Source organism: Macrobrachium rosenbergii, chromosome 12, assembly GCF_040412425.1.
Source record: "Macrobrachium rosenbergii isolate ZJJX-2024 chromosome 12, ASM4041242v1, whole genome shotgun sequence".
NCBI classification, from domain to species: domain Eukaryota; kingdom Metazoa; phylum Arthropoda; class Malacostraca; order Decapoda; family Palaemonidae; genus Macrobrachium; species Macrobrachium rosenbergii.
This window is the reverse complement of record NC_089752.1, coordinates 99,152,239-99,224,327: the sequence shown is the minus strand read 5'-3', so window position 1 is coordinate 99,224,327 and position 72,089 is coordinate 99,152,239. Positions and strand designations below refer to the sequence as shown.

Below are 72,089 nucleotides of genomic sequence, written 5' to 3'. Positions count from 1 at the left end.
CAGTTGAAACTGCTGTATTGTCCTCTAGTAGCTTCACTGACCATTATACTATAAAAGCATAGAACTGAATTGCTTTTCATCAAGAACGTCCAGTCATCTGGCCAGGTAAAGGCAATTCTTCCAGGCTAAACTAGGCAGTTAAACTGCATATTTTCTGACACCTTTCAGCAGCAGTTCCAATTTTACACAAATATTTTCTATTTGGTGCATTAGGCAGCAATACGAAAATGTACTACACACATGTATGCTGCCTTGAAAATGTTACTTTGTAAAAGTGGTCATATGTTCTGTACAATTCTTTTTATCCAACAAATTTTTCCCAAGAAATTTCAGTTATGCACCTTACCTCATACTTGGACCTCTCAGCAAGACCAGTAACACTAACAAATGCCTACTCCTAATTGTAAATGTTTAAATTTATAAATTTTTCAGAAATGGTCATTGTTAACACAACCTATGTTCTATGGGAGAGCTCCAGAGTTTGAACCAATTAGCTGTCATTTAAAAATTCCACTAGATGTCAAGCACTATCTGTGAACACCCCTGGATTATACTGTACACTCTAACCTTTGACAAGAAGCCTGTTTTCTACCCTGGCCAGAAAAAGTAAATTGTCCCATGGAGAGAAAAAAAAAAAAAAATAAATAAAACTTAAACAGAACCTAATGAATTTAGTAAGAATTAAAAGCAAAAGGCAGAAATTTTTCTAGCTGGAGTTTATGGAATACTAATGCAATCACTTGCCATGCACTGAAACCATCAATGGTACCAGCCACCACCTTGAGGTACACCCCTAGAAATATGAACAGCTGTCATTAAGATTACAGTAAATACAATTATAATTAGGCAGGTATAGCGTATAGGAACCCAGTAGAACTGACCTGACAAGAGCTGAACTACAGGCTCCAACTATTCAAATAAAAGTAAAATTCAATAGTAACAATTCATATACTTCCAAAGCATGCAAAAGTGACAAGTCCAAAGGCACCTGACCATGCTTAAACATGACCCTTAACAAGAATATATGGTAACTGGAAAATGAATGTTTTAAAAACTAATGAATGGACATGTATTTTCTTGCCTGGTCTTTCTTGATTAAGGTATTCAGGAATTAAGACCAAGTGCTGGATCCTATCAAGGAATTTATTGGTCTTCAAGAACATGAAAACCATTGTAGCAAAATATTGGAAAAAGGCAAGCAATGAAAATAGACCATTCTCTTGGCAGGGTCAGTCAAGCAATGTAATGACCAATTTTTCCATTTGTTACAAGCATAGCCTATATAGTATAAAATACGAAGTATTTCCAATTTAAGACAAACCGAACTGAACTATGCTATTTTCATATGTTGCACCACACACACACACACACAAATAAAATAAGATTCTTGGCCCAAGGTTTTACTCAAGTATCACAGCAAATTTAGTATTCAAAGCCTGGGCAACTGTTCTCACTAGGTGCCACAGGCTGCAACAATTGAAGCTGTACCAAGACTGAGCTTGAAATAATTACATTAATACACAGTACAGTAAATATACAGCATTCAATTTGGAATTTGATTATACACCTGCCTTTTCCCTGTTCCAATTAAACCTCTAGGAGAACCAAGTGAACTAAGCTATCAATATGCTTTAGATCAATGTGTACATCCATACATGCTGAACTACCCAAGCTATGTATTTTCAATTTAGTAACTGCTGCTGCTGCCAGCAGCAAGACATTCATCACTTTCATACCAATGTCTGATTCATGGAAAGTCCAGTCATGCTATTATAGTGTTTGGAAGACAGATAGCATTTGAATTTATACTTATAAGTATTTTACCATAACTGCACTCTTACAAACTATACACTTCAGTAATGCATTGTAATCTTGACTAAAAATATCAATTTGTAAGCCTAAGTCATAACTATTAAATACGTACTAGTATTGTATTTAATCTAACCCACCTGGGGATGTATACACTTCACAATTCATAAACATTTACTATCAAAAGATTATGACGGCCTAATTTCACATCAGCAAACTTCTACAAGAAATAAAACTACGTTATTACCTTTCATTGGGGAGTAACCCAAATTTTATAAAAATTTCCAAAATTGGTGTAAATGGGTGCCATGGACCTGCTGCTCCTACTTTTTTTTTATGCAATTGGAAGTCAAGTGACTGCATATAGCAAGGCCATTTTTTTTTTTGGGGGGGTTAAACTGTCACATGGGGAGTGGGGGCTCCTGGGCCACTGCAAAACACACCACCACAGATTAAGGGCAATTAGGTAGGACGTGTGTTGGAAATTTGACAATTTTATGCTGGCTGAGATAAAACCATAGGCAATGCAACCACTACAAACATATGGCTTAAAAAAATCCAATGGAGAAAAAAGAAAAAAAAATTACTGAACAGCACAGAAAAGTATGGAAAATGAACAGCAAGCCCTTCAATGGGAAGTGATACCAAGTCACAAAACTGCAAGACACTACAGTTACTGAAGAGCAACTCGCAGGTTATCAAGCCATAGAACTGCGGGACACTAAGATTTGAACAGGAACTTTATATTCCTTTTTACAACCACAAAGTTAACACGCAACTTTGATAAATAACCAACCTCAGCATTTTTACCTCATGCAAGCTCGTGGGCCCTTGGAGCATAACATTCCCTATACAACTGTAAAATCTCAAACTACAGCAAAAGAATCTTGGACACTGCCAACCTATTATCCCCAACTATCCCCGCCCCTTGCATGTTTAGTTTAAGGTTTCAGTTTTCACTCATCACTCCTCCAATCTATTACATGTGCAACTTAAATCCTTGCCTAAATACACCACATCCTTACCAACCTAAGCCTAGGGAACTTGTTATACCAAACCAAGTAATGTCTTGGAGCCGAGAAAATTTCAATGGAATCTACCCAAGCGGTAGAGCCTTAAGCCGTCATTCCGCCAACTACCTGCTGAGAAAATTTAAACGGAATCTACCCAACCAGTCAAGCCCTGAAGCCGAGAAAAATGTTCAACACTAATGATATTAAATGAGTAAATAGCCTACATTTTGTTTGGGTATTATTTTATAAGTTGCCAATACATATGAAACTGTACCCTACATTTTTGAAAAGAGCTCCTCATTCTCATTATTTTGAACCCAATAAACACTATGCGCAAATGATAAAATTTTTTTTTTTTATCAAATTATGACTTATAAGGCAAGACAACACTACCTCCCCAACCCCTCCATAGGTAATACGGGAAAATTGTAACCAGTAAACACCGCTGTGTTATGTTAGGTTGGTATTTTTAGGTTCTTTTAGTGCCCTTTCATTTCCCAGCCATTTTAACAATTAAAACCCAAAACAGTTTTTCATGTAAAACTGGCTGCCTGGGTTCTTACAGGCAACTTATAAAATTATTTTACCTTTGTTTGCACCACAAATGCAGGTGACAACCTGAAATCACTGCTAATAACTCATGAACAGGCTGGCCCTTAAAATCTGGATCTCAACATGGTACTTGAATGTCAGAGGTTAATAGAAGAAAACCTGTGCTAAACTTCGTAGAAAATATTTTGCCACACCATGCTATTAGTGATGGCCGAGGTCTGTCTACACAGTTCACAAAGAAACAAGGCAACTAATTGCTATGGTACGTAAGTTATTCTCTAACAGGTTTGTTAAAAATTTGTGAATATTAGCCTAATCTGTCCCAATAAAAGAATTTAGGCTAGGATAGCCTAATTTAAGCCCAAAAAAAGCAACTGCCTAACCCTGAAATGGACCCAATGTCTTTTCCCAAGCTTTGGGGTCTTAAAGCCACCGTGTGGAATTAGGGTCACAGCCCCATCACTGGGCCCCAAAGCACTGGGTCCCTACACTTTCGAAATTACTTGAAATAAAAGGGGGTAAAATTACGTAGCTACCTTGGTTGCTGATGGATGGTGAAAACATCTGCTCAATACACTCCACACTAAGCCTATACTGAGGAATGGTTGTCGTAACGTCAAATCTAAACTCTTTTTTAAAATTGCGCGCATTCTATCGTACAGTAGTTGGCCTAACAGCAGATATATGCCTAAAACGACCCTTACCGTGGGGAAACTTAATTTTACAGCCTTTCCGGTGCAATCTTTCCCAAACTAAATCCTACAAGCAAAACCTAAAATTAATACTTAACACCGTCATTCACCTTCATTTTGTAACGTAACCAACGTCAGCCTTATTAAACATTCTTGTAGGCCTCCATTGAAGGTTCGCTCGTATAACCTACTATCCGGCAGGGTAGTTTCACCTACGCTGAGAACACGGGAGGCTATGTCACTGGCGTGGAGAAATCCCCCATAAACAGGCAAAGGAAGCAAGAATGATTTTACCTGGACGCTTTGACACCAACCAAAGTCTAGCGCTGCCAATCACTCACTGGCTGGGAGCTTCTTGCTTGCCTCCGGTTGATGAAGGCTACCCCATCTTTTTCATCATTAGAACAAAAATAACTTGACCGGGCACATAAAACCTCTTTAAAAACGTGGTAAAACTGCTATAAAAACAGATCTTGAATGTACCTAGCCAGATTTCTACATTAACAGATTTTTCTAGCGCAGTGGAAGAGCAACAAATATGGGTCGCTACATGAAATGGCGGGAGCGGACGACCAATGGCGGCCGGAGAGTACGTGCTCACATGGTTTCTTTTAATACGGCGCCACGCCCACCAAAATCACCATGACGTGATAAAAGAACAGTATACTTCTTATAAATGCCGAAATTATGCTCGCGATGTTCTATCACCTACTAAAACGAAAGTGACTAACGTCTACTCAAACACCGGCATTCTCGCAAAACCGGCTGACGACCTAGACACTTCTTATCGAGGCCACACCTACCTGTTAAAAAGGACGAAATTCTGCGTGTATCTGAAAGATAGCGATCTAAATACATGTCCTGAGAATCCACTACATAAAAAGGAACAAGAAACTATCTTACCTGTTTTATAAAATAGGAGCTATTTACACAAATATAAAGTATATAATATCCCAGGGTAGTTCGACCCACTCACTACCAAACCCTCTTGAAGACTGGAATCCCTGCGCTCGACGGGGTCTTCATTGGTGGCCCCACGGACTCCTCCCTTCAAGCGAGCATCTATTTTATATCGGAATTTCATTAAAAATCATAATCCAGTCTAAAGTTAGGATATTTTAATTTATTTTTACTTATATTTTCATAATATAATTTTATGTACATTTCTGAAATATACTTTTAAGTTTTAAGAGATTCGTACTGAAAGGTATGCATCTTCGAGAAAATTCGTATCCCATCCCAAAAATATTAACTACATTCGTTTTACAGACATTTGCTTTTTATATGTATAATAATGCAACAAAAATCAACGCAGAGATAACTACAACTTATTAAAGGAATTTCTTAAATGGATTTGCGCATGATCAGTGAGACTGCGGGAAATTCAAACGTACGTGCAACAAGAAATCAATTCACAATAGCACCAGTACCCAAATTTTTTAGTGCTCAAGATTGTACTGTATGTTGTTTCTAATCAATAGAGAAATTTATCTTTCGTGGCCCCGGAAAATACTCAAATATTCAATCAGAAATGCATTTCACTACGTCAAAACTACGATAATCTATCGTTATCGTCTCATATGAAGAGAAAACACGTAGCCTAACGTACGCAAACATCAAAGTGAGAATACTAAAGTCATTTAAATAAATGAAGGTGTGGGTTAATACAATAAAATTTTAATCACCATTTGTTTTTCCTCATTACGAGAGTCTAGCTTTGCATGCTTTGAGTTCTTCTTAAGATAGGTTTACACCAGTATCACTTTCGTTACTGTCCTTCGTGAATTTGAAGTTAACTAAGCGCTGTTTCAGACCTTATACACTGTACCATTCACTTATATCTTGAACAAAATCTTGCGCCTCTGGGATATGAAGGCCCATCTTTTTCAGTATCTCTTCTTCTTCATCTGTCAGCACGTTTCAGGGATTCTTCCAGGTTTTACAGTCTTTTCACCATCCTATCATTATCTGTTCTTTCCACAGGACAAAACCACCTCAAAACACTTGGATTCATTGTCTCACCTATATTGTCTTTCTATCGTTTCTACATGACTCGTAGTTTCTCATCTTTAGATTATTATTATGCCAAATATGCAACGCAAATAGTTCATCGCAACAAAGTCAATTTTTTTTATTCACAACCAACAGCCACACATCACTTTCATAAAGGAGAAATGGCTCAGTAGTCCTTTCATACATTTTAACCTTGGCATCCTAGACAGCCTAATTTCTTAATATTATGCCACCACCTTGCTACCTTCTTTGTTCCACCTCATTCAGCTCTCCTCTGTTATGTTTACTCCAAGATAACAATACAAATAAAACACTGCCATTCTTCCACAATCTGTTTTAACACTCATTGCTCAGTCTTCAAGATTTTCATCATAACTTTATTCTTGCTCACATCTACTTTCAACTTCTTTCTCTGGTGAACACTTTCAGATTTTTCCATAAGTCTCTGCAGTTTCTCTTCATTATCAGGAATCCGCAACCATCAGCTATTCCACACCCATTACCAATGCATTTCACCATATAACTTAATACCTACTCTTACTCTCCTTTTTCTAACTACTTACATCCCTCCTTCCATAAAATTTTTAAACAGCCGTAGACAACACACTTTTGTCCCAGCCCCGTTTTCACACCAGACCATTCACTATCATGTTTACTTACCATAACACAAACTTTACTTCCATCATGAAGCCTTTTGATTACTTTTTTGTGGTCCATATATGCCACACAGGGCCTTTCCCCTTGCCTTCAAATTTTCCACATAATTTACCATAAAAAAACAGATCCTCACACCCTCTTCCTTGTCTTTTTTCCCCCTCAATCCTTCTGTCAGCTGTTTTCGTTTCAGTTAAACTCCTACCACAAGCAAGGTGACCACCAAAGAATATAACAGTGACTGCTGCAACCATGACAGATGTCTGCTCCACTAGATTTTATGTTGCTGACGGTGCCTATGGCTGGGGATTAATGGTGAACATGGACGTCTTCAAGTCCATACTCCCACACTGAAAGAAATTGCAGCCACCCACCAGACATCAAGCTGCACCTAGGGGTGGCCAAGACCAGCATCACACATACTCTGACTTCTCACCCTTTGTCTAATAAAAAAAAAAACATGGGACTTCATAAGTGCAGGCATCCAGATGCCCATACTCGCCATTGACTTCCTCAGAAACTACAGGCTGCTGGTGGATGTCACCCATCACTGTCTCAGAGACCTGGCCTCCTGCCAAATAGCCTCACTCGCCCTAGGCCCCAAGAATTTACCCATTTCTCCAGCATACCCATGGATCTACACACCCTTCTGTAAGAGTTTCCTGGTTTTTTTTTTTTTTTTTTTTAGCCTGAACTCAGACAAACCCACAGGATCCCTGCCAAACGCTCTACTGCCTCCCCAAGAGAAATTGCTCGCTGTGAAGAAGGCCTTCAAGGAAAGGGAATAGATGGATTTTTGCCTAAACGCTTCCAGACCTTGGGCCTCCCTGCTCTACATGGGGAAGAAAACAGATGGCTCTTTGGGCCCCAGTGAAGAAAACAGATGGCTCAATCTCCAGACAGAGACCAACAACTACCCACTTTCAAACATGGCAGACATCAATTCCACCCTCTATGTGGTGAGAACCTCTTCAAGTTCAACGTGATGAAGGTCCCTATCCACCACAAAGACACTGAAAAATTATTGGAAATCATTCCCCCCAAATACATGCATACAAAAGCACCGGGAAAAATTATGTTCCGAGTCATATGAGCACCTGAAAATTCGCCTTCCTACAGAACAATGCCCATCAACTGCTCCGTAACATTCCCACACAGAAACCCCTACTTCAAATAGAAAGAAACTATCCAAAAATTTTCTAGACGGGCTTTAGGACTAGGTCTCAATCAGCAGACCAAAGTCGGCCCACCTGGAAGTCACTGACACACCTCCCCTCAACCTCTCTAAGTCCGGGGGACAAATACACCCCAACCCCCTATACTTACTCAACCTGTAGCAGTGCCTGTCTCATGTTAGTGCCAGCCAAGTGCCTTATAGCAAAAGAATCGTAGAATCTCAAAACTTTCACGTGATATCAAATGTGTAGGTTTACCACAAAGAGGAGAAAATGAAAAAGTAAGTAAAGAGCTCTTTCGTGCAATTTTTAAACATTTTCAAGGTACACTGAATGAAATGAGATAATTTTTGTACATAAAACTTTACATAAGAAAAAGAAAACCATTTAAATATAAAGAAAATATTTAGAACAAAGAATAGGAAATAGTCTTACAAATCCATTCATACCACAAACACGCTAAATTACAAACAATTTCAATCATAATTCGATTAAATTAGCTGTTAAAAATCATATAATCATCTTGGTTCCCATGACATTTTTTAATTCGTAAATCCCATTTGATATCCAATTCACTATACCTCGGGAATATCTTGCATCCAAGGGGAATTATCATTAATAAGTGATTCGTCACCAGTGGGATTCAGACCTCCGTCTGGTTTAGAAATAGCGGTGTACTACAGTGGCCTTTGAGCTATCAACACACTATTATGAACTTTTGTCACATACTCTGTGACATTTTTATATTCACAAATATTATGCCACAAATTTCATTTAACCTCCTATTCGCTATTTCTCTGAATAACTTACCCCACGGGGAATTATCAGTGACAAGTGCTCCAACACCAATGGAAAACGACAAAAAAATAGTGATTCTATATCTATCTATCTACCTATCTATCTATCTATCTATCTATGTATATGCCTTTTTTTGTACAAATGTTTATTTTTATTGCAATTTAGTACCCTATCAGCATTTCGTAAAATAATTGCCTAATACGGATGTGGAACAGTTACATTATTTGAAATGCCTGCAAATACATGTTATTCCTGTTCTGAAACAAAGTTTTTGGGGCCCAGTACTAGTACCATATCAGCACTCCGAACAGTGTCAGCCCTATAAAAGCATGGATGTTAAATATTTGAATTGTAACAAACAACTATTTGATCTATTATTATGAGATAATGCACTTTCTTGCAACTTCACACTGCATCAGCATCTGAAAAGCTTCAGCCTATAAGGAATGTGGAACAGCTGCATATCTAATTGTAAAAACAACTGTTTTTATTTGTAAAATTCTGTGTGAAGTATAAGCACCTTGTTTGTTCTTTTCTTTGCCTCTTTTCAGGGTCTCGGTCGGCTGTTTACCTAACTGCATCAAATAAATTAGTCAGGTTTATAACCAGTTGAGAAATTACCACTAGAGAAATTAAGGTCCCTTCTAAGGCTGACGTGCAGAGTGTGTTATTGGGTCACTCTTTGATCACGGACTTTGTCTATGCCTACACCAACTCAGAATAATGTGGCACATTCATTATATATCTTCTACTGTTGACACGTACTTGACAACACTGAAGATCCTACACAGTACACTTCTTACTTTTCTTGATCTGTCCTTTCTTGTTGTGTAAAAGAAACTCACTAGTCTGGTAGGCAACTCTTCTAGAAGAAGGCCGCTCTGTAAATAAACCACTGTTCTTCAGCCCTTGCCTTTGTACTGGAGTCTTCCATTGTCTTGGACTGGAGGTCCCTTGCTTGGGTGTGCAGGCCAGTCTTAGTAGAATGGCCCAGGATACCTGGTGGTTTAACAAGAGGATGCCTTACCTATATCATTTTCTTCTTCTTTATCTCTCCCAGTGAAGCCATTTTCAAAACTAACACTACTGTCCTTCCTTTAGTTTCTGGCAAATCTGGATATGTATTTGCCATTGCTAGGTGTGCTAGTTTGCAAATATTCTTTTATGCTTGTTTTACATATAGTTGCTTTTTCACGGCAATATTGGACTTAATCCTGGTCCACGGAATCAATCACAGAAATGTTGTATTTTATATAGCAATGTCCGAGGATTTAACAAGAATAAAAAGGACTTGGATGTTGCTGCTGTTAATTTTGATATCCTCTTTTGTGCTGAAACTCTTGTGCTTGATTGACGACATATTTCAGAAGTGTTGATTACAGGGTATAAGAAACCCATTTTACTCGAGAGTAATGCCATTCCAGGGGCACATGGAATGACTATATATTAGAGAGGGTTTTTCTGTATCTCCTAGGCCTCTTTGTGAGTGTGGATATATAAAACACAAGTGGTTAAAGTCTGCGAAGGCTAACAAATCTTTGTTTTTGCAATCTATTGGAACCCAGATTTTGATGACTGTGTCTGCTTGTTTTTTGAAATGGTAGTAGTTCAGGAAGCTGACTCTAGGGCTTGTTTAATTTTCGTTGGGAGATCACAATGCTTATCCCGCTAAATGGCTGAGTTCAATTATTGCCACAGATAATCGTGGTTTGCTTCTTTATTTCAAAAAGTGTGTAGGGCAGGTTGATGAAAAAGCAAAAGTTACTTGGTAGATTATCAGGAGGCACATTCTTCTTTTCTCCTTTACCTAATCTTTTCCTTCAAGGCTTTTATAATTTTTAAATCCATCCTGATTGCCCTCTCCCAGTAGTTGTGGCAAACCTGGGAGGTTTCTTATTTGCCTTACAAGGTTTGCCGCTCCACCTTGCCAGAAGCAACTTGTCAACCAGTTGCCTCTGGCACTTTTTTTTTCAGTGACATATGGTCAGATTTATTTCTACTTTCAATGAAGTTTTTGTAAATAGTGTAAATACTGCTGTTGCTAATTTTATTATTATTGTTTGTTGTTCTGTTGATTTTTACTATGTTGCTGTTGTTATAAGATTATTTATTAGTTTTGCTACTGGTTTTATGCTGTTAATCTAATTCTTTCGGAAGACATTGAGCTGAACCCTGGGCCTGCTACTCATTACTGTAAAAAAAAGTGCAGAGTGCTTCACTCAAATATTCGAGGCTTAAGGTCAAATTTTCTTGATCTCCAGAAACTGAAACTACGATTTAATTTTTTATCTGGGACACTTGCAAGTAGTAACAAGTCAAAGGTTAAGTTTTTAATCCCGGGGTTTGATAGCCCTCGTCTTATTTATCGTCGTAACATCCCACATGTGCAAGGTACGGCTGTATACACTAAGTCCAGATGATCTATTTATCGTCAGAAAAACTTGGAGTGTAATTGCATAAGTCCTTTAAGATTTTCAGTAAATTCTATAATGTTCACGTATTTGCTGTTTACCATGATCCAAATATGGACGATTCTATATATGGCTGTCTCTTGGAGAGGATTGGTATGGCTCAGTCACAGGATTCAAAGGCTTCAGTCGCTATTTGTGGAAACTGCAATGCAAAGCTCAACGAGTGGCTTAATTCAAATTCCACAGATCAACATGGCTGGTCTGTTCTTGAGTTCTGTGTATCCTCTGATTTTGTCCAGCTAATTGAGGAACCCAGGCATATTTCAGGTAATAGATTAGACCTCATATTCAAAGATGTTCCAGATATCGCCAAGTCCAAGATCTACAAGTACTGTCTGTATATGGGCACTTCTGACCATTGCGCCATTCAGATGGACATACCCGTCAATCAGTATATGGCTAACGCCACCACTGGAAAAATGGTCTGGCTGAAATCTAGAGTCAATTGGGATTGCTTTATTGAAGCCTGTCAGGCACGTAATAAATATTTCAAATGTTATATTAGATCCATATTCCAAGAAGTTAAATGAAATGCTGATGGCTATTTTAGTAAAGTATGTCCCTAGAAATGTCAGATTCAGGACAAATGATCAGCCATGGTTTGATGATGCATGTAGTCGAGCTTACCATGACAAACAGACCAAATTCAACACATGGAGATGAAATTATTCCTATAAAAATTACACCATTTTTGTTGAGTCTCGCAGTGTTGCGAATAGAATTTACTATACAGCTGAGAGAAATTACAATAATACCTTAAAGAGAAAACTTGAAGGAATTACTCAACTTCATTTCTGGTGGACCAGATTGGCATCATCTACCTTTGGGTTCTGCTGTCTTCTATTTCATCACTACTAACGGATGATGGCAGATTGGTTAATGACCCTAAGGAAAAGGCTGAACTGTTTTTTGAAGCTAAGGAATCAGCTGAGGATGTCCCCGCCCTGATACTTGTCACCCTGAACCCCTTCATACAAAATTTGCATTTCGCTCCAAGAAGGTTAAGAAAATTCTGGATAATCTTGATAGCTGGGGTGGAAAAGATCCTGATGGTTTTTTCCCCTTTGTTTTTAAAAAGGTTTCTAGTGTGTTTCTCACAAGACAGTAGATTTTATAGATTTTTAGGTCGACGTAGTATCTTTACAGATGAGCGCAAGCTTATTAATACAGTGCCTGTTTCAAAGTGTGGCATATCAGCAGAATGCAGTGACAACCGGCCAATTTCTGTTCTCTCTATGCTCTCCAAAGATGCAGAAAAACTTATTTTTAAGCCACTATATAAGTATGTGGAATCTCAAGGACTGTTTGCTGATAGTCAATATGCATATAAGCAGTTGCATGTCTGCGATTCTCTTTAAGATTTGACATGCCATTTACAAGAGAATCTTGATAAGGGCTTTGAGTGCAGAGTAATTCAAATAGATTTTAATGCTGCTTTCGATTTAGTAAATCACAAGGCACTTATTTATAAACTTCAGAATATTGGAGTGGGTGGATATGTTTTAGTTTTACTTCAAGATATCCTTACAGGTAGGTAGCAGCGAGTTGCTGTTGGTGGGATCTTTAGTGAACTAAGATGTATCCATAACCAGTGTTCATGGTCCACTCTTATTTTTGGTGTATACAAGTTATATGGTTGTTGGCCTTGAAAACAAGATTGTTCAGTATACCAATGATGCAACACATGTGGGTGTAATAAAGTCTCCACTTATGAAAACTGAAGCAGTCCTTAGCCTCAGTCTTAACATGGAGAGGATTAGTGAATGGTGAAGTCGGTGAGGTGTGAGGCTGAACTCCAGTAAAACGAAAACACTATTTATTAGCAGATCTCTCGTACAGATTTTCCAACCTATTCTCTCCTTCAGGTGAATGAGACTCTGTTGAATGAGACTCTGTTGAATGAGTCTGAAGCTTCAGTTATTCTTGGTGTAACTTTTGATTCACATCTTACTTTTGAGAAACGCCTAATGAAAGTTTCAGCAAATTCCTCACGAAAGTTAGGTATTGTTTGTAAGGCCTCGTATATTTATAACAGTGATAAAATCAGAGCAACCTGAGTTAGGTCATTTGCCCTTCCTTTACTAGAATACTGTTTTCCGGTGTGGATGTCTGCTTCTGCCAGAGATTTACTTTTTAGATAGAGTGGTTCGTGGTGGTAAGTTTCTGTTTCCTAATATTAGCAGTTATGACTTGGACCATCGGCGGATGGTCTCTTGTTGGTCAATTTTTCCTAAGTTGTGTTTTAACAGAGATCTTTCACATTCACAATTGATCCCTTAACCTCTTTTCCTGCCGAGAGCAACCAGATTCACTTGCATAGCAGCACCAATATGTAGTAAATATACCTTCCTGTCGAACTCCTCAGCTCCAGAGGTCCTTTATTCCTCGCACCGTTGGACCATGGAACAGTCTTCCTGAGGATGTTGTGCAACTGGAACTTCAAAAGTTCAAGCAAAGAAGCAATGCATTATTACCCTAATACAATTCTCTTTGTATTTCAGTATTTTACAGCTTACTAACATTTTTGTCTATTTATTTATTAATTTGTTAATTTCCTTTTCTTTTGGTATTTCTTATTACCTTCTGTTGCTTCTTTTTAATGAACACCATATTCTTTGGAAGCTCGAATTTCAAGTCAATGGCCCCTGTGGGCTTGTTCCTTATAAATAAATAGGGTTCATCTACTGGATGATAATAATAATAATAATAATAATAATAATAATAATAATAATAATAATAATAATAATAATAATTACATGATAAGGTCGTCAACTGGCCACCCAAAATGGTCATGCGGAGGATTTACCATTTAGGCTATATTTCATCTGCTAGTACTAACGTTATTCTACATGGAAGAGAAATTGGTGCTCTTAGTGAGTTTGTGCCCACAGCTCTACCTCAGTTAGAGTCGGGCCAGTGGCAAATGAAGGGCAACGTGAAGCGAGAAGGAGAAGAGTGGAAAGTGTTCAGAATTTTTTTTTTTTTACTAAAACTAAGGAGAGGGAACTTGTGCCAGCAGCTGCCTGATTTGCAGTCTGAATATCCACTGTGCGGTATCCTGTTGGTCAAAGGGGGAATTGTATCACTGTTTCATGCTTGTACACAGTACATTCAGGAAAAAACAAAACGGAATACTTTTCTTTAATACGATTGGTATTGAAAATCGACGTATTTTACATTAATAACGAGAGTATTTCCTTATGTGTCTACCACTGCCCGAACCTAGTCAGCAACCTTGTAGTGCGAAATAGCATGGCCCGCTGTAGAGAGATGTGGGAGCTGGCCAACGTAGTATTCAAATTTAAGTGTACTGAAGGGACATTCAAGCCCTCAGCAATTGCTACATAGGCCACAACACTACCACTCTACGTAAGCAATTGCAAGCCCACCGCAACCAAGGGGCAAAATTTCAACACTGTATAGACCACCACAACTGTAAACCGACACTGGAAGAATTTACTTAGAAGCAGTGATCATGCATAGAGAAGTCCGGTTCCACAGATTGTAACTAGCAGAAGCTGTGAGTATAAGTCAACAACGGCCTGCATTAAATATACAAAGGAACACGGACTTCATCCTCCCTTCTTCTAGGGAACCAAAGGACATCCGTGAGAACTTGAAGGGAGGCACGAACGACGGAACAACCCTGAACACGACGACTGACAGCAAAGCACATCATGACTATCGGACAGAGACGGGAATCACGCGCTTGCCCACGTCCTTTGCTGCGAGCCGCAGCATAGGGCGCGTCCAGCAGAGCACAAGGAATGCCCTTGCTGCCGCACAGGTCACCAGCGAGACGATGAGGCCCGCCGACCAATAGAAATTCAGCACCCTAATGACGTCGTGTTTAAGATTTTCGAAGTAGCTGCAAAGTCCGCTTGTAGTGATAAAAACCTTGTATGTTAATTTGTAATTTAGTCTTGAAGACGTCGCCGATGAGCGAGGAAACGGCCCATCAAACTGAATAAGTAAATGGAAAGAAAGTGAATAATTTTTCCTTATTCCTGAGAAGCTTGCCTGAAAAGAAGTATAGACTGATTCAGTCTTGATAAAAAGATATTATCTACGAACAATGCCATTAACTTCAATAGGAATACACAAACACACACACACACATATATATATATATATATATATATATATATATATATATATATATATATATATATATATATATATATATATATATATATATATATATATATATATATATATATATATATATATATATATATATATATATATATATATATATATATGGGGGTGCTGAATTCCTATTGGTCAGTGGGTCTCTTTATTTCGCTGGTGGTCTGTGAGGCAGCAAGGGCATTCCTTGTGCTTCGTCGGACGTGCCCTACGCTGCGGCTTGCAGCAAAGGGCGTGGACAAGGTCGTGATTCCCGTCTCTGGCCGATATTCGTTGTCGGCAGTCGTGTTCAAGGGTGTTCCGTCGCTTGTGCATGTATACCTGTGGATTCTCGTGGATGTCCTGTGCTTTTCTTGAAGAAGGAAGGATGAAGTCCGTGTTCCTTTGTATGTTTAATGCTGGTCGTTGTTGATATATATATATATATATATATATATATATATATATATATATATATATATATATATATATATATATATATATATATATATATATATATATATATATATCTTAGTAGGTTTGTCTCTCAAATGTTTTGCCTGTGATTAAGTCATTGTAAGAGGTCGGACAACAGATGACCAGAAATATGAGAGTAATAGTTTAGACAGGTATGATTACGGCCAGAATAAAACTTTGATGACTGAGAGAAATAGAATAGCGTACAACTACAGTAAATTATACCCGTGATATTGCAAGATGCAGATTGAACAAACGGAACTATGAAATATTTCCAAGATGTCTGAAATAATGTCAAAACTAAAGTAAAAACTGATCCCCAATAACAGGTTTCAAGAAGGAAAAATCATTAATGGAAGTTTATTTAGCCTCCCAGGTTCTCTAAACCTAAAGTGAAGATCAGTGTCGGTAAGAACAGAGAAGATGGTGCAGATCAATAGTTTATCATGCAATGTGAAGGTGTATAACGCAGAAGGCGATAGATTAAGAATGAACAGCTGTTCTATGTAATGAGAATTTGATTCTTTATCCAGGTTCCATCATTTCTGACGCCACATTACGAAAGTATTGGCGACTCCTCGGCGGGTGGTTCCTAATAATTGTTCCTGCGATGAATGACAAACTTTCCCCTTGGACACTGGGCTCTCTGGAAACAGTGACCAGACAGGTGTTAGAATAGTAAGTTTACTCTTGGCTTGCTTCCTTTTCCATTCGCTTATCTAATATGCAGGTACTTGTTCTTACATTTCCTCTTTCAAACACTGATTAGTCTTAACCTTCCTCAGTCTTCTCCCCAAAGCCGAGCATGAAGTGATGCTCCTCTGATCATGTTTAATTTGCACTACCTCTGCGCATGCTTTCATTTCAAATGGCTTTCTTTCTGCCTGCAGCTAAGCCTTGGAATACTCTTGCTGCTTCTCTTTTTTCTCACTTGTATACATCCTATCACCCTCTGTGGCTAAGTCCCACCTTATTATCGGGCCCCTCCCACACTCCACATATTTGCTTCTTTATAGTATTATACTAACTTTGAAGCATTCATTTTCAGTTTATCTGCTTCATGTGGAAAGACTAATGTTGATATTATACAATCTGTGCCTTAATTTAAAGATCGATCACAAAATGTTGTTGCATAACCGTAGGAATTTTGTAATCTTTAGACGTAATATTTTTTACCAGTCATCTTGATAGTTAAGTTGTTACAGTTTGCAGTTTTTTTTAGTCCCACTCCACCGGAGGCGCTCTGTGAGAGCCGTAGTTTCATTTGTTACATATATAATAATAAAGAGACAATCTGAGATTAATGCGGTGCACTTCATCACAACATTCAGAGAATAAGAGTCTTTACTTTATTTTTGAAAGACAGGATATTTTCAGGTCTTCCAAGTGGGAGCTTATTGCACAGTCTTGGAACTGCAAATTTAAAGGCTCTGAAATCGACATTCGAAGTTCATCTTAACTTGAAACACTGTAGGTAGACTTAAGTCGAATCCACCCGTTGCGTTGGCTGCATCATGCGCAGCAGGGCTTTCCAATATCTAGAGCACTCAAACTTGATATCATGATGAATCATTAAGCATATTTTAATCATTATTTTATCTTTGATAGGGAGTCAATGCAACTCAAATAACTGAGGGGTAACCCTGTCCTGCGGTGCAACATCCTAATCTTGCCGTTCTGTTTAATAAATTTTGCCGCTTAATGAATTGTTTCTTAGGTAGATTCTGCCAAACAGTTACAACAGTCTACTCTATTTATGACACACCACCAAGATATTTCTTAACAAAGGCAATAAATTAAGATGCTGGCCAGAAACCTTTATAGCGTTATTGATTTAAGTACTGAGAGACAAACTGCAGTCCAGCAGTACATCTAAGTCACAGATTTTATCAGCAGTCAGAACTAGATTACTATACTTAACCAAATTATTTGTTATTTTTCTTTCCTGCCATCATAAGTTCAGTTTCAACTTCATTTGCTTTTGTTTATTTCACTGACGCCCAGTCCTTAACACTGGCACAAGCTTTATTTAGTTTCTCATTTGCGTCTCCGATGTCTTTTATGGAGAGAGAGAGAGAGAGAGAGAGAGAGAGAGAGAGAGAGAGAGAGAGAGAGAGAGAGAGAGAGAGAGAGAGAGAGAGAGAGAGTGGTGTCATTCAAAAAATAGCTTGCCGCTGTAGTACATTTGAGAGAGAGTTGTCATTCACAAATAGCTTGTCGCTGTAGTACATTTGATAATCTATTCGTATAGATGCAGAATAGGATTGCAATTTTGAGATGCTTCTTTGGGTCACCCTTTCCAGATGTATAGGTAATTGTTCACGAATCGCATATTCTAGCATTATGTCCATCTCAAAGAAACTGATCACATGAATAAATAACGGTACCAGATACGGGGAATGATAATAATCATTACTAAGTACACAAAACACCTACCAAATAACAAATAACAGTATATATATATATATATATATATATATATATATATATATATATATATATATATATATATATATATATATATATATATATATATTTTCTACTTTTTTCAGACTGACATTATGCCTATTCTTAAACTAGGGCACCAAGCCATATTTCTTTTATCATACATCGTATATATATATGTGTGTGTGTGCATGTGTGCATCCTTTGCTATCATAAAGTTCAACAGTAATAAGAATTGTTATAATTTACTGCAAAACTTAAAAACAGCGAAACTTGATAATGGACAGTTAAGTATGATGTGTTTTCATAGTTTTCATTTACCTCTGTTGAACTATGACGTACTTGCCAAAACATTGAATTCCCCTTTATTTCTACGAAGCAGAATGCATCAAATTAGTAATGCTTCTCTACATATCGTCTGTAACTCCCGTAATTGTACATAATTTTGACATAGAGTCGTAACAAAATAGAAAAGTAGCCTTCATAGATGTTCAAAAAAAAGGTAAGGAGTAAAAATACCCATTTGAGCAGGTGCTAAGCCATGTAATGGTTCTGTACTTCGAATTTATGTTATTACCATATGCGTCATATTTATCACAGTCTAAGCTAATATATTTACTTAGAGTTTCCGAGGGCCCGAGATCAACTTATTAGACAATTTTCAAGAAGTTGTCGCAAGAACCACCATTTATCAAACTAATATTATGACTCATAATACTATCGCGTAGAAACGAATGTACCGTTAGGCGGGGCATCAAGTAGGGTCTTTGGGCACATTCTTGACCTAGTAAACAGGTAAGCCATATATGCACGTTTCTCCAGTCCTCTAGTCAGCTATAATTTGAGATTTGTCGTTGCGCTGGTATTCTGACAGCATGACAACCCCCTAAAAGTCATTACACACGAGAAAAGTCCGGAGACTGAGTAGACGACCCCAACAAGCTTGTGTCAAACAGTGGCCCTAGGTGTCAGGGATCACTTCCGCCCCATGGAACGCCCTTCCTTCGCCTGTCATTCAAGTGTTGCTACCTGCTTTTAAAGGTACTTTTAAAGGTACTTAGGCCTATTGGGCGTTTCGCAAACTTCAAGGGAACGCGAAGATGGATACGGTCGTTCTTTCCTCAGGACGCGATTGAAGATAGGCTCAATTTAACTAATTGCTGTATAGGCTTAGGCTAGCCTGACTAAGTTATTAAGAAGACATGAGGTAAATATTGAAAAGCTCCAGGGACGACGTCTTTAGTAGAACCAGCGGTCTATCTAGGCTGTGGTATGAATGCAAAAACATTTATAAAAATGTGAAGTTCTCAAATGATCTCACCTGTACTGCATTAGGCTGTATTATTTTGTAAGTTGCCAATACACGATGTGAAATTGTAACCTAGATTTTTGAAAAGAGCTATTCATCAAATTATGACCTTTAAGGTAAGACAATATCAGCCCCCCTCCCCCTCCATAACCAATACAGCAAAATTGTGACCAGTAAACACCCATAGCTTACGTGGTATTATTTTATATTGGCAACTTATAAAATTTTACCGCTTAGGCTATATAGGCTACATACCCTTCTGTCTATTGCTCAGTAATGCTCAATAAAAAAAAAAAGATTAATGAACGATATTTCCTCGCAGAGCTCTTTTGAATTACCTGAAACTGTTAACTAAGCTGTTTATTCTGGAACGAGTGAAGTATGGTTTTTCTTAATGAATTCTAGCCTATGCTAGTTTCCTTTGTCAATTCTTCTCTAGGAGTAACCTATTACAACCCCCTCTTATCTGAGATGACACTGAGGTGCACTGGGCTCCAGTGGGCAGTTTGGGTTTTCTGGAATGGTGGTTAAGGGGGATTGAACAAAAATGAATGCAAAACAGATAGCCCTCAGTAACCTAATCATATTTAATAAATTCAAGCAGCTAGGCCTACTGAAACCCCAGTCGTAGTGTAAATGGATAAATATTGATTTTAATACCAGGCCCACTCTCATGAATGCTATGTGTAATACTGGCCCTGTGGGTGTGAAGGTTAAAACATGAACAAAATGATAGCAAATATCTTGGTACAGTAAATTTGCTATAGGTGTTAGTCTCCTTTTTGTAAAACCATGCTCAGAATTGATACTATATGACTGCATGGGATTTTGTTCAAAATTCACCAACTGGTAACTAATATGATGCATATTTATCTCATATTTCAATACGAAAACATGATTATTTCAGAGAATAAGGCCTTCATATGTTTCATAAGCGGGAACTCTGTCATAGCTTATTTCAAAATTGTAAGATGTGTAGCCAAATTTAGGAAAAACAGTGACGAAACATTTCTGAAACTTTTATTTACTTAGCTCTGATGCATTCAACAAAAAAGTCATCAGATCTTGGTTCAAATGATAAAATAATAAAAAAATATGAAAATGTTCTTACCATTGCCATATTGCTTGCAATGCAACCAAAAAAATTTTAAATGCTCCTGTTTGATTATTTTTACCCCTTGACAATGAAATGAGATAAAGAAATAAAATACGAAAGTGTTACTATAGTTAAAATGTATCCACCAATCCACCAATGTGAGAGGGTGGGTGTGGCATGTGTAACACAGCCATGTGAGTGGTGTCAACATGAACCAGCTGGAACATAGGTCTGCAACGTTTAGAGACAACAAAATAATTTTGAAAATATTTATAGTTGTTGTTGTTGTTGGAATATTAGTATTTTCATTAAAAGTTAAATGATTTGTGTTATATATCTTAACCACTTAAAAAATAATGGTTTACTAGTAAATATTCTCTATGCAATTACAGTTTTGTTGATACCAATATTTTGTTCCAAGGCTTCGGCATGTTAGTTTTCTTTACTTGCTAAAATTACATTACACTTAGCCATCACATTTTTATTAACAAATTTCTGGCCAGAAAGCATATAGAGTTATCTAAATATTCTTGCACTTCAAGTTAGCATATAATGAATCAGTTATACACCAAAAGCAAACAGAAGGACTTCATCAGTCAAAAAAAAAGTTGTCATAATTCTTGGGGTCATTGTTAATAAATATTTAGATTAAAAGCCATCTTCTCGATATAATGTAAAGAATCATCATTTATTCTTCAAAGAAAATAATCCTTAAAAGTACATTTTTTAGAAAGCAAGATTACATCCAGGAAACCTTAGATTATTTTTGTTAGGCTTAGAAATTATTTCACAACATACAGGCAGTTGGAACATTGCCTAAAATTTCAAAATTCAAAGAAAATTTTTTGTAATTCATACTCCCTTTTTGAAAATTTTATGACCGTTAAGCTTATGAGGTTTATTGTTATATATTGCACCCTGTATTCGTGTTCTCATGATTTGCGGACTCACACATTCGCGGGTTTCTCTGTGGAACATATCTAGCCATTATTTGCGGAGAATTCGCCCATTCGCGGTATTTTTCACTGAGAAATATTCACTAATTACCGTATTTTCATATAATTTTCATGAATAAATGCGCTTTTTGTGATAAAACTATTAAAATACTCAGGTATAAGCATTTTTACAGGGGTTTTCTTGTGTTTAAACTATGAAAATGGGCAGTTCTAAGTGTTTTTAGAGGGGTTTTAAGTATTCGCAGATTTTAGCTATTCGCAGGGGGGTGTGGTACGCATCCCCCGTGAATACGGGGTTTCACTCTTTACCAGTGCATAAAAACGATCATATTCATACACTAATAAGGAAAATAGTGTTAGCTGTGAATTCACAAACTTATCGACATGTATGACATTGGCCTGAAAAAAGTTTAACACTACTTGACGACCATTACACCGATTCAGAGATTTTGGACGACACAAAAAGAATCAGGTTGTGTCACTTATGAGTATGGCTGCATAAAGTATTTTAGGGGAGGTTAAGAATAAAACAAAATATCCACTACTGTATTGAGAACTGATTAGCCTAAGGTACATTAAAATAATACCCTAAGTGTGTTCAGAGGCTGTACATATCCAAGTACAGTTGATCCTCAAATTTCTCAGGGTTTTGGGTCAGCAGATTGATGATTAATCATAAAAATTACATCAATTATTAAATGGAATATTTTGCGAAGCTCTACAACCATATGCATAAACTTGTGTAGGCTAGCAAGACATGTAAAGAAAAATGGAAGTCTAGTAGGCCCTAACTGTATAATATGGACATTTATAATAATCTATTTTACCTTTATAATACAGTTCTGTTTGCACTAACCAATTGTAATAAGTTAAACAAAAACTCTTGCTTACCAACTGCAGACATTGTCTGCAATTTTTCTTAAGCTGCGGTTGACTTAATACATCCTACTCTGCTCAGACTGACCATCAAGTTGAAACTACTATCAAGTTGAAACTACCATCAAGTTGAAACTTCATTCATCATTTTTAATTGCATGTAGGCTATGGTGTTTGTGTTTTTTATGTAAGTAACTTACCAAGTAATTATATAGCTATGAGCCCTCTACCTATGGCAGCCTAAAAATTCAAAACTCACGGTAACACTAGCATTTGTTTTGGTGTAGGCACGTGCCCCGCCCACTATCAGGGACCGGGACGAACAACTTAGCAGAGAGCTTCAATTCATTTTCTGCCGGCCCCTGATCAACATCGGTGGTTTTTCCTACAGTCTTTTTCATTGTTTTTGGATGTTTTTGAGTTTTCTTGGTGAAGTACTCTTTGTTTGTAACGGCCGTCAAGCCTTAGCTATTGTGTTAGCTTTTGTTAACGTCAATTTTAGCGGGTTTTCAACATGTCTGATTCTGGCTCTTCAAGCATTATATTTTGCTCTGAGAGATGTAGGATTAAACTTTAGTCTTGTTATGATTCCCATGCTAAGTGCGTTGAGTGTAGGGGCAAGATTGTAGTAAGGACAACATTTGCATTGAATGTCATGATTGGGACGATAAAAAATCCATGTTCAATGTGGGAATCGGCTATATATAATGACATTTTTATAATAAAATAAAATAAAGTTTTATATATACGTACCCAGTAATTACATGGTCGGAGCCCACCCTCCTCCCCTCACTTGGACATAAGGGCATAAACAGATTGAAGCTCTTTGCTATTATAGAGGGATGAAGAAATTTGTTTTTATTTAGCATTTCCCAACGTTTTGTGAGAGAGAGAGAGAGAGAGAGAGAGAGAGAGAGCGAGAGAGAGAGTAATTGTCGTTGTGAGTGGTTCGGTTGTTGGAGTTCGTTTCTGGCGCTGTCTGTCTGTCTGTTGGTCTGTCAGGAGTTTTTCGGTTTTGGGAAGGCTTGGGCAGTTGAGGTCCAACCTTGAAAGTGAACGGGAGTTCGTCTGTTTTTTTGGGACCACATTAATGGTTCATGTGTCTCTTCTTTTTTTTGTTGGTTCGTTGTTGGTGGAGGGTCGGTTTAAGTTTTTGTTTCGTGGGTGTGTGCTGTGATTGGCGACCGTGGACCTTATCCATCTCCAGCAACCGAAGATCAGGGTGAGTGTTGCGTGTTGTGTTGTTTGTGGGTGTGAATTCCGCCACATAATATTTGGCGCCCAACGTGGGGCAGCTGGTATTGCAGCTGCAAGTGAGATTGGTGGCTGGTAGTGTGACTGAAGAGAAGGATGGAAGAGGAACTGGTAAGGTTGAGAGAGGAGAAAACGTGGTTGAGGGGTGAGAATGAGAGATTGAGGAGTCAGTTGGAGGAGGTGGGGGGAATGCTAAGAAGTGCAAAAGAAGAAATGAAAGGAGAGATGAAAGTCAGAAGAGAGAATGGAAGACAGGATGGTAGAGAGGGTGGATAAAAAGTTGGAGGGAATGATGAAAAGTGTGGAAGAAATGGTGAAAGATATGTTCAAGGGTGTTTTTGGAGAAGGGGCTGTTGGAGGTAGGTCCTCTGGAACGTGTGAAGGGGCAAGAGAGAAAGAAAAAGGAGGAAGAAGTGAATGGAAGCGTGAGTGATGAAAGTGATGTGGTAATAGGAAGTAAGAAACGAGAGAATGAAAGGCAGGGTAAGGAAAAGGGGAATGAAAAGCAAGGGAAGGAGACGGAGGGAAAGTATGGATAAGTCAGGGGAGGAAAAAGGGAAGAAGGGAAAGGGAAAGGAAATTGGTAAGAAGGGTAAGGAAGTGGGAAAGGCAGGAAAGAAGGGGAGAGGGTGAAGGCAGTAGTGATAGTGAGGTGGATGGAGGTGAGTGGATAAAAGTGGATAAAAAGAGGGGAAGAAGAGTGTAATGAGTAAGATGAATGTAAGTGCGGAAGTGGACTCTTTGTATTCGGAAGAGGGTATGAAAGGACAGAGTGAAAGTAGCGAAAGTGAGAGTGAAAGTGAGAAAGAAGTGAGAAAGGCTATGTATGTGAGGGAGGTACCCGGTGTGAAAGGTATAATGAGTATGGAAGTAGGGATGTGCATGATTTCTTTAGGGAATATGAAAGGTTTTGTCAGGATAAGTGGGGAGAGTAAGAGAGTGTGGGCACGAGAATTAGGAGAATATTTGACTGGGTTTTGCTTGATATGTATAGGGTTATTATGAGTGTGGGAGATGTTGAGTATGACAAGGTGAAAGCTAGACTAGTTGAGCAAGCGAGCGTATGAAAGCGAAAGTGTTAAGTATAAGAGGAAGAATGAATTTGATGAGGCAAGAATGAAAGCTGGGAAACCTTGTCACTGTATGCTTGTAGGCTGGAGATGTTGGCAAGGAAGAAGTTTGGGGATGATGGGATAGATGAATGTAAGGAGTTAGTACGGAAGTTGTTAGGGACAGTGCCAGATGGAGTTAGAGAATTTGAACTTGAAGGCGGAAGGAGAAGAAAAGATGGACGAATGAAAGGTTGACTTGGGGAGAAATTTTGAAATTGTAGAAGATTATGAGCTTGACAGGGTTATAAAAGAGAGCAGAAGTGTAAGTGTAAGGGCTGGGGTAGATGAGAGAGTACCAGAGTTCGGAAGCTTTAGGGATGCAGTGTTGAGGGGCCCAATGAGAATGGCCGATAGTGTAATAGATAGGAGTGTAAGAGCAAGTAATGTGGAGGTGCCAGGGAGGATGAATGGTGGGTTTGTAAGGGAACAACGGGTTGGACGGGTTAGGGATAGTAGTGTACAAAGGGAAGGTCGATGAGTGGAAGTTGAGCGAAGTGTTTTAGATGTGGAAAGGAAGGACATACAAAGAATGAGTGTAGGTGGGCTTTGGGAGCGTGTTTGGTGTGGGCAACCGGGACATTTGGTAAGGGAGTGTCACGAAAGATAGGGGTTAAATGCTATAGGTGCGGACAGGTGGGTCATATTGCTAATGGTTGTAGGGGTACCCAGTGAATGTAATATGTGGCAACTGTGGTAAGAATGGGCATTATGCGAGAATGTGTTCAGAACCGAGAGCGAAGTGTGACAAATGTGGAATGGAAGGGCATGTATCAAGTGTATGTAGACGAAAGAGGGTGACTGTGACAGCGTATTGGGAAACTGAGTGTGAAGGGGTTCAAATGGGTGGATCCTCCAGGATGCAAGCGGTGCGTGTGATGCATGTACATGAGGGTTGTTGCATGAGGATCAGCAATTTGTTTTGATAGAGTATGGTAGGAAACGTAAGAAAGGGAAGAACGTAAGTGAACGGAGTGGTCGTAAGTTGTGTGATAGGGGTGTGAGTGCCAAAGTGAAAATGAGTGATAAAGCGTGTAATACGGATGAATGGGATGGTATGGATAGAACATTATAGCATATGCGGTTTGATATAACTGAGTTGACTGAACGTGTAGGGGTTAGTGAATGGTTGGAGGTGGCGAAAGTGTAAGAGTAAGAGAGCGTTGCAGTAATATACGAGTGATTGAAAGCATGAATGAATCGTTGCAAGAATTGGAAAGGTCAATGAGCGAATGGGATGGGTTAGTTGAAGAATTGGGGAGGTATTTGGGAACGAGTTAGAGGGTATAGATGAGATTGTGGATGAAATTGAGAGTGGTAATAGTGAAGAAGATAGCGTGAATCTGAGAGAGAATGGAGGAGAAAATGTAAATCTGAATGTTGCTGGAAGAGAGAGCGAGTCTGAGAGAATGATTGCGTGCCCGCGAACGCGATCTAGAGGACCTGCTAGTGAGCATCCGTGGGTGTTGCGTAAGGCGATTTGAAAGAGGTGTGAAAGGTGTTGGTTGGGAAATGCTAAAAAGGGGGGAGAAATATAGAGGGATGAAGAAATTTGTTTTTATTTAGCATTTCCCAACGTTTTGTGAGAGAGAGAGAGAGAGAGAGCGAGTGTAATTGTCGTTGTGAGTGGTTCGGTTGTTGGAGTTCGTTTTACGGCGCTGTCTGTCTGTCTGTTGGTCTGTCGGGAGTTTTTCGGTTTTGGGGAAGGCTTGGGCAGTTGAGGTCCAACCTTGAAAGTGAATGGGGAGTTCGTCTGTTTTTTTGGGACCACATTAATGGTTCATGTGTCTCTTCTTTTTTTGTTGGTTCGTTGTTGGTGGAGGGTCGGTTTAAGTTTTTGTTTCAGGTGTGTGCTGTGATTGGCGACCGTGGACCTTATCCATCTCCAGCAACCGAAGATCAGGGTGAGTGTTGCGTGTTGTGTTGTTTGTGGGTGTGAATTCTGCCACACTATGTTGTACCTTCTCTTATACCCGAAAGTGGGCGGGGCACATCACCATAGCCAAAATAAACTAGCGTGACTCGCAGTTTCAAAATTTTAAGCTGCCGGTTAAAAGAAACTAATAGCTACAGTATGTAATTACTGGGTAAGCATATATAAAACTTTATTTTATTATAATGTCATTTTTGTACATCATGGATTTTGTGATTTTGTTCAACATAGATTTTGTTTCTATTCAACATAGATTTTGTGTTTTTGCTCAACACGGATTTTGTGTTTATGTTCAACATGGGTTTTGTGTTTTTGTTCAACATGGGTTTTGTATTTTTGTTCAGCATGGATTTTGTTTTTGTTTTTGTTCAGCGTAGATTTTGTGTTTTTGTTAAAGATGGGTTTTAACAAGAAAAGTTTAGGATGCAAGTAGATGGCTGGCCACTATTGTCCTTAGTGTCAGTGTAACCAGTTTTGTTGTTTACTGCCAAATCTTATTGGCTCTTTGATCCTAGACTGCTTCCCTCCCCCCTCCCTACTTGATGATTGTTCTCTTTAACGCACTGAGGCAAGTATGGGCATGGGTGTTAGTGATCAGCCTATGTTTTCCGTTATTACTTATCTAGGTGCATGTTCACACAGCCAGCTGAGACTGCATGTGGATATGTAATTCCTTACTGCCTACCCACATGCCAAGCCCTTTGTTGGCCGATTCGGTTGAGCTTCAGACTGTCATTCGATGGGCTGGAGTTCAATTCCCGCGGCCGGCTGATGAAGAGTTAGAGGAATTTATTTCTGGTGATAGAAATTTATTTCTCGCTATAATGTGGTTGGGATTCCACAATAAGCTGTAGGTCCCGTTGCTAAGTAACCAGTTGGTTCGTAGCCACGTAAAATAAGTCTAATCCTTCGGGCCAGCCCTAGGAGAGCTGTTAATCAGCTCAGTGGTCTGGTAAAACTAAAGTATACTTAACTTCTACCCACATGCTGTACATGCTTTGCTTTAGTGCTTGGCGGATGTTTCCTTCCCAAGGTATTTTGCTGCTTCCTCTGAGGAATTTTTGCTGTTGAGCCTCCAATACTGGTTGTCTTTCCTGTGGTGATAACCTGTTTTGAGAGCAGGCTGTTTTTCTCTCATGCTACTGCCTGCCTTGGCATGTCTGCTGTAGCAAAAGAGAATAAAGCGTGTGGATGAAGTAAGGTGAAGAAACTCAAGCGTGTATCTTCTTCCTCCTCCATAGGAACACAAGGATGAAAATGGTCTCATAAGAACTCTTACCACCCTATCCATTACAGAGGCTCCTCCTCTTACTCATATTGTCAAAATAAACAATTACTTGTTGTGTGTGTGTGTGCTTATATGATTGAATGGCAGTTCCCTCCCCCATGAGTTTGGGGATGCATGTCATGCTGCAAGGCAATGTGGGAGTGACAGCAGGTAGTACCTTGGATAGTCTCAGTCCTTAAGGACAGTTATAAAACATCTTTGAAGAACTGTTCCCCCTAGCTAATCTGCTGGTCCCATTTTCAGTCTACCTTTTTGAATTTTGCAACAATCTGGTGATAGTTTTAAACTGGGACAAGTCAAATTTCTTACCTAAATAGCAGTAGTAGTACCTGGATATGTTGACACACAGCAGCAACAAGGGTCTTCTTTCTGACTTGTGGCAGCAAGTTGAAAGTATGGGAAGGGTCTTTAGCATTTTAAATATGTCTTGAAAGCAATTTCATGTGCTTCAAGAGGAATGCTCGCATGTGTATACTAGCTCCATTCTGAAGAAAAGAGAGTATCTTTGCTCTTAACTATCATCAAAAGCTGGTGGCTAAATTTTACTCTCTCCTCTGGATTGCCTTCTTAACCCTGCTGCTGCTACTTTTTTTTTTTTTTCTTTTGGTGGCCAGGGAAGATGTTTCTGTTCAGGAAGTCGCAGGTCCTAGAGACAGTACTTAAATTTATCCATGAAGAGACCTGTGCCTTCTTTTTCTGGCCTGTAGGTTCCTTTTCTTTTCAGGCATCCTCTTCTGCCTCAAAGTCCTATTAAGGATCCACTTCAGGTTTTGGCAAGAGTAAGGATACTAACATTAATAAGGAGAAAATTAAGTGTTTAGCCCTCATACTTCTGTAGTATGCTGTCTGCAGGCCTTGTGCGCTGTTTGGAGAGACGTGAGTGATGGAGGCACTCTGGGAGGGCTTTTGTCATCCCTTTTCTGGTTCCTCCACCGATGTTGGCACCTCCGATATCCTTTTCTGCTTATCTCCGTCAGGAGAAGTGAACTTTCCACTGTTACTGAAGGAAGTTGTTTCTTTATAGAGAAGGAAGCGATAGAACATGTCTGTAATTTCCCCAGGTTTCTACAACTGACTTGCTAGTTGCAGAACTGTCTGGAGGTTGGTTCCCAGTGTTGGACGTGTCAGATCTGAACAAGAGCATTTGTCTATCACCCACTTCCAAGGGTCATCCAGCAGTTTAACGGACGTGTCAGATCTTAGCAAGATCATTTGTCTATCACCCGCTTCCAAGGGTCATCCAGCAGTTTAACGGACGTGTCAGATTTAAACAAGATCATTTGTCTATCACCCGCTTCCAAGGGTCATCCAGCAGTTTAACGGCCGTGTCAGATCTAAACAGGCTCGGTAGTGACTGGTAAAAGGGTAAGGTAAAGTGTTCTTTTGCAACATTAGCTTTAGTGAAGGAGGCCTTTTTTTCAGGGCCAAGAATGATGTGAAGGCAGATTTGTTCCCAAGAATTGTTAAAATCCTAAACTTGACTTCTTTCTGGGGTTGGGGGAATGAGGAGGGAGTTGTTCTGTACCCATTAAGGGCAATTAAGATTTTATGTTGATAGATTAAAGCCTATTAAAGGCAATGTTAATAGTTTGTATTGTGGGGTTTGGAGGCCTGTCACCCCTATGTAAAAAAATGAAATATCCTTTTTCATAAGGTACTTAGTCAAATAAGTCAAATTAGCCCATGAAAGACTGGATTCTGATCTATTAACTGTGTTAAATGTAGATATTCATAATGCAAGAGATATTGCTACTTAATTTAATTTTTTGAAAAATTTATCTCAGGATGTTATTAATGCAGTGCAGTGTAGGTGTAATTCCATGTTTGCCACTCATTACCTTAAAGATGTTGGAATTTTATTTGAAAATTATGAAGTCCGTAGCCAGCTAGTCATAGTGGATGTACAGTAGTGTTTTCCTGAACTGAAAGAAAGGGCAATCTTGTAAGCTTTTTTGTTGGGAGGATGAAGGTACATTTTTTGCATAGGTGCCTACCTTTAAATCATTAGGTTATATTCCATTGAACTGCCATTTATTGGGCTTTAAGACCCAGGCACTGGGTTCTCTTCATGTGACTTTTGCTGAGGCAGTTCTCTTCATAAGGCTGCTCTTCCCTACCGTGCAAGGGCCTTAAATAGAATCCAACCTAGGCAGCAATACTATCCAGGAAGGATCCCAGATCAGATAAGAATATTTTGGGTTTCATACAAGAAGCCTTTAGTTTGCTTGGCTGAGTGGTACTAACCCACCATCTTTCTCTCAGTGTGAGAATCAGTTATCTTGAACAGTTGATGGGTTTTCAAGAATTCGGACGAGAACATTCAGACACCAGGTGGAGAACACGTGAACTAGGCATCTTTCTGGGTCAGCCGAGCAATCTTGTTTTTATTTCAAATGCCAGCCCATGCCTTTAACAGAAGGCAAGTATCGAAATAATATATTGTATGAAAGTTTACATTTTAGGACAGGAAAGGGGAAACAGGAAATTTACGGTCATTCACATAGTTTACATTTTAGGAGAGGTAAGTGGAAACAGGAAATTTACCTAAAATATTTACGGTCATTCGTATGTCAATTGAAGGTAGCATTTTCTCTTTACAGAATTTGTGGGGGTAAACCATGCCTCGAAGAAGGAGCCAAGATGATAAGTACCAACCAATCAATTGGCATGACATATTTCAAAGGGTAAGTAGAGTTAAGGTATTTTCTCTACATACATTATTACACACACACACACACACACACACACTCTGAACTCAAGTAAATGTAGAATTTATGTACAGACATAGTACCTAGCCATCATATGACTAGATTAGTTTCTGAAGTAGGTAAGAAATACTCTTCTATTCATGGATACATTACTGCATAGGTAATTCTTTTTAAATGATCAAGCAGCTAATACTTAATGATTTTAATTACATGTTACATAATGAAACCTTAGCTTTATGACCAGAATACAAGTCTTTGTTCATACAGACGTATACAAACCATTGCCATGTTTGTAGTATTCTTTGCTGTAAAGTGTAAATGGTCTTTGAAGCTTAGTAACAAGGTAGGTAATGGGTGTGGAGGCCCCACTCACCAACTGTAAGCAGCTCTTTTTCTTTGACCATTGTTGTGTGGGGATGTGTGTGTGCCATGTAGCTGAGGAGAGTAAGACTTGTAGATGGAGTAAGCTGAAGAAATGTAAGTGCTTATCTTTCTCCTCCCAGTTGTTGAGCACTTCCTCCTTTTTCTCCAAGTCTTTCTCTGCCTCTGTGAGAAGGGGAGAAGTAATTTTCAGAAGCCCTCTCACAAGAAGTCCCATTGGACTTTGGGTGAGTGTGTCAGACTTTTGAGGTAGCACTTGCCATCTTTGAAGCTTGGCAGCAGTTTTGCTCATCTACACATGACATGTCTACCATAGGTTGGTTTGACCTCTGGGCTCTCTTAGTATGCTCGTGACACAGTATCCCCTTATTCCTTCAGAGACATGAGGACTGCCCCTTGCACTTATCTTGTTCATATTTCAGCTAAGGTGTGCAGAGAAGAGTCGGCACTTCACATATCACATGGAGATGTGTTCATGTGCAACCTGTTGCTGCTGTATTATGCTGCTGGGTATTGTGGAGTTCTGCTAGCTAGTGATTGTGCAGACACTCAGGGTGTTCCTGGCTCAGCTAAGACTCATGATGCACAATAGTGTGTGAGCATTCACCCATAGCTTTTTCTAATTTGGCTTTGAGTAGTCATAGGGAGTACTTTGGGATAGCTGATCAAGGTTTGGAGCATGCACATTTCATTTATTGGTCAACCTTATCCTGTGGTTCAGTGATTAGTTTGGCCAGGTCTGAGAAGTTGTGTCCTTGATCCTCGGAGTGCTCACTAGGGCAGACTAGTGTGGTAGCCTTTTTCAGGAGAGGATCCAACTTGTGATTTTGGGGTGTCCCTCTCCAATGGAGTCCTTTCAACCCCAGTTTGAATGGTGCGTGAGCAATCATTTGGCTCATTCATGAGCATAATGATCATGGGGAAGAAACTACTCCTATGGAGTCTACTCTAGGATGCACTCAGGATGTGAGACTGTTGTTCAAGTTGCAGGTTGCTCATGGTGTCTGGGATCATGTTAACAGTTTTCTCTGTGAATCATGTTCCTTGTTGTTTAGCAGATTGAGCAAGCTATACTGTTTATTTACCAGAGGAATTTCTACATACCTGAAGATACTGAAACGTTTTCCCTTCAGATTGACCTATCAGTTTGGAGACTGATAAACCACCTCCCCCTAGAGAGGCTCAGTTAAAGTAGATGCTACGTCAGTTGACATGGCTTCCTTCCATGCAGTATCGGGGGTTGAACTTTGGTTGAATACAGTAAACCCCTGTATTTGCTGTCTCACTATTCACGGATTCACGTATTTGCAGATTTCTCTGTGGAACGTATCTACCCATTATTTGCGGAAAATTCGCCCATTTGCTGTATTTTTCAGTGAGAAATATTCACTAATTACTGTATTTTCATATTTTCATGACTAAATGCACTTTTCGTGATAAAACTATTAAAATACTCAGGCATGAGCATTTTTAGAGTTTTTTTTTTTTTTTTAACTGTCAAGATAGGCAGTTCTAAGTGTTTTTAGAGGGGTTTTAAGTATTCATGGATTTTAGCTATTCGCATGGGGGGTGCGGTACGCATCCCCTGCAAATACGGGACGTTTACTGTACACATGTTCATTTCAGTGTCACTGGAATCTCATCTTCCGATGATAGAGCAAAGTACTGTAGGTTGTTGGTACTGGGGCACTGACTTTCCCCTCAGGCCAGAATGCAACCTGTGGACAAACATGTCCTAAAATGTGACTGTACCTAACAAGTTTTGTGTGAAAGTGGTCTTGCTCTGCTGATGGGATTGATCTTGGCGCTGCTGCTGAGCCTTCAGAGGTGGACAGGCCTTTTTTGTCTTATATTGGGAAGGTTCAGACCTCCGTGTAATTACATGGATCTCAGATTTCTCTGTGAAAGGGCCAGGAGTCTTCCCAGCTCCCCCCCCCACCAAACTTAGTCCCTGTAGGGGGTGATGCCATCAGGGCACTGTAGGCATTATTCAAGGTTCTTTGCACCATCCCTTTGGCCCATAACTGCAACCCCTTTCATTCCTCTTACTGTTACCCTGTTCATCTTCTCTTTCTTCCATCTTACTTTCTACCCTCTCCTAAAAATTGTTTCATAGTGCAATGTTTTCAGCCTATTGCACTTTAAAACCTTTTTACTCTCAATTTCCCTTTCATTGCTGAATGACCTCATAGGTCCCAGCACTTGGCATTTTTTCTAAATTCTGTGTTCCATTCCATTTCAAAACTCAGCTGCTAAGGGGAGGTGGTAAGGACAGTGTGGTCCTTACATCCTTTCAGGGTAGAAGTGATTTTTGAGTTTTGGGAAAACACCAGTCCTCAGCCTGTTTGCCTCATGACTAAACATGAACCTCTCAGTGTTATGTTCTCCCATCCAGACCCCTTGGGCTGCCTTGGACGATACCTTCCAGCATCCCTTGTGCTGAACATCTATCCCTCATGTCTATTCAGTCTGATCTTTTGAGTGATCAATTGACAATGATAACTCCTAGCTCTTCTGGTCAAGGCACCAAGAGAGAGAGAGAGAGAGAGAGAGAGAGAGAGAGAGAGAGAGAGAGAGAGAGAGAGAGAGAGAGAGAGAGAGAGAGAGAGAGAGAGAGAGAGAGAGAGAGAGAGAGAGAGAGAGAGAGAGAGAGAGAGAGAGAGAGAGAGAGAGAGAGAGAGAGAGAGAGAGAGAGAGAGAGAGAGAGATGTTGTTTTCCTTGAGCTAGGTCTTTTAACTGGAGGGCATTGACCTTTGTTCTTTGGTAGAGTTGACCATACTCATGAGGAGCTTTGAACAGTCTTGCTCACCTTGGGAGCTTTGGCTTTTGGATTGGGATGTGGCTTTCAGCAACTTCAGCCTAACTCAGGTGCCGTATTCCCAATGACTCTCATCCTCTGCAGCCTAACTTGATGCTGTATTGTATAAACCCTAGGGGTAGGCCCCACATAAAGATTGCACCTGCAAGACTAATTTTTCCTAGTCACACTCATGTATAGTGTGAGTTTCATTTTTGGTAGATTACAGTAGGCCACGTTTATTGTCCAAGTTTCATTTTCTGTAGGTTATAATAGGCTAGGCTTATTATAGCTGTTTCAGTTTCAGTAGATTATATGGTTTAAGATCATACATTTCCTCTAAGTAAGCTTTTTACATTTTAATAGGCCTAGAAGCAAATGTTTGTTATGCAAATTATATAGCCTTTTGTATCTTGTCCAACATTCAGGAGGTTGAGAATCCCTGTCATTTTCTTTTGTTCTTTAGTTTGTGGCAAAAAAGTCAGAACTCAGTCAGTGTTTGACAGAGATTCTTCAGCTTTTTGGTTCTGGTTTTCTGAGGCTTTGTTGGTGGCGATCCAGACAAGATGATTTTGGGCTCAGTGCAAGCCTTGTGGTTCTATCTAAAGAGAACATGACCTCTCAGGCCATATTGTTGGTATCTCTACATTAGTACAGGTTCACAATCCCTTATCCAAAACCCGTAATGCCAGCTGTGTTATGGTTTTTAGATTTTTTGGATTCCACAACTGAAGTTTGCTCCCCTCAGTTGGGTCTGAGGTAGCACCTTTTGATCGAGCGTTACTACTTCAGCAAAAACATATGAATACTTGCACCTTGAAATTTTGTCCCCAAAACTTAATTTCATTACATATCTCATGCATACGGTGTGAGTTTCATTTTTGCTAGATTGCAGTAGGCCAAGGTTAATGTTCGAGGTTCATTTTATGTAGGTTATACTAGGTTAGACTTATTTTAGCTGTTTCAGTTTCAGTAGATTCTATGGGTAAAGCATATTATATTTCCTCTTAAGCTTTTTACAAATTAATAGGCCTAGAAGTAAATCTGTTATGCAAAATGCAAATCATCATAGATTTAACCAGGCTTACCAAACTTATGGCTTGTTAAATATTTCATTACCACTTATTACCACTTATTATTTCATGAAAAACACTGGTATAAAGAGCAGCAAGTACTGACATAAACAATTAATATCGTTAGTTACCGTCTCTATCGCATGTTTGTTATGACTTGCGTCCCCCTTGACTTTGGACCACCTTGGTGTCGTGAGGATCTCTTGAACTCCTGGAATTCTTTCTCAGGTTTAAGTCTAAAAGTCCTCTACTGTATATATTGTTACTTATTAATTTGGATTAAGTGTTGTGGCAATTTCCATTTTTGGTAAAATTTATTGGACTTCATAAATAGGAAAATGTATCATAGCTGGCACTGGGATTTATATCTGAAGGTAATAGTGGGAATTTGGTAGAACCATCAACCACCCAATAATGTTTGGACCTGAAGGATATCAGTGGGATTATTCACATTGATACCTCAAGGACGTAACTAGCCAGCAGAGCTGACCCTTGGATTCTGGGGGTGTTCTGGTTCTGGGGATAAGATTCTTGGTATACTGCCTGTTTACCGAGTAATATGATTAGGGTGGCGATGATTGTATTCTTGTAATACAGTACTCATTCTCAACAAGCAGTTTTGGCTTACACTTGAGCCACCCTAATTGTGTTGGTGCCATCCCCTGTGGGGTAGGATAGGGAGTGGACATTCGAGAGTCATCTCTTATTGGTGCCATTGGCAGAATAATAAACTCATGAAAGGCTGATGGTATCTTTTTAAGATTTTCAGGGTTTTTTTTATCACTTCCTTCTTTAAATGAGTAGTAGTAAAGAATCAAGTGCCCCTGGACCCTTCTATACCTCTGGCACTGATGACAACAGACAACACCTGGTAAGAACATCAAGGGCAATTCACCTAAAAAAAAAAATAATCGACAGACCAATTTGAACTATGATAAAGATAATGGAACAAAGTTCCATGCAGATGAGGTCATTAATGACACTAGGTAACAATAATAAAAAAAGCTAGAAATAATAAATCACAGAATATGGCTAACACTGAAAAACTGAAGTGTCTCCATGTTATGGAAATTCATTTAGAATCTGATTATGAGATGCTGTGTGAGACATTTGAATATTGTGGGACAATTGTTGAAATAAGACTCAATCTTGATATCTGTAATGAAAAGTGGGGTGCTTTGATATCATTTAGTTGTCCTGAGGAAGCTTTCAAGGCAAGTTTAAATATAAAAATTTATAAGTAAAGTGTGGTGCTATTGTTGAATTGTTCCTAATGGCTTGGATGTTTACTGACCTATATACTGGACCCAGAAAACAAATAATTTGCAAACATATGCTCTCAGTTAGAAAATCTAAACCTCCAGTGTGTCTTATTGCAACAGCCAGAGATGATAATGGTAATTACTTTAAAATGGACAAACTCCTTCAGAAAAAAGTTGGAACAACTAGATTTGGTGATATCCCCCATTTTTTATGAAATAATGTCCTCATTCATGTAAAGTCTGCAACACAGTCATATATGTGTTGCAGTTTTAAAACAAACAGCAGTGAAATGGTGATTGTTGTCAAACCCCATTTAAATTTTAGTTATGGTAGGGTTGTAATCTTCAACAGAGATCTTTGTGATTTTACAGAAGAGGAGATATTAAGCTTGTGTCCAGTGGAAGTGTGTAAGGTTCACAAGGTTCCTTAGACACCTATAATTATCCTTACTAGTGATTGGCTTGCTGTACTATTCCATGTGAATATTGAAAGTGGAAGAATAGCAGTCAAGCCATTCAAACAAGAGGCCACTACAGTGTTATAGTTGTTTCAAGTATGGATACCCCTCATGAATTTGTAAAAAGGAAAAAATATGGGGTACTGTACTTGCTCTATGCCTGAACATGGAGATTGTATACTTGAAACCAGGTGCATCAACTGCAGTATGAGTTATAAATCTTTGACAAGAATTATCAGCACTTCACTGAAGTGGTACTAGATAGTTCACACAAATATAAACTTAGAACTGCAGGTTTGCCATGGCATCCAGCTGTTCCTTGGCATAATCAGAAATGTGCAGTTGCAAGGAGTCACCAGAACATGCCTCCATAGGTATTTACAATCACCTTTTGAGGCAAACATTATAGCATATGCCAAAGCTTGTGCAAAGTAGAAAAGAACAATGAGAGGCTAAAAGACTATCATGGATAAAGTGTGTCTCGGAGGTTTCAGTAGAAACTCCATCTAGCCAAATCTGGAATAAGATCAGGCAATTGCAAGGCAAATACACTCCAGACCCACTGCCTATCCTAAAAGTGGCAAATGGATATGTATCTGATCCTAAAGAAGTGGCAGAGATGTTTGGCACTTTGCCAAAGTATCTAGTGCAACACAGAACTGTACTCCTGAATTTTAGCAAATCCAAAATTCAACATCAGTCAAATAATATGGAGGTTTTCAATATACCTTTCACCATGGATGAGATGCTGAATGCTTTAGCCAACTCGTCATCAGCATTGCTGGGGAGGATGATATTAGGTGTGAAATGTTAAAGCATCTTCTGGAGACCAGTAGAGGCTTCCTCTTGGATACCCTTAATGATTTTTGGAAATTCCATACCTCTGCAGTCTTGGAAGACGTCAGTTGTAGTCCCTAGCTTTAAGCTTGGGAAGAACCCAGAGCAAACTCAGAGTTACAGGCCTATATCTCTTACAAGCTATGTATGTAGACTATTTGAAAGAGTGGTGAATAACAGATTGGTCTCGTATTTGGAAACATCTTGCATCCAGTAGGCAGTTTGGATTCAGAAGGAATAGAAGTACTATAGACCTACTTTTAATGTATTTAGGAAGATCCAAAGTGCTCTTGCCATCCAAAATCAAGTCATTGGAGTCTTCTTTGATATGGAGAAAGCTTATGATACCACTTGGAGGGATGGTATTCAGAAGCTGGCTTCTTGAGGCATTGGAGGTAATATGTATTATTTCCAGTAAGGATTTTCTGTCAGTATTCCAACTCATTCAGAATAAGTAGAACATTTCAAATCGTAAGTGTTATTGTATAGCCTAAACGATTTTAAACGTACTAACATAATCGTAGCCTAAGTCTTATACTACAACACCCAGGTGACTTACTGTTGGTGCATTCAATGTTCCTAGCTTGAATTTGAATCAGATTGGCATGAGCACAATCTCTACTTCGTAACCCTCATCCAAAGCACACCTCAAAAAATTCTTACATTTAGATATGCATATCTCCTAAAGGAATTTCCCTAAATGAACTATAAGATGAAAAGGAACACTTAAGTGGATTTGAAGGCACCGACAACTATGGCTGTATTCCCTTTTCCTGAGTCCCTATTTGGTCTACACTGCATTAAGGCTGTGATGAGACTGCCTCTCACAACTGTCGCCGACCAACATCAAATGTTTGACTAATTACCGGACAAACAACCGATGCCGGTAGTTAAGCACTATTACACGTATACAGGTTGTCCATCACTAATCCGGCAATCAGTAGTCTGGAACAACAGTAATCCAGCACAGATTTTGGCTAGAGTAATTTCTAACATTTCTGCACTAATTTTCAAATTTCCTGGGTCGCTGTGCTAACTTGCTCGCCGGCCACTTCAATTTGGTGGCGCAGTGTGGTGCATCAACAAACTGTAGCCTAGCCTACATTATACTGAACTATATTCACATATTAACAGTATTATACAAACATCAACATAATGAATGTGCATCTTTTTCATGGATCTTTTAAAAAGTTATGCTATACTACATTGTATCCAATTGCTTATACTCTCATATTGTTTTTGTATTATAAATTGCGATCAATGTTTTGTTTTGGGAATCGATATCGTGGTGTTTATTTCGCCGCATTTAACTCAGTTCAGAGCGCTTTTCTTGCTTCTAGCTAGCATAAATGAATATAGATACTTTATTTATTTGGGACAAGGATGTTTTTCGTTATACAAAGTGTTTTTAAGTCGAAATATAACTTAAATACGTCTCCTTGTGAAATTAATTTAGCTATTTTTTCGTTAAGATATGACGTTCACGGGAATCGTGGCTGGCCGTTTTGGGGGCATGATTTTGTGTAAAAAAAATCAAGATTCCGTTTGCTATTTTCTCTTGATTTCATCATAATACGAGCTTTATGTATTTATCTTTTATCGGCGTGAAAACAGCAGTAATTTGTATTTCATGCCCAGTAGTTTTGATTAAAATACATTCTCTCCAATTTTATTTACGGTCGAGTTTCATCCATGTTGCCGATGCACGATAATTTATAGTCATTAGCAGCTTGAGCATTGTTTTCTCAGCTTCAGCCACAACTTGCAGCTTAAAGTTACTGTAGCAGTATACAGTATTTCCTTGCCGATCTTTTCTCCAAAGCGAGTAAGGGTATAGTGTAAAAAATATATCAGTCCTATTGTACAGTACTTAATGTCATTTGTAACATAACTACTTTGTTTGACCGTACGATGGTTGAAATACAAGCAAAACAGTTGTAATCCGATACGATTATTAGCAAAACAACAGTTTCCCGTTCAGTTGTTTATGGGTGTACGCATTTACGCAAGAGTATAACGTTACTAACAATACTTTTATCATTCTTTTTTTACTTTTTTAACTAGCAGATGGAGTAAAGAGATGGAGGAAAAGAAGTTGGTCTATTGTAAGTTGGTCTCTCTCGCTGCCTGCGCCTCTTGCGAAATCTAAAAATATTTCCTAAGTATTTTTAGTATGGTATTAATTGCTAACCCTATAAAGAAACTCGAAATATCATAAGTCGAATTATCACAACTCGAGCACTACCTGTATTTGATAATTGTCTTTTCTTTATTAACCAACTTGTACTGATTTATGGGATATTTTAATTCTAAGATGAGGTGCATAGCTACTGGGTTTCGTGTATTCTAGCCTAATAAATGGCTAATCTGGCACCCTCCAGGTCCCAATGATGCCAGATTAGTGATGGACAACCTGTACTTGCAATTAAATACACGAAACAGTCAAAACAACGCTTTTCATTACTAAATACAAACACAACAAAGCACAATATCCTTCTTCTAAATAATACTATATGCATTTCCACTTTACTTATATTTAAAAAGAATACTTAAAACCGTACCACAGCTTGCGGAAAAGTACAGTCTCTCTTGTCAAAGTTTCGACAGTCAGATTGCTACCTAAAATTTTGCATTGGATCAGCACTGTCCTCTTCCTTTATACATTAAGAAGGTGTTCCTCAAGGTAACGTGGTAATTGTTACTTTATTTTTAATACAGTAGCAATCAGTAGTCTGATGGACTGCCTACCAACTGGGGTCCAAAGATCATTTGTTGATGATTTTGCTATCTACTGCTGCAGAAGCCCCTGCAGGAAGGTTCAGACTGCAATAAACACAGCTGTAAAGTGGGCAGATGCTAGGGGATTTAAGTTTCCACCTCAAAAACAAGCCATCAGATTCACACGAACTAGGAAAAGAGAGGAGATACCAAACCTCTATCAGGCATATCCTCCGTTGCAAGACTCCCACTGATGTAGAGGCAACTCTCGTCTCACCGCCACGCCACTGCAGGTTAAGATGAGCACCAACCAGAGGCAGCATTCATCGGCTGCAGCTCTCTTACCAGGTAAGGGAGGGATAAGCACTGCTTTAGTGCTAGCCACCTTTTTTCTAGTTCGAGTTTTTTTTTACCACGCCTAATGTGTTGAATTAGAACAGTCCATTCATCCCACCACCCCATTGCAATGTGTGATTCAGCTAAGTAATTACTTGGTAAGTTACTTATAGAAAAATGAAATTTTTATAATAAGATTAAGTTTTATATATACTTACTAAGTAATTACTGAATCAGAGCCCTCCCTCCTCCCCTCTGTTTCTTTTGTTCATGGACTTTGCAGCAATAAATAGAATGACGCTGCTGGCTTCTGTTGCTCCCTTGCTCCCATTGCAGTGGGCTTGGCCTGTTACCACCAGCTTTGTAACCAACACACTGCCATGAATTTTGAATTTAGGATGCCGTGCAAGCATAATCGTTAGTTAAGTAATAAAATTTAATTTTATTATAAAAATTTCATTTTTATATTTAATGATAGCTCCAAATCCAGTGGTGGCATTGGAATTGGAGTATGAAGTAGTGATCTTTTATTGTAGAGGTACCTACCTGGCATGACATCAATTTTTGCTGTGGAATTGTTTGGAATTTTAACTGCTATTGAGAGAACAGCAACTATTGATGAAGGAAATTTTACTATTTTAAGTGACTCAAAAAGTGTTTTACAGAGTCTAAGGCCTTTTAACTCTACTAATCCATTGGTTTTAAAATACAAGTAAAAGTTTCTTGGGGGCCAGCACATGTAGGAGTGTCTGGTAATGAAAAGGCTGATGAAATGGTGAAAGAAGCTGTAGCTGATTTACTTCCAAAGAAATGTAAACGTCTCTCCAATGGCTTCCTACCAGATATCAGATCACTTGTTAGGAGTATATGGCAGGATGTTGGGATACAGTTAGGGAAAACAAAATAAAGTACGAGTGTCATATTTTCTTGGAAATATAGCAAAATGCCCAGAAAATGGGAAGCTACACTCTGCTCTCTAGATTAGGGCATACCCTCCTCACACAAATATTTAGTAGTAAATAGATATAAATGGAAATCAACCATGCTGTGATGATTGGCTGGTCCCTTTCACTGTCAGACATTTGCTGGATAGAGTTGCGCACCATGTGAGCGGGAGAATTATGGAACACCAGCTAAGTCACAAGTGGAGTTTGTAGGGATGAAATGGTTCATCTTGGCCATCCCGATGTGCCTTGTAACTTTTTTAAACCAGACTCCAGCTGGCGCTAGAGAATTTTTCCCTTATGTTAAGACCAAAGGTTTGTTAGTTTTGAAAAATATAAATTTATTTAAAATTTAGTTATTTTGTTGGGATGAGGTGGTTCAAGTATAATTTATTTATGAGAAGGTTCTCAGACTTGTAAGGAATATGACCCAACAAGGAGGTCTTGGTGTTCTGCTCCCCAATTCTGGACCCATTGGTTGTGATGAAGGATGCCTTCCAGTACCCATTAAACTAGCTGAATACTTGTGCCTTTACCTGTTCAGACTCATCTGTAGATGAGTCATGTATGAATGAATTACCCTATGACTTGGGAAGACCGTGTTTGCTCCTTGTTGGCCTCAGACCAAATTTTATCCCAATCTGTTGGTTTTCCTTGTTGAGGCCATAGTGGGGTTTTCTTAAGTACACCCTCAGTCAGAATGCTTTTAGAGAGAAGGTGGTTTGGGTTGGGGGAATATTTATTGCTTGAGCAATACATAGATTGCATTGTTATTAATTATTATTGATTGGGTATTACAATAAATTGAGGGGAATAAGACAACTTAGACTCATATACATTACTTAAGATTTCCTTACAGGTAAGCAGCAGCGAGTTGCTGTGGACGGGATCTCAGTGAACCAAGACTTATTGTGTCTGGAGTTCCACAGGGCAGTGTTCTTTGTTCACTGTTATTTTTAGTGTATACAAGTGACATGGTTGTTGGCCTGGAAAACAAGGTTGTTTAGTATGCTGATGATGCAACACTTGGACCGGATTATGTAGTCTGTGGTGTATGAGGCTGAACTCCAGCTTCTATTTTGGTAGTAAATGATGAGGTCCAGTTGGATGTTGATGTCAGTAATGAATACATTCTCTGCAATAATTTTCTTTATGGTGTGTTTGTCCTCGAGGTTTTTAGGGTGCATTCTTACTTTATAGTATACCGTAATTTAATTCTTTCTTGTTAATGGGGCTGCGGCTGATCACGTTCATCATATCACCAGTCCAGTGTGGTACATGATTCTTTATTTACTTGCTTGTTTGAATATCCGTTATTCACGAGAATTTGGGAGACACGGTCGAGTTCTTGATGGGTGTCCTGCCAGGATGAACAGTGTGTTAAGGCCCTCCTTACGAAGGCCTTGATGGTAATAACTGGCGTTTATGATGCCGTAAGTGCTGATCGGTGCCCACAAAACGCTTACTGATGCTGGTAAACTGCTTACCGGCACTAAAAATCGCTTACAGATGCCCATAAACCACTTACTAGCGCCGAAAATTGCTTAATGGCGCTGAAAGTCTGGTTAACAACATTGTTAGCCAAGCACTGTAAAACCGAAATGCCATTCCTGTACAGTGTTGACTTGGACTAGTGCTAAGATATCTTTAGCTTGTGAACTAATCCTGTGTACAAAATTAATGCAAAAATTTTCATCATACATTTCCTTCCAACCAACTCAACTGTGATCTCATAACAGGACTGTTTGCAATTTTCTTTATGAGCAAATTCATTGGTTGCTGGACATTATATCATAAGTCATCAGTAATAATCTGTAAATATCTGTGGGCCATGTTTTACCATCTTTGCGTACACGAGCTGCCAAACAAGTACCTTCTTTTCCAGTAAACTGATGTTGCTTAGTAGTCTCAGGTTTCCAGTCAGTTAAGCCATTGGTAACAGTGCTACTTGGGATTTAGTTTACTGCTGTTATGTTTCCTCTTCTGATTCAGCAGTCTTCACCAGAGTTGTCATAACTGGAAGAGCCAAGCCTCACAGCAAAATCTTCATCAGATGGCTCAAAAGATGACCTGTCATCTTCAGTATGTCTTCAGGATATGATTCATGTAAAAATTTAAGGTATCCATATTTGGAGAGATACAAAAACAATAAAAATGAATGTTCAAATTATATTGACGAAGTAAAAGTCATAACTCTTTATTTTTTTATGTAACATAGTATAAAGCTTGAGAGTATGTAAAAAGAAAAAATATTTTACAATTGCAAATACAGTAGTACCAATGGTGGCTAGAGAATGACCTTACATACTGGTAGTACAATATATGAAAACTGAATGAATCCATCAATTATATGCAATGTATACCGCATGAGTCATCACTTTTACTGCACTAAAACATTCTATGGTATTGGATACTAACAGCCATCTTCACTCAGATTGATGGCGAGGGCCTTACTAAAACTGTGGGGGCAGGAAGGTATTCTCAACAAGGCAATTCACACTATATTCAGAAACAGGGAATGTGTTAAAGGGAAATAAAATTAGATGGAGATAGGATTAATGAGGTTGAATCTTTGAAATATTTAGGAATAATGATATCCTGAAGAGTTTGTCTTGTTGGAAATTGGTGAGATACTGAAAAAGCCAATCAGACAAGGGCGGGCTAAATAGGATTAGGAAATCACAATTGTTGAAATAGCATTTGATAGTGTAGTATGTTCTGTATTAATCTAGTCATGAATCATGGTATTGCAATGAAACTATAAAATGTTTTGAATTTAGAACAAAAATTTAAGAATATTAGGATTCAGATGACAGGGTAAAGTTAGAAATGATACTAGGGAAATTAATGAAGCTCCAAGTTCAGATGAGATAATGGTGGAAGGGAGATGGAGATGGATTGGACTTGACCTTTGCACAACTCCAAGGAGAATAGTATATGATAAGTGTCTGGTGTGCTCCTGTGGGCACCCAAAGAATTGGAAGTCCCAGACCTGCATAAGTGGGAACTACTGTATTGAGAAGGGGACTTTAGAAAGACTTGAGTAGTAGAATTTCACAGAGGCCCTTTGCATCACCTGGTATTGGAGCCAATGATGATGTTAATGATGATTATAATTGTAGGATGCCAGAAGTACTGGTAATTTGATTCAGTGCCTCAACAAGTTTATGCTCTGTATAGTTTGGTCAGTCTTGTGTGCCCATGTTAAATTGTATAGTTTAAGCAATTACAAAATACATTTGTTCCAGTTTTGGTGCTTGAATTCTTGATGAAATGAATATAAAGTATTTTCACTAATGTAAAATTTTAAGATAGAATTTTTTTTCATTTTTACATCAGATTGACAGTGATGGTGATGGCTTCATCTTGAAGTCTGAATTGAAGCAGTTTTTGTTGCGAACGCCTGTGAGCAAAGTACCTCTTTCAAATGACATGGTTGATAGTATGCTGTATCATGTTGATTACAACAATGATGGCTTTATTAACCTTCAAGAGTTTTATGGTCTGGTAAGTGAATTTACTGTTTATAATCAAGATGTATTAAGGAGTTAGCTTTTTTAGTGTTTACATTTTTCTGAAAATGATTTTGACATCTTATGCTAGGACATGTAACATCTTGAAAAAAAGTTTATCTATATTCTCTGTCTGCTTTTTTCATAAAGGTAGGTACAGAATATAAGTCCTCTTTTGTGACTTTTTTGTCTTTAAGTGAAGTTACGTGTCCTATTGTAAAATGTCAGATTATTTGAATAGTGATAAATTTGAGTTTTTGCTTTAGATACTAGCTTTAAGTTCTTCAGAGAGATGGGAATTTCATTAATTACGAGCTTCAATTGCTTTGCTTGTAGGTGAAGTCATATGGATATTTAGTTGATTTGTACCCATTCAGTATAAAAATCTCTCGCTTTACTTAATCATTAATTCGTGGTACAGTAATGATCTAATTTCTGAGGGAAGCTTACTTGCTTAGTGATAAATGCCATACCTTACTGTACTTTTTATTAAATGAGTCAGAAGTATTACCCATGTATTTTCTTTTTGTGTCTCTCTTTTCACACTTGAGTAGAATTGGTGCTGAATAGCTATTTTGCATTTCTTTTTTTACCAGAATTTGTACATGATCATGTGGTAGTCCTTAATACTGTTATGTATGAAAATATGAATGTTATTTGTGTCATTTTATTGTGATAGGATCCAGCATTGTAAAACACACTAGCTTTACATGCTCATTGTAGTAGGAATAGCATGAAAGTTCAGTATGGATTTTAATACATTTAGATAACATAGGTTTGTTCGTATGGGAATACAAACCATTGTCTCTCATATAGGAGTATCTTTTAGCAAGAACAGGAAACTGGTCAAAACTTTGTAACAAGGTGGTTAGCAGGTGAAAATGGGGTGAATGGGGAGTATCCCTTTCACCGACTGTCACACTCACAACTGGCCGCTGGTCGAGAACTTGGATTTGGAATGAGTATTCTCTGATTGCCATTCTCTTTTATTGTGGCTTCCTGCATTTTATTACAATAATATCTCTTTGCTCTTGTTACTGAGACATGGCCACCTATTATGGACGTTCCTGCTAAAAGTACTGTAGTTTGGGATTTGCAGGAAACATAGCAGCTTCTAATGAAGAGTTCAACAGGTGTCATTCTGTGGCTTATATACTAGTAATATTGACTTCCCAGGCGTCTGTGAGGTTTTGTTATCATGGAAGTTCCTGCTGGAGTTTGGTCTACCAAGTATTAGGTAGTCCTTCTGCTGTGGCCTTTCTGATTTTTCCCGGCAAGGGAAGGAAGCCTTCACAATCTCTTGAGGTAGTTACTGGTGGTCTCAGCTTTATTGACTGCTGCATTAGGAAAGGGTTTCCTGGTTGCATTAGTCCTTCCCCGAAAGATTCTTCCAATGGGTGTGACTTAGTCTTCGGTTCCTGACTTAATCAGCCCTGCGGTACGAGGTGAGTAAGGATAGTGAAGGGATGAGTAGGAAAGGGGAAGAGTAGTCCATGTGTAAAAAGTCTCTATAGGCTTCTTCCACTTGCTCTCCCCATTGGGGAGATGACTGTTGCTTTTTTCCAGCCCTCAGCCTTAGTACGGAGTTGACCTTTGTGTATACTCCAGGGGCACTTCCTTGGCACATTGCCATAGTCACAGTTATCATGTGGTGTTTGGAGAAGGTTAACACTGTGATCTACTGGTCAGGAAGTGTTTTTGTGCCTAGCAGACCATGCAAACTTTTTCCCCACCACTATCACACCAGAGGAGGTATCTGCACAAGAGATGGCAGAGGTGATTCCATAGACACTGATTGTACAGGCCTGTGAACATTCTCAAAGGTAATGTCAGAATTGTTTATGTTCACTGCAATAACATTTTGGTGCTGGGGAATCTACAACATTCCCCTAGGCCATGTAGTGGTTCAACCTATGGTTTTTGTGCTAACATTCTAAGTTGGGTTGGGCATCTCATCCAGTACAAGATGGCAGTTAGGGAGGTGATTGGAGTTGAAGAGTAGGGGTCACCTCCCTTGCACTCCTGAGCATGATTTCACTGAGTGAACTTGGCTGTCTGTAAGAGAGAGAGATAGTCTTTTGCTCTTCTTTTCTCAAAACAAGATTCACTAATTAGTCACCTCTCGCCTCAGAATTTTTTAGCGGCGGGCAGACTTAGACCCCTTCCTTCTTTAAATAAAATAGTTACTTGCTTTCCAGTCTCCCTCTGGAAGTTCCAGCTTAGAGTGGAGGGGAAGAAGGAGGGGTTAGATGTGAGTGGCTATTCTCCTCCCCTGCTGCCGTGATGAGGGTAATGTCTTGCGGTAGTGATGGGTGTAGGGAGAGAACTGTTTTCTTAATAGTTCTTCAGAACAACTGGAGGCTTCTGCTTGAAGACCTTGTCCTAACTTCCTTTATAAACTGAACAAATTCTGTTTTTTTTTTTTTCTAGATTTACATATGTCTCAGTCTCGTTGATATGGGTGAGAATGATTTTTGAGAAATCGCCAATGGAAGTTGTAAAATTCAAGTTCCCTGGTCAAATGGTCAGAGGGAACATGACCGGGGATTAGAGGCTGATGTTTGACTTCTCTCCCCTTTTGAGAGTGTGTTACAAACCTATTTTTACTTTTCTATTCGATGGCATGGCTCGAGGACCCATCAGAGAGAGGGGACATCTTACTTTTGTGAAAACTGAAGGACAAGTACTTTTAAGCACCCATTCTTCGTAACTCTCTGAAGTATGTCAACTTTATCTGAGGCGGAATCGTTGACCAGCTAATGATACTGTTTTGGACTGGTTGTTGTGGTTTCTAATTCCACAGAACAAGTGCTGAATTTATCAGCTGTATGATAAAAATGCTGGACTAAGAAACATTTAAAGAGCAGCTTTATACGGTTGTGCTGTCTCATCATCATGATTGCCTGACAGTTTATTTTTTACTATATCTTCATGATTTTTCTCATGATATGGTTTCTATCCTCAAGAATCTCCGACCGGCCAATGAAGAATAAGAGGAATTTATTTCTGGTGATAGAAATTCATTTCTCACTATAATGTGGTTCGGATTCCACAATAAGCTGTAGGTCCCGTTGCTAGGTAACCAATAGGTTCTTAGCCACGTAAAATAAGTCTAATCCTTCGGGCCAGCCCTAGGAGAGCTGTTAATCAGCTCAGTGGTCTGGTTAAACTAAGATATACTTAACTGGTCTAAGTCAACAGTAAATGGGAAAATAAAGAAGATCTCATGCAGAAATAGTACTGATACAATTTTCATTGCATAAAGGATCCTGTCACTTTATTGGATTGAAGTCCTGTTCATGACTGTTGGTAAATTTGTAGAAATTTACCTTTTATACAAGAGTTTCTTCAGTGCTGGCTGGAATTGTTTGTTGAAATTATTAACAAGTTAGTTAACTGGTGAATAACTGGGGGAATACTCCTCACTGACCAACTGACACTGGCCAATATTTCTTCAGACCCACTACCATTTGAGGACAATTGCTGTGCTTCTCCTGACTGCTACGTTGAACTTGTGTTTTTGTTTGTTTTTTGAGTTTTTCTTTATATTTGTGCAGTGTGTGGGTTTGAAGGATTAGTTTGTTCTTCCCTTCTGTTGTTTGTTATTTATGGTCTTCATTATTTTGTTCACTAATCTTCCATTTTCAGCAAGTTAAAGTTGTAGGGGAGAGATTACTGTTGTTGGGAGGTGATAAGGAGAAGAGGCATCAGCTTAGTGATAGCTTACCTCATTCTCATGTTTACTTCCGACTCCTTCCATGTTTTCTTCCTTTCTAAGGAGAGGGGAAGGTGTGTCAAAGGACGTGGGGATCATAATCCTTCCATGTGTGTCATCTATAAAGGCTGCTGCTGCTGCTGCATCTTTGATTATGTCACCTGCTGTGTTGCTGTTGTTGCAATACTTATAATATTCGCTGCCTTTGCTGTAGCTGCTGGGAGTTCCAGGACTACTGCAACCTCTTCGGGGAGGAAAATAGTATGAATGTTTTGGGGAAGCTCTGTCCTTCCATCACCCCTCCCTTGTCGCTGAGCTGCTCCCCTTCACCTGTTATTTCCTTCTTCCTTATAGAAGGAGGGATAGAAGGGAAGTCTAAGGCCTCTCATATTAAATCCTTTCAGTCTTTCGCAAGCACTCTTCCTTTCTGAAGGAAGGCTGGGGATCTTGGTCACCTGTGAGTAATCGTTGTTAGCTTTGGGCGGGGTGGGTTTGGGTTCCTTGTACTAACTTGGTTAGACAAGGCTCTCTCTCGTGTAATTTTAAAGGATCACAATTGAGGAGTCTGGTTGTCCTGCTTGAGTTAAAATCATAATTTCCTCCCTTTTTTTCTCCCTGTTTGATCAGTAGACGTGTACACTATAAGTACACTATATGCTTATAAGCAATACACAATACAGTAAGTACTGTGCTATACGTACAATATACTACCTTACTGTACAGATGTAAAACTGTAAGCTTATATTTTTTTACCTATTTTGTTTCCTAGCTGTACAGGAGGTCTACACAAAATAAAAACAGAACTTCCTCTCTCTTTTACCTGTGAGCTATGCCCAGACTGCATACTTTGACGGGACTTTTAATGACTTGCAAGGAGGGTTTACAAGTCCTCACGCCTTCTCCAACACCACTGTCTCTTGCTCCTTACTGAGGTCATGAAGTAGTGAACTATTCAGAAGAGGGGTTGAGGTGATTAGAGTCTTCAAGAAGCAGTAGAGACAGATCAGATTCCTAAGTGGAAGAGCTTGATACATCAATAAGTATGCTGAAGTGTTTGCTAGTGTTTCTTGAGTCCATGGGGAGTTGGGGTCTGAAGGAGCTGGCGAGTTCACTCAGACAAAATGAATGATGATGATTCTTCACATTCACCAGCCACAAAATTTCTTGAGCTTCTTCAGCCAACCCCAAAGGCCAGGCAAAACAGCTGGCATTTTTGCAAAGTTCAAAGTCACTGAAGATCCTTCACTTGTCCTCGTAGGTTGTTGCCATTGTCATTGTTGTCATAAGGGCTGCCTCCTATATATCACCTGCAGAAACTGCAGCAGCTGTCTCACAGTCAGACAGCTGGAACCCAGCCATTCTTGTGTGTCATCCTCAGGAATGTTGTTGCATCCCTTCTCAAGTTGGGCACCAGTCTTTGATGTCAAAACCTTAGAGTTGATTAGGCCTTCTTTCCTCTTTCAGGATTCAGTTCCCTGCATGCTCCAAGGTCTGCACAGCAATATCCTTACAAGCATCTGCAGAGTTTTAGATGGAAGATTTTGGTACGTAAAGCTCATATTATGATGAAATCAAGACAAAATAGCAAACTAAATCTTGATTTTTTTTTACACAAAACAAACATGCCCCAAAAATGGCCAGCCGCGATTCCCGCGAACAACATATATTAACGAAAAAAAAAAGCTAAATTAATTTCACAAGCAGATGTATTTAAGTTATATTTCGACTTAAAAAACTTCGTATAATGAAAAATATCCTTCTCCCAAATAAAGTACCTACTGTATATTCATTTACGCTTACTAGAAGCAAGAAAAGCGCCCTGAACCGAGTTAAATGCAGTGAAATAAACACCTCGTTATCGATTCCCAAAACAAAACATTGATTGCAATTTATAATACAAAAGCAATATGAGAATATACGCGATTGGATACAATGTAGTAAAGCGTAACTTTTTAAAAGATCCATGAAAAAGATGCACATTCGTTATGTTGACGTTTGTATAATACTGTTAATATGTGAATAGAGTTCAGTATAATGTAAGCTAGGCTACCTTATATGTAGCCCATACGATATACCATACTGTAGGCCAAAAGACAACAATATAAAAAATGGAACAGCAAAAGCATGCCTGTGTTTACAAACACCTCCAGTTTGTTAATGCAGCACACTGCGCCACCAAATCGAAGCAGCCGGCGAGCGAGTTAGCACAGCAACCCGGGAAATTTGAAAATTATTGGAGAAACATTAGAAATTACTCTAGCTGAAATTTGTGCCAGATTACAGATTGTTCCGGACTACTGATTCCCAGATTAGTGATGGTCAACCTGTATAATAATATGCATGTTCTCTGATCTACGTTAGTTGTAATGGAGTCTTGACATTTATTCACTTCAAAATCAGCAATTTAAGGTTTAGTGAAAAGAAGCCTTTTATGGTAAAATTCACTGTAATGTATGATCAAGTGTTACATACTAGATTTGAGAGAGAGAGAGAGAGAGAGAGAGAGAGAGAGAGAGAGAGAGAGAGAGAGAGAGAGAGAGAGAGAGAGAGAGAGAGAGAGAGAGAGAGAGAGAGAGAGAGAGAGAGAGAGAGAGAGAGAGAGATATGATTGCTTTGTGAGCAGCCTGAAACAGAATCAAATGAGAATCTATCTTCAAGAAAATCCGGTCATGAAAGTACAATGCTGTAATTACTGTATATCATAATATGCATGTGCTCTGATCTATGTTAGTTGTTATGGAGTCTTGACTTGTTATTCACTTCATAGTCAACAATGAAAGAAGAGTGAAAAAATTATTTTACATAGTAAAATTCATTATAATATCTGATCAGAGAGAGAGAGTTACCTTTACTGATATGGTTCATCCACACACAGATGCTCTTCATCATTCATGTTGAAGTTGATTGCTTTGTGAGCAGCCTGAAACAGAATCAAATGAAAATCTGCCTTCAAGAAAATCCAGTCATAAAAGTACAGTACTGTAATTACTGTATATATAGAGAGGTGCATGTGCTCTGATCTATTTAAGTTGTTATGGAGTCTTGACTTGTTATTCACTTCAATATATGACATTTTCATAATAAAATAAAGCACGAACGGCAGCTAGAATTCAAATTTTGCGCCAGCAAAACAAAAAACAATATGGCAGCTAGGAAATACCCCCTCTGCCCACTGGTGGAGGAGTGAGGAACTACTTCAACACAAAACTTCAGTCGTTTATGCCCTACATTCATGAGAGGGGAGGAGGGGGGGCTTCGATCATGTAACTACTGGGTAAGTATACTTAAAACTTTATTTTATTATGAAAATGTCATTTTTAAGTATGTAACTTACCGAGTAGTTACATTGCTGATTCCCACACTACAGGAGGTGGGACCATGAATAGACAGAACTATATTAAATTTGTGTTAATCTTCTTTTATTGGGTAAAAGAAGTGTTGTAAGTTCCTTACCTGTCAAGTGAGCTATCCATAATGATTCTGCCTCTTAAATATGGAGCTCTTCTTAACTGCAAGACATGGCGAGGGAGCCATGGGACGTCTATAGCAAGTAAATTATCCTTGTGACCTAGAAGGGTTCGTAGGACACAGAGGATGACCAAACACATGTCCCTGCTCAGGGCGCAGTACCAGCCAAAAAATATAAAACCAATCGATGGGTATCACCACTAGCCTTACACCAAAATTAAACCCCTAAAAGAACTAGTGACTAAGAGGTATTCCCAAACGCACAGCACCATGTACCCCCCGACTCCATAGCAGAATCTAAAACCTGCATCAAGGAGTAAGGGACACTAAGGAAGGATGCACTTCCTTATCACCGTGCCAGCCACTACGAAAGGTCCAAGGCTACTTCAATATCGTATGTTGTCTCCATATCTCGTAGATAATGCGAGGCGAACACTGACCTACTCCTCCAAAGGTCGCTTGTACAATAGAAGAAAGAGACAGAGTGCGTCTGAAGGCCAGAAGTGCATGGCCGCTCATACTTCATGCGTTTAACTTTCAAAACCTGCACTCGCATCATCAAATTATCCATAAGCCTCCACTATTACATTCCGAATAAAAGAAAGCCAACGCGTTTTTCTGGAAGTCAGGAAGGATTCTTAACAGGCACAGAAGATGGTCAGTTACCTCTAATAGACTTGGTCGCTTGAATATAGAACTTGAGAGCTCTAACGGGGCATAAGAGCCTCTCCTTTTGATTTGATTACGAAATTTAGGTCTAGAAGACCAAGCGCTGGAAACCCGTCGGGATTATTCAGCGCCGAGTCTCCCCTCTTCTCTGTCAACTAGATCTGTCAGATTACGGGTCTCGAATGACTGTGACCAAGGCCTGGATGCGGTTTCATTCTTGGCCATAAAACTCATATTAAAGGAACAGTTAGTGTTTCCATTTGCAAAGCCTACTTTTTTTAATTAAGGCATGCACTTCACTTATCCTTTTCGCTGTTGCTAAGGCTACTAAAATTAGTGTCTTTCTCATCACCTCCCTCAAAGACGCTGTCCTGAGAGGATCGAATCTATCATTCCTAAGCCACTTCAGAACCACGTTCAAGTTCCAGCCTATTAATCTTGGTCCTTCCGTCCTCTCTTTATCTGACAAATCTTTGTCACCAGACCAATTTATAGCACGGTATCGAAGCACTGAGCCCAACAGCCCTGTACCCCTTAATGGTAGAAATTAAGTATATCTTAGTTTAACCAGACCACTGAACTGGTTAACAGTTCTCCTTGGGCTGGTCCCAAGGATTAGACTTATTTTACGTAGCTAAGAACCAACTGGTTACCTAGCAACAGGACCTACAGCTCATTGTGGAATCCGAACCATATGACAAATTAATTTCTATCACCAGAAATAAATTCCTCTGATTCTTCATTGACCGCTCGGAGAGTTGACCTTAATGGTAGTGGTACAGTAGACCCTCATTGAGCCAGCTATCGGATAAGACACTCACCAGGAGGTCAGACCGATTTAAAATCATTGTAGTTCGACCACTATTTAAGATACTGTTCCTCTGCTCGTCACGTACCATTTTCCTTTTTATTTACCGAAAAAACCTTTTCATTATATTCTATTTATACGTACTGTTCTGTATTTATACCGTACTGAATCGAAATGTTTTTAAATTGTAACCGATTTAACTCACGTATGGTGTGTATCTTCATTTGAAGTATCGTAGCCAATCACTAAGCGTTAATAGGATTACCTATTTGCTGCCCGACTAAGTAGCTACTGAGTATGATGTTTTATGTTTTTAGGAAAGAAAAGACCATGACAAGGTTAACTGAAGACAAAATCTGAGTTACTGAACAATGCTTGCATTTACGTGGCGAATGACATGAGAGAGAGAGAATTGTCAGTTACCTCCATGCAGCGTAATTCTATCTGTGTTTACGTGGCAAATGACATGCAAGATAGGCTAGAGAGAGAATCGTCAGTTCTCTCTAAGCAGCGTAGTTCTATCTTCGGGAGTTTAAAGAGAAAAATTTTGTTTTAAAGTTATGTCAATGCAGCTTTGACAAATATCTTCTGAAGCCAAAAAAGAAAACATATGTTGGTGCTGAAGATTCTCTGATCAAAGCCAAATCAAAGTCCTTCAAAAGAAGGCATGGTCTTACCCCATATACAAAATGAAAAAGGGCACATTAAAAAGAAGAAGAAGAAGGAATTCATTCTATCCTTCATGTAACCAGTAAATTACATACTAACCAAAAACTCATTTTGTATTCAATACATGCAGCTTATATGGTAAACTGCTCTGAGCAAAGTTCTTTCTCAGACAGACTGCTACAACCAGATTGGCTGGCTGGTTGCCATGGAGATCTGCTAGCCAATGACAGCCCTCTCCTTCATTTCTATTTATAGAATTGTGTCGTGGCGGTACTAATTTTGCACGCTGCCATGGTCTGGATTTTTTTAACTGCTGATGGCAAAAAATTACTTAATAATTTGCATTATATAATTATTTCATGAAAACATGAATTCAACAATAATTTTAACGTTAATATAGTGGTATGAAAAATCCCACAACAGTCTGTTGAGGTGTTGCGTCATCACTTGCGAATCCTATTCCGGAACGTCCTCAGATTTACTACTGCAAACTGATGATGACATTGGTTGGAAACAATAAAAAAAAAAAACCCTCTCCAAGAGATATGATGAAATGTATTTTATAGTCTTAGTTATCGTTAAAATTCACAAGTACAGTTACAATCATTGTGATCATGAATATATAAATAAAGAAAGACAAAATCTTACTCTTCATTTAGGAGAGACCCCTTCATTTTTCTTAACAATTATGCATTTATGTCTCGACCTATAGGTATCTACATATTTGGTTGCATTCTATCCATTTTATCATGTTTTATTAAACCTTAAACACCAACTGGACGTATCGTAAGTTGACTAAAACATCTGATGGTGTGAGATGGACGTGCCGTCGTCGACTACAAATTCAACCTTAGAGTCAACTTTATTTCGACCAAAATGGTCAATAAACGCAATTGTAAGCTACAACTCTTTCATTCTAGTAATATTCAATCATTTACCTTCATTTTGCAACAAATTGGAAGTCTCTAGCACAATATTTCGATTTATGGTGAATTTTGAAGAAGAAGAAAGAAGAAAAGAAAGAAGAAAAAAAAAAAAAAAAAAAAAAAAATCCTTACATCAGTAGCGGTAACTTTCGGCAGAACATCTCAGAAATTCTTTAGTCACTTTGTCATAATGTTTGCACCGTTTATATTAATCCGTTACATAGTTTATATGAAAATGTGTAATTTCGCCTTGAATACAACAAAAAATGACTCATGGTTGTAGCTTCTATCAGTTTTGAAATATTTTCATATAAATCACGATAACTGCCAAAACTTCAACCTTTGGTCAACTTTGACTCGACCGAAGTGGTCGAAAAATGCAATTGTAAGCTAAAACTCTTACATTCTAGTAATATTCACTCATTTACCTTCATTTTGCAACAAATTGGAAGTCTCTAGCACAATTTTTCAATTTATGGTGAATTTTTTAAAAAATTTTCCTTACATCTGAGTGGTAACTTGGCCAAACATCTCAGAAATTCTTTCGTCATTTTGTCTTAATGTTTGCACCCTTTTAAATTAGTCGTTACATAAAGTTTTATATATGAAAATGTGCGCAATTTCATGTAAAATACGACAAAAAATAACTCATGGTTGTAGCTTTTATCAGTTTTGAAATATTTCCATATAAATCACAATAAATAGAAAAAATTCAAACTTCGGTCAAATTTAACTCGACTGAAATGGTCGAAAACTGCAATAGTAAGCTAAAACATTTACAGTCTAGTAATATTCAATCAATTACCTTCATTTTGCAACAAACGGGAAGTCTCTAGCACAATATTTCGATTGGTGAATTTTAAACCTTTTTAAATCCGCACTTTAAATTCATGCATCATTTGTATTATTATTTCTCTGTGTTGCTTTGATCGTTTCTTACAATTTGTTATATACCAAAATCATCGCAATTTAGTGTACAATACCGAAAAAAATAACTCATTAGCTTTAACCAAGAAAAAATTACTCATTAAGCACAACCGTTTTGCTCACAGTGCAGATTTGTATACATATATGAAATTTTTTCACGCTGTCATATATTTCAATATTTATATATATTTTTTCCTTTCTGATGGTTGCATACTAAACTTCAGGCAATGTCAAAAAAAGGAGCCAAAAATGAACTCTTAATCTTAAAAACTAAGCGTGCTGTGATTTTTTGGGAAAAACTTTTTTTCCGCTTCAGCGCTAACTCCTGAACGCCACCGGCATACAGCAGACACTTTCGTAAATAGCGGCTCGGCGTTTAAGGGTTAATATTTTACAATGCGCCTTAATTCAAATGTTTTTACATTGGTTTATTATGCATACTCTTTATAAAGAATAATGAAATATAGTACATATTTAATCGCCGGTTAACCTGGACTATTGGCTAAGGAGGACACCCTAGTACCCCCTATTAGCCCGTCTTAACGAGGGTCCTCTGTTGATAATAGCTTCGTCTTCTTCAAGTACAAGAAAGGATCGTCCACTTGCGCTAAAGATAGAAGACGACGACGAAGTCGGTCGTACAACTGGCGAAGCAACTGAAGTCTCTCTTGGTCTTTTGGAGGATTGAGACAGAGAATCCTGTGTAGATTTCTTCTGAAGAGGAGCCGAAGAAATCTCCACTAACAGTTTCTCTGGAACAGGTTGTTAATATTCCGAGGTGCAAACAACAAGGCCGACCACTGATTCTGACACTTCCTTCTTAAGGAAAGAACACCATAATTCTCTCTTCTTAAGGACGCATAATGAAAACATAGCAGTCAGTCCCGAAGCAGCGTCGATAACTCCTTAAATCTAAAACGTTAAGGACTTCCGATACACCCATAAACGACTCCTCATTCAAAGGAGAACATGCAGAAATCTTGCGGCCCCATGCTCCAATGGACCAGTCCAAAAAAGAAGACTGACCACCTCAAAAATACAAAAGATGTGCTTCAACAGGTGTCCAGTTCGAACATAGAAAAGATAACCTTTGCCGAATTAAAAGCTGAACGTCTCGAAGCGTCAATAAGCCCCGAGAAGTCTCCCTGAAAGGAAGCAGAAACTCCCAAACAGAAGGCTTCTCCGGTCTCGTAGCAGAGTTGTCTCCGAGACTTCAATCTGGAAGAAGGAAAACAGAAGATAGTCTTCTTAAAGACCAAGCATCGATCTGTTTGAAAATTGCTCACGTGCCGAAGACAAAAAGCGATCTTCGTAAGTCGACGCACTCTTCTTCAATCCCTCGAGGAGAGAAGAGTCCACCGGGAAGAGCGCTACATGAGAGAACAAATCGGAAACTCGCAAAATTTCAAAAACTGCTTATGGCGGTGGGTGTGACTCTCATTCTGTTCCTCATCCTTCTTCACGTCTGCTTCCCCTGTCAGATGTGTAGAGGAAAGACTACCAGAGAACAGTCTTGTTCTGAGTGGGTTGCACAAGAACCAAAATCTTATCCAGTTTCACTTGAATGGAAATTGCCGAAAGGTCCTGAACTTCCTGCTCGAGATACATCTGGCAGACGAGAGGTGAGTTGGCGCCAACGAATGAGTCGAAGCTTCAGGCACAAGAATGCGCCGCTGGTGGATTGTGACTCTCCAGTTCTATTTCCTCGCTTCTTAGGTACTGCCTCAGGCGAGACACCGCGAGATCTTTTAAGCGGGCGAGACTTACCCGAAGGAGACCATTGGCGCCTGGGCGAAGACTCTCCCGAACTCAAAAGGTTCGCAAATTCCTCTCTGGAGACGCCTTTCCTAGACGTGGCGAGGGAGCCAGGGGGACGTCTACAGCAATGGCGCTCCTTAGCGGTCTGGGAGTCGGCATCAGATCCGGCTGAGGGGGCCACTACCTGGGAACAGACCCCGCTCACCTCCCTTGGGCCTCCAGTATGCTTCTAGGAGCACCAGTGGGCCGAGTAGCCACCTCCTCACTTCACTAACACTAACGTCGTCACTTTATCCTCCAAGGATTTTACAGAGTTCCAACTACTCAGCAGCTTAAAGCATTGAGAATTTCCGCGTTTACTTGAGCTTTAGAGGCTGGTCCGCGACATCGATTTTGGAAGAAGAGAAATCCCAGGTGATTAGGAGATTGTTAATCATAGAAATGTAAGTTAAGTGATCCTGATTATCTACTTCCTTTGAGGAAGCTTTCTTCTTCCTATCAGAATCTAATATTTTCATTCTAGTTGACCCCTACAAGTAGCGCAAACGGTATGTGCATCATAAATTTCCTTAGCTAACCTACTTTTGCACCCTTTGCTGCAAACTCTAATTACCCTGAGCTCGAGAGAGAGAGAGAGAGAGAGAGAGAGAGAGAGAGAGAGAGAGAGAGAGAGAGAGAGAGAGAGAGAGATACTGCAAAGAAAAGAAGGTAGCTAAAATAACACAAGCTGGAAAAGATGTACTCGCTTGTCCTAACTAATTCTTGAAGACAAAACACTAAGTACATAATCATATTCCAATAACAGAATAATGCATTAATTCTAGCAGCTGGCGTGTGATCGGTATAAGCGGCAGAAACAACTGGAAGTTGTGTGTTGAAGTAGTTCCTCACTCCTCCTCAGTGGGCAGAAGGGGTATCTCTAGCCGCCATATTGTTTTTGTGTTTTGCTGGCGCAAAATTTGAATTCTAGCTGCTGTTCGGTAAGTTACATACTTATTTAAAACAAAAATTTAAGGTTTAGTGAAAAAACTATTTAACATGATGCAATTCATTGTAATATGTGATCAAAGAGTTACATTCTACAAGATTAGAGAGAGAGAGAGAGAGAGAGAGAGAGAGAGACTTACCTTCCTGCTGGTTTCACATCCACACAAAGATGCTCTTCATTACTCATGATGAAGTTGTTTGCTTTCTGAAGTAGTAGCAAACAGAATCAAATGAAATCTGTCTTCAAGATAATCCAGTCATGAAAGTATAATACTGTAATTTTACTGTATATAATAATTTGCATGTTCTCTGATCTATGTTACTTGTTACGGAGGAGAGAGAGAGAGAGAGAGAGAGAGAGAGAGAGAGAGAGAGAGAGAGAGAGAGACTTACCTTCACTAATGGTTCATCCACACAAAGATCCTCACCATCGCTCATGTTGAAGTTGATTGCTTTGTGAGCACCCTGAAACAATCAAATGGAAATCTGTCTTCAAGATAATCCAGTCATGAAAGTTTAATACTGTAATTACTGTATACAGGTTGACCATCACTAATCCGGCATCACTGGGACCTCGAGGGTGCTGGATTAGCCATTTATTAGGCTAGAATACACGAAACTCAGTAACTAAGCACCTCATCCTAAATTAAAATATCCATAAATCAATTTGAAGTTGGTTATTAAAGAAAAGACAATTATCAAATATAGCTAGTGCTCGTGATTCACGATGAGTTGAAACATGATATTTTTGAGTTCACGATGAGGTTAGCAATTAATACTGATACGAAAATATTTAAGAAATATTTTTAGATTTCGCGCAGGCACAGGCAGCGAGAGAGACCAACTTATTTTCCTCCATCTCTTTATTCCATCTGCTAGTTCAAAAGGTAAAAGAGAATGATAAAAGTATTGTTAATAATGTTATACTCTTGCGTAAATGGAGTACAGCCATAAACAACCCGAGCAGAAACTTTTGTTTTGCTAATAATCGTACCAGATAACAACTGTTTTTGCTTGTATTTCAACCATCAGCAGGTTAGCCCTGTAATTGTTACAAAGGACGTTAAGTACTGTACAACAGGACTGATATATTTTATACACTATACCCTTATTTGCTTTGGAGAAAAGATCGGCGAAGAAATATACTGATACAGTAACTTTACGCTGCAAGTTGTAGCTGAAGCTGAGAAAATAATGTTCAAGCTGCTAATGACTATAAATTATCGTGCATCGGCAACATGGATGAAACTCTACCGTAAATAAAATTGGAAAGAATGTATTTTAATCAAAACTACTGGGCATGAAAGAATACAAATTACTGCTGTTTTCACACTGATAAAAGATAAAGTAAAGCTCGTATTATGATGAAATCAAGACAAAATAGCGAACAGAATCTTGATTTTTTTACACAAAACAAACATGGCCCAAAAATGACCAGCCGCGATTCCCGCGAACGTCATTAAAAAAAAAAAATAGCTAAATTAATTTCACAAGATGTATTTAAGTTATATTTCGACTTAAAAACACTTCATATCACGAAAATATCCTTATCCCAAATAAACAAAGTAGCTACTGTATATTCATTTACGCTTACTAGAAGCAAGAAAAGAGCTCTGAACTGAGTTAAATGCAGCGAAATAAACACCTCGTTATCGATTACCAAAACAAAACATTGATCGCGTTTATAATGCAAAAACGGTTTGAGAATATAGGCGATTGGATACAATGTAGTAAAGCATAACTTTTTAAAAGATCCATGAAGAAGATGCACATTGGTTATGTTGACGTTTGTATAATACTGTTAATATGTGAATAGAGTTCAGTATAATGTAGGCTAGGCTACTGTATATATAGCCTATACGATATACCATAGAGTAGGCCAAAAGACAATAATAAATGTAAAAAACGGAACAGCAAAAGCATGCCTGTGTTTACAAACACCTCCAGTTTGTTAATGCAGCAAACTGCGCCACCAAATCGAAGCAGCCGGCGAGCGAGTTAGCGCTGTGACCCGGGAAATTTGAAAATTAGTGCAGAAACATTAGAAATTACTCTAGTCGAAATTTGTGCCAGATTACTGATTGTTCCGGACTACTGATTCCCGGATTAGTGATGGTCAACCTGTATAATAATAAGCATGTTCTCTGATCTATGTTAGTTGTTATGGAGTCGTGACTTGTATTCACTTCAAAATCAATAGGTACAGGGTTAGTGAAAAAACTATTTTACATGGTAAAATTCACTGTAATGTATGATCAATACATCCTCTTCATCACTCATGTTGAAGTTGATTGCTTTGTGAGAAGCCTGAAACAGAATCAAATGAAAATCTGTCTTCAAGATAATCCAGTCATACAAGACTTGTTACTTGTTATTCCCACTGTACTCAACAACTGAAGATTAGTGAAAAATTATTTTTCCATGGTAGAGAGAGAGAGAGAGAGAGAGAGAGAGAGAGAGAGAGAGAGAGAGAGAGAGAGAGAGAGAGAGAGAGAGATGTACATGGTAAAATTCATTGTGGAATTGACCATCACTAGTCCGGAACAATCAGTAACCTGGCACAAATTTCAGCTGGAAATCTCTAATCTTCTGCACTAATTTTCAAATTTCCCAGGTAAACTACTTGTTGGCCTCGCTCGCCCGGCCGCTTCGTTTGGTGGCACTGTGTGCTGCATCAACAAACTGGTGGGTAAACATAGGGATGCTTTTGCCGTTCCATTTTTTACATTTATTATTGTCTTTTGGCCTACCCTATGGTATATCGTATAGCCTACATATACGGTAGCCTAGCCTACATTATACTAAACTCTATTCACGTATTAACTGAATTACACAAACATCAACATAACAAATGTGCACCTTTTTCATGGATCTTTTAAAAAGTTATGCTTTACTACATTGTATCCAACTGCATATATTCTCATATTGCTTTTTGTAGCAATATAAATTGCGATCAATGTTTTGTTTAGGAATCGATAAGCATGATGTTTATTCCATATATTCAACTCTGTTCAGAGAACTTTTCTTGCTTCTAAAGTAAGCATAAATGAATATTGATATTTTATTTATTTGGAGTAAGGATATTTTTCATTATACGAAATGTTTTTAAGTCAAAATATAACTTAAATACGTCTCATAGTGAAATTAATTTAGCCATTTTTTTCGTTAATATGTGACATTCACACGAATCGCGGCTGGCTGCTTTGCGGGTATCTTTGTTTCGTGTAAGAAAAAAAATCAAGATTCCATTCACTATTTTGTCTTGATTTCATAATAATATGAGCGTTACATATTTATCTTCTGTCGGCGTGAAAACAGCAGTAATTTGTATTCTCTCATGCCCAGTAGTTTCGATTAATACTTTAACGGCGACTGGACGTATTTTACGTCGACGAAAGTTGTCTGTCAGGTGTCGAGTAGACGTAAATTACGTCGACTACAAAAAAGTTTTTTTAAATATTCGCGGAATAATGCCCACAGGCCTTGTTTGCAAAATTTTTAAATCACTCATCTGAGGATGCTGGAGTTCCACGCATCACGCTATTGTTTTTGTTTAAGCATATTACAGCTGCGCATGTGTAATTTCTTTCTTATCCCAAAAGAAAGCATCAACTAACTCTGCTGAAAACCTCAGAAATTCTTTGAATTGCTAATCTATACATTTTGCACCATTTTCTATTAGCAGTTACATAAAGTTTTATATAAGAAAAGGTGTTCAATTTCATGTAGAATACAACAAAAAATAACTCATGGTTGTAGCTTTTATTAATTTTGACATATTTTCATACAAATCACGATAAGTGCCAAAATTTCAACCTTCGGTCAACTTTGACTTGACTGAAATGGTCGAAAAATGCAATTGTAAGCTAAAACTCTTATATTTTAGTAATATTAAATCACTTACCTTCATTTTGCAACAAACGTGAAGTTTCTAGCACAATATTTCTATTTATAGGTGATTTTGAAAAAAAAAAAAAAAAAAAAAAAAACTTTCATACGTTCGCTCTAACTCTACTGAAAATCTCAGAAATTCTTTAGTCACGTTATCGTAATTTTGCACCATTCTCTATTAAGCCGTTACATAGTTTTGTTATGAAAATGTGTACAATTTACATGTGAATACAACAAAAAAAATGTACTCATGGTTGTAGCTTTTATCATTTTGACATTCATATATAAATCCTGATGTGCCAAAATTTCAACCTTCAGTCAACTTTAACCGGCCAGAAATGGTCAGAAAATACAAATTGTAAAGCTAAACTCTTGCCTCTAGTAATATTCCGTCAATTTACCTTCATTTTGCAACAAACAGGTAGTCTCTAGCAAAATATTTCGATTTATGGTGAATTTAAAAAAAAAAAACTTTCCTTACGTCCGCGGGCGCTAACTCTGCTGAGTTCACGGATCACGCTGTTGTTTCGTTTACAAGCGTGACCCAGCTGAGCATGCACGAATTTCTTTCTTCTCCCATAAGAAAGCATCAGCTAACTGCTGAGAATCTCAGAATTTCTTTAGTCACTTTTGTCATAATTTTTGCACCGTTTTCTATTAGCAGTTACATAAATTTTTATATATGAAAATGTGCACAATTTCATGTAGAATACAACAAAAAATAATTCATGGTTGTAGCTTTTATCAGTTTTGGAATATTTTCATATAAATCACGTTAAGTGCCAAAATTTCAACCTTCGGTCAACTTTGACTCGACCGAAATGGTCGAAAAATGCAATTGTAAGCTAAAACTCTTACATTCTAGTAATATTCAATCATTTACCTTCATTTTGCAACAAGCGCGAAGTCTCTGTTGTCTATTTCGATTTATGGTGAATTTTTTAAAAAAACTTTTTCCTTACGTCAGCGCTAACTCTGCTAAAAATCTCAAAAATTCTTTAGTCACTTTGTCGTAATTTTTGCACCGTTTTCTATTAGCCATTACATACAGTTTTATGCATGAAAATGTGCGCAATTTCATGTAGAATAAAACAAAAAATAACACATGGTTGTAGCTCTTATCATTTATGAAATATTTTCATATAAATCACGATAAATATAAAAAATTTGACCTTCAGTCAACTTTAACCTCGACCGACATGGTCGAAAAATGTAATTATAGCTAAAACTCTTACATTCTAAGTAATATTCAGTCATTTACGCTGATTGCAACAAACAAAAGTCTCTAACACAATATTTTGATTTATGATTGTTTTGAAAAACTTACTGCAGGGCGTTACGAATTCATACCATTTCGTGACAATATTTTCTCTGTGTTGCTTTTGACCATTTACAATTTTATTTATATACCAAAATCATTGTAATTTAATTGTACAATACACCAAAATCGTACAATTTAGTGTACAATACAACGAAAAATAAAAAAATACATTAGCTTTAACCCGTTTGCTCACAGCGTGATTTGTCTTAAATTATACATAAAATTTTTGTGATGTCATATGTTCAATATTTATATATATATATTTTTTAATTCTGATGGTTGCATACTAAACTGCAGGCAATGAGAAAAAAGGAGCCAAAGTAGACTCTTAATCTTAAAGCTAAAGCGATGCTTGATCTTTTGAAAGAAACTTTCTTTCCACTTCAAGCGTTAACTCTCAAACCCGCTGACATACAGCAGACACTTTTGTAAATAGAGGCTCGGCATTTAAGGGTTAAAGTACATTCTCTCCAATTTTATTTACAGTCGAGTTTCATCCATTTTGCCAATGCATGATAATTTATAGTCATTAGCAGCTTGAACATTGTTTCTCAGCTTCAGCTGCGACTTGCAACAAAGTTGCACACCAGCAGCAGTGTGTTCCTTGCCGATCTTTTCTCCAAAGCGAATAAGGGTGTAGTGTAAAAATATATCAGTCCCTACTGTGATACTTAACATCATTGTAACATAACTACCACAGTAATTGTTTTAACCGTCACGATGGTTGAAAAACAAAGCACATAACAGTTGTTATCTAGGATGATTATTAGTAAACAATAGTTTCCTGTTCGGTTGTTTATGGCTGTACGCATTTACGCAAGAGTACAGTGGATCCCCGGTCTTCGACCGTACCGAAACTCGACAAAATCGGATTCCAACACGAAATGCGGAGAAAAGTTTGCGCCGGTTCCCGAACAAAAACCAGACACGATCCAACCGTCGACGAAGCGTATGATGTTTGTAAACAAAAAGTGTTTGATAACGCCATGATTAGTTGGCGTTGTTGAGGTAGGCGTTCTTCCACGCACATTTAAAGCACTTAAGCCTCACGCTGCGCTGCTGTTTGAAAAAGTGCACACTTGGCGGAGTTAATTTTTGTCTCCTGCAAAACTGCATTTTCTCGAAATCATGGGTCCCAAAGCCAGCCACAGCTGATAAGCAGAAGAGGAAGGCGGTGAGGACTACTGTGTGAACTCAAGGAGTGGTCAAAGGAAGTATGAAAGGGGCATTCGTGTGACTGATTTAGCTTTGGAGTATAAAGTTACCCAGGTCCACCACCATTAGCACATTTTAAAGAACAAGAAGCCATTAAAAGTGCTAGTGTTGCGAAGGGGTTACGAGTTTGACAAGCAGAGGCCCCGTAATAGAGGGTGAGAAACCATTATTAGTTGGGTTAATGAAAACTTAGCTGCGGGGATAAGCGTATCTGAAGTATGATGATTTGTGCGAGGCCAAAAGTTTGCATGTTGACTTGATGAAAGTACAGCGGGTTCAGTACCCGATCATGGGTTTATGGCCAGTCGTGGATAGTTTGATAGGTTTAAGAAAAGCGGCATCCACGATGGTGTTGGGCATGGAAGAACTAACGAGTGCTGATAAGAGAAGCTGCAGAAAATTACGTGACTGAATTCAGCAGTACGTGGATGAGATGGTTGCGTGTCAGAGCCAGGTGTTTGGTGTCCACTCACCCCACACCAGCTCCCACCCTCCTCACGCCATCAGCACTTGTTGTGTGTGCGAACGCTAGTGAGGACCTTAAAATCAAACTCTGCTAGTATATCCTCAGAAACCCCCAGGATTTTTAAAACAGTTCTTAAAAAATAAATTGAACATGTGGAAGTCAAATGCTAAGGCCTGGGTAACAAGGCAAACCTTTCATTAGTGGGTTTCTGAAGTGTATTACCCCCACTATCAAAGGAATACCTCGAAGAAAGGTTTGCCACTGGCCCATATAAATCATGGACAATGCCTGCCCACCCCTGACATGGAATATGAGCTGGCTGACGGTTTGACTTGCTTAAGGTCAAGTTTTGCCCAGAACCTCTCTCCAGCCTTGGACCAGCAGATCATTGCAAACTTCAAAAAGTTGTACACCAGGCACTCTTCAAAGGTGTTTTAGAAGTGACAATGAAACAGGCCTAACACTTACTGAATTCTGGAAGAACATTTCCATCCTTGATTGTGTTAGGCTGATAAATAAAGCATGGGCTGATGTTTCACAAGGACCTTACAGCAGGCTGGAAGAAACCTTTTGGCCTGATGAGTCCTCTTAGGGACTTCGAGGTTTTGATGCTAAGTCAGCTTGGAGATGACCTGGCTGAACCCTTCCTCTGCCTGACATGATGAGAAATTGTTTCTGTGGCCAAGTCCATGGGCTTGGAGGTGAGTTCTGATGATGTAGGAGGCTGGTGGCACAGGAACACAACACGGAGACTGACAACAGAGGAACTCCAGGAACTTCTGGGAACAGCAGAAGATTTTGGCACAAGGAGGTGTCTGGAGAGGAGAGCAAGGAGGTGCCTACTACAGGCACTAAAGAAATAAAAGGAATGCTGATGCACTGGGAGAAATTCCAGGAATTCTTTGAGAAAGCATCACCATGACAAGGCTGTAGTGCAGACTGTGACTATGTTGACAACAACTTAGTCAATGTGTACAGGAAGCACCTGGAAGAAGCACAATCAACAGCAAACTGACCCTGTACAGGTTTTTTCTAAAGAAGAAAGCCAGCCAGTCCCAGTGCCAAAAACAGAGGAAAGAAGAAGAATCCTGAAAGCAGCAATCAGGCTATGTGAAGGAGATTCCCTTCCAACCAGTGATACTCTCTCCATACCTCCTCTCACATCCATCTCCACAGATCCAGATCCTCATCAATGCGGGTATGGAGCCCTACTGTCGTAGTTAAAAACTTTTTTTTAGTGTTTATAAATGACTAGAGATACAATTACAGCATCACTCATGTTGAAGTTGATTGCTTTGTGACAGCTGAAACAGAGTCAAGTCAAAATCTCTTTTCCAGATAATCCACTCATACAAATTACAATACTGTAATTACTGTATATAATAATATAAATAAATGTGATGTATGTTAATTGTTATGAGTCTTGACTTACTGTTCCGCTAATTAAACAATTAGGTTTAGTGAAAAAACTATTTTACAAGGTAAAATTCATTGTAACAGGTGATCAAAGGTTATATTCTACTCTACAAGAGAGAGAGAGAGAAGAGAGAGAGAGAGAGAGACTTACCTTCACGATGTTCATCACACAAAAACCATCGCCAACAATGTTGGATTTGATTGCTTTGTAAGCACCCTAGAAACAGAATCAAATAATTGAAAATCCATCCTCCAAGAAAATGGCAGTCATACATGTACAATACTACAATCTTTGTATATAATAATATGCATCTCTGATCTATGTTAGTTGTTATGGTGTCTTGACTTGTTATTCACTTCAAAATCAACAATTGAAGTTTAGTGAAAAAAACTATTTTACATGGTGTAAGAATTCCAGAGTCTGATCTGACTTACATTCTGCAACTAATTCATCACACAAATATCTTTTCATCACTCATGTTGATTGATTGCTTGAATGAGCAGCCTGAAGCAATCAAATGATTTCTGTCTTCAAATAAAATCCAGTCATACAAGTACAATACTGTAATTACTGTATATATTACCATATGCTCTGAATATGTTATAAGTCAACTGACTGTTATTGAACTTTTGTATAGCCAAGTGGGCGTTAGTTAGTTAAAATCTATCTTACATGGATTTAGTAAATTTTTAATTAACAAAGACTTGAAACATTTTGTTCACATATTAGCAGTTAATAATTAAAGAAAAAATCACAATCTTTGAAAATATCAAAGCTATATCAGTTTGTCAAACATATATTTAGATATTATCAAAACAATTTCATGTTACAACATAAAATAAGCAGTAACCTTTTATCTATCTTTACAACGAGTCAAAAATTAAGTCTGGTGGTCATCTTGAGTCGATATATTGGCAGGTTTGAAGTAAATATCTTACATTCTAGTAATATATAAAAAAACAATTTACATAAAATGAAGGCAATAGTTTCGATTTATTGGTGAAAATAATTCATCCATCATCATCACTCTACAATACAGCTACAAAAATAGCTCATTCCAGGCTCAAAGCACGATATCCCAACATTTTTTCCTCATATATTCCAATGAGCATTTTCATTTCTGAGAGCATATACTAAACTGGGCACCATGAGATTCCCCGGTAGGGTGAAGCGGCCTGCCTTTTAGCTCCCCTTTCAAGCCCCAGTCAATCAGGCTCTGCATCCTAAGCTATCATGGAGTCTTGACTTATTATTCACTTCATAGTCAGAAGATTACTGAATATATCTTATTTTAATGGTAAAAGAAGAGAAAATAATTAAACTTTCTGGTTCATCCAACAAATATCTTCACCATCACTCATGTTAAGTTGATTGTTTTTAAGCACAATGCAGCAATCAAATAAAAATCCATCTTCAAAGAAAAACACAATGTCAAGCAATACTGGCTGGCACAGTATTTAATAATATGCATGTGCTCTGATCTAGTTAGCTGTTATGGAATCTTGACTTATTATTCACTTCAAAATCAACAATTTGAGTTTAGTCAAAAAACTATTTTCATGGTAAAATTCATTATAATATGTGATCAAACCTTATATTCTACAAGATTTTAAGAAAGACTGATCAACACATTTGTACAAGAATTTCAGGAAAAGAAGAGAGAGAGAGAGAGATTAGAGAGAGAGAGAGACTGACTGAAAATCTGCCTGTGCTTCATCCACACAGAGATGGTTCATCATCATGTTGAAGAGACTTTTGAGCAGCCTGAAACAAATCAAATGAAAATCTGTCTTCAAGAAAATCCAGTCATATAAAGTACAAGACTGTTATTTGGCATATAATGATATGCATGTGCTCTGATCTATAAATCATTTTATGGAGTCTTGAGATTATCTCAACATAAAATCTTTAACTAAGGTTTAGTGGCCGGAGTTACTGAAGGAGATCTTTCGTTTTAGAGAAAGAGAGACAGAGAGAAGAGAGAGAGAGAGAGAGAGAGAGAGAGAAGAGAAAGAGAGAGACTTACCTTCACTAATGATTCATCCACACAAATATCTTTCATCATTCATGTTGAAGTTGATTGCTTTGTGAGCAGCCTGAAACAGAATCAAATGATTCTCTTTTTCAACAAAATCCAGTATTGTAAGTACAATACTGTAATCACTTAAATAATAATATAAATAGTGTTTGATGACCTATATTAATTGTTAGAGAAGTCTTGACTTCCTATTACTTCAATCCCAACAATTTAAGGTTTAGTGAAAAAACTATTTTTCATGGTAAAATTCATTATAATGTGTGATCAAAGGTTATATTCTACAAGATTTTAAACCTAAATACTGATCAACAGTTACATTCTACAAATTTAGAGAAAAGAGAGAGAGAGAGAGAGAGAGAGAGAGAGAGAAGACTTACCTTTTCTGATGGTTCATCCACACAAAGGGATTGAAGTGATCATTCATGATTGAAGTTGATTGCTTTGTGAGCAGTCTGAAACAGAATCAAATGAAAATCTGTCTTCAAGAAAATCCAGTCAGAGACAAGTACAAGACATAAGTAATTATTAAAATATAATAATATGCATGTGCTCTGACTATCTTAGTTTTTATGGAGTCTTGACTTATTATTCAAAAAATCAACAATTTAACGGTTTAGTGAAAAATTATTTTACATGGTAAAATTCATAGTAATATGTGATCAAGAGAGAATAGAGAGAGAGAGAGAGAGAGAGAGAGAGAGAGAGAGAGAGAGAGAGAGAGAGAGACTAACTTCACTAATGGATCATCCACACAAATATCTTCACCATCACTCATGTTGAAGTTGATTGCTGGAAGAGCAGCCTGAAACAGAATCAAATTAAAATCTCTTTTCAAGATAATCCACTCATACAAGTACAATACTGTAATTACTGTATATAATAATATAAATGTGCTCTGATGTATGTTAATTTTTATAGAGTCTTGACTTGTTATTCACTTCAAATTCAACAATTTAAGGTTTAGTGAAAAACTATTTTTCATGGTTGAAAATTCATTATAATGTGTGATATCAAAGGTTATATTCTTGTTTTAAAGAAAGACTGATTTTAAAGAATAATTAGAGAGAGATCTAGAGAGAGAGAGAGAGAGAGAGAGAGAGAGAGAGAGAGAGAGAGAGAGAGAGAGAGAGAGAGAGAGAGATTTCAAAGAGACTTACCTTCACTGATGGTTCATCCACACAAAGATGCTCTTCATCACTTGTTGAAGTTGATTGCTTTGTGAGCAGCCTGAAACAGAATCAAATGAAAATCTGTTTCAAGAAAGTCCAGTCATACAAGTACAAGACTGTAATTATTGTATATAATAATATGCATGTGCTCTGATGATATTAGTTTTTATGGTCTTGACGTTATTCACTTCAAAATCAACAAATTAAATCCCAGTGAAAAAACTATTTTACATGGTAAAATTCATTTAACAGATCAAAGGTCTACATTCTACAAGATGAGAAGAGAGAGAGAGAAGACGAGAGACAGAGAGAGATTGGACTGATCTTCACTGATGGATCATCCCATAAAGAGAAATCACAACTCATGTTGAAGTTGATTGCTTTAAAAAGCAGTTGAAAACAGAATCAAATTAAAATCTCTTTTCAAGATAATCCCTCCATACAATACAATACTGTAATTACTGTATATAATAATATAAATGTGCTCTGATGTATGTTAGGGTTATAGAGTCTTGACTTATTATTCACTCATAGTCAACAATTTAAGGTTTAACTGAAAAACTATTTTTTCATGGTAAAATTCATTATAATGGTGATCAAAAGAGCTATTCACAGAATGATTTTAAATTGAGACTGATCAACAGTTAAATTCTAAAGAATTTTGAGTAGAGAGAGAGAGAAATGAGAGAGAGAGAGAGATGTAAGAAAGAGATAACTCAGTTAGCTTTCTGAGATTTCACAAGAAAATACCCTCATCGATAAAAAATACTCCCTTCTAGCAGGCCTATGAGTGCTGAAATTTTTCATTCATCAGTAAACAATGATAAACTCTGATTTGACTTTAAATGTTGATTTGATTGCTCAAAAGCAGCCTGAAAGTAATTCTTTAGAGTCAATAATTTAGAAATTTGTATGAATTCAAACCGGAGAGTGTTGAGTTTACTGAGCATAAATTTTTATTATATTGTATATTACTTCACCATAAGTTTGATAAAACATTTGTCCTAAAGTTTGATCTATTGTTATGCCAATAATTCTTAAAGAATTTACCATGATTAAAGGAACCATTTCAGAAGAGAAGAGAGCCTAGAACAAGATGAAAGAGAGTAAAAGAAATATCAAAATTAGCATGTGTGTTATACAATGATTGTGGCACAATACAAAAGATGCCTTTAAAAATGATATAAGAGAGCCATTTAAATAAAATTTTCAATTTCCATTCAGTTTTGCAATTTTCTTTATCATTTGAACACCACCACACTAAGTCTCAAGACAATGAAAATTTTTAATTAACTTCAAAAACTGAGCAATTATGAAAATTATCAATATCATCCCTTTGCTTAAAAAACTTTTTTGTATGGAAGGTGAGCATTTCAGGTAAAACTTCAAAAATGAGAAAACAGGCTTCATGGTAACAATGAAAATCTATAGCAGCCGCTACATGGTAAAACTCCATGCCAAACATTAACTCCCTGAAAAATCTTTTTTCACAATGGACAACAAAATTTGTTAAAAGATGATCTCTGTTTTAGAGGAGAAGAGGACAGACAATTAGAGAACAATACAGGTT

At 38.2% G+C, this 72,089-nt stretch overlaps 1 protein-coding gene and 1 long non-coding RNA gene across 10 annotated transcripts in view; one reads left to right on the top strand and one right to left on the bottom strand.

Moving 5' to 3' along the window:
• Positions 1-5,118, bottom strand: part of 14-3-3zeta (tyrosine 3-monooxygenase/tryptophan 5-monooxygenase activation protein zeta) — a 15,610-nt gene extending 10,492 nt beyond the window's left edge. Inside the window, exon 1 of one of the 9 annotated variants that reach the window (XR_010854675.1) lies at positions 4,970-5,110. The gene's annotated coding sequence lies outside the window, so the exon portion shown is untranslated. Of the gene's footprint in view, positions 1-4,176; positions 4,856-4,969 lie in introns of those variants that run through there. The other 8 variants (XM_067112507.1, XM_067112512.1, XM_067112510.1 and 5 more) reach the window with 8 other exon arrangements.
• A 13,806-nt stretch (positions 5,119-18,924) lies between these two features.
• Positions 18,925-45,102, top strand: LOC136843785 (uncharacterized). The gene is made up of 3 exons (XR_010854674.1): positions 18,925-19,022; positions 30,649-30,732; positions 44,903-45,102. It is a non-coding gene; the product is annotated as an uncharacterized lncRNA (long non-coding RNA).
• The last annotated feature ends 26,987 nt before the right edge of the window (positions 45,103-72,089 follow it).